The sequence below is a fragment of the Heterodontus francisci genome, chromosome 5 (assembly GCF_036365525.1).
Source record: "Heterodontus francisci isolate sHetFra1 chromosome 5, sHetFra1.hap1, whole genome shotgun sequence".
Taxonomy (NCBI): Eukaryota; Metazoa; Chordata; class Chondrichthyes; order Heterodontiformes; family Heterodontidae; genus Heterodontus; species Heterodontus francisci.
The window spans coordinates 165057672-165129760 of NC_090375.1; the positions used below are offsets into that span (position 1 = coordinate 165057672).

A 72089-nucleotide genomic window follows, 5' to 3' on the forward strand; every position below is an offset into this window, starting at 1 on the left:
AAACAATCAGTATTACGGAAGAGGTAGTGTTGGGCAAGCTAATGGAGCTAAGGATTGATAAATCTCCTGGCCCTGATGGAATGCATCCCAGGGTACTAAAAGAGATGGCGGGAGAAATAGCAGGTGCACTGACGGTAATTTTCCAAAATTTGCTGGACTCTGGGGTAGTCCCAGCTGATTGGAAAACAGCAGATGTGACGCCACTGTTTAAAAAGGGAGGTAGACAAAAGATGGGGAATTATAAACCAGTTAGCTTAACCTCTGTAGTGGGGAAGATTCTTGAGTCTATTATCAAGGAAGAAATAGCAGGGCATCTCGATAGAAATTGTCCCGTTGGGCAGACGCAGCATGGGTTCATGAAGGGCAGGTCATGCTTGACAAATCTTTTGGAATTCTATGATGACATTACGAGCAAGGTGGACAATGGGGACCCAGTGGATGTGGTGTACCTAGATTTCCAAAAGGCCTTCGACAAGGTGCCGCACAAGAGGCTGCTGCATAAGATAAGGATGCATGGCGTTAGGGGTAAAGTATTAGCATGGATAGAGGATTGGTTGACTAACAGGAAGCGGAGAGTGGGGATAAATGAGTGCTATTCTGGTTGGCAATCAGTCACTAGTGGTGTGCCTCAGGGATCGGTGTTGGGACCGCAATTATTTACAATTTATACAGATGATTTGGAGTTGGGGACCACGTGTAGGGTGTCAAAGTTTGCAGATGACACTAAGATGAGTGGCAGAGCAAAGTGTGCAGATGACTGTGAAACTTTGCAGAGGAACATAGATACATTGAGTGAGTGGGCAAAGGTCTGGCAGATGGAATACAATGTTAATAAATGTGAAGTCATTCATTTCGGTAGGAGTAACAGTAAAAAGGATTATTACTTGAATGGTAAAAAGTTGCAGCATGCTGCTATGCAGAGGGACCTAGGTGTCCTTGTGCATGAATCGCAGAAGGTTGGTCTGCAGGTACAGCAAGTAATTAGGAAGGCAAATGGAATTTTGTCCTTCATTGCTAAAGGGATTGAGTTTAAAAGCAGAGAGGTTATGTTGCAGCTGTATAAGGTACTGGTGAGGCCGCACCTGGAGTACTGTGTGCAGTTTTGGTCTCCTTACTTGAGAAAGGATATACTGGCACTAGAGAGGGTGCAGAGGAGGTTCACTAGGTTGATTCCGGAGTTGAGGGGGTTGGCTTATGAGGAGAGACTGAGTAGATTGGGATTATATTCATTGGAGTTCAGAAGAATGAGGGGGGATCTTATAGAAACATATAAAATCATGAAGGGAATTGATAAGACACAAGTAGAGAGGATGTTTCCACTGGCAGGTGAAGCTTGGACAAGAGGGCATAGCCTCAAGATTAGAGGGAGCAGATTTAGGACTGAATTAAGAAGGAACTTCTTCACCCAGAGGGTTGTTAATCTATGGAATTCCTTGCCCAGTGAAGTAGTTGACACTTCTTCAGTAAACGTCTTTAAAGCTAAGGTAGATATCTTTTTGAACAATAAAGGAATTAAGGGATACGGTGGGAGCGCGGGTAAGTGGATCTGAGTCCACGAAAAGATCAGCCATGATCTTATTGAATGGCGAAGCAGGCTCGAGGGGCCGGACGGCCTACTCCTGCTCCTAGTTCTTATGATTCCTTTGGGATTTGGATTTCACTCCTGCCTAAGCTGATGGATGAAAATTTCCTTGTATTGTGTTGTGTGTAAGGATCCCACATGAAATAGGTATAGACTAATTCAGGTCTATTCCTCTTAGGCAGATGAAAGAAAATGCCCAAAAATTCAGCGTCAAATTCTCAACTTAATATTGTATCACCAACACAGTGATTCAAGGAGAAGGCCCTTCTTGTGACAATTATGGATGTGCAATAAATGTGGCCTTTTTAGTATCACCTGCACCCCAGGAACAATAAAAATAAATCAGTTCTAGAATGCATTAAATTAGTAATGTTAGGGAGAATAGGTAAAAGGATTGGAACTATCCCAGCCCATGATACTGTTTAAAATTGGAATGAAGGGCAGAACAGAGGTATTGCTCTGCAACCATAAGCATCGGTGAGTCTTTTGTAGAATCGGTCGAAACCTAGTTTTTCATGCTGGTGTGAGTGTGAATAGTGGAAACATGTTCCAGTCTTCACCACTGACACCCATTGCTTAAATAAGCACAAAAACTCACCAAAAAGAGTAAAACAGAAAATGCAGAGACCTGATTAATTGTGTAAAATCAAAATCGTAAAAAGAGTTGTTTTAGAATTGATATGCACTGTTGACGACAGCAAACTTTGCATATGCAGCAACAACAGCTCCGGATCAGTAGATACATTTCATCATCGAATTTGATTCTTTTGTTCCCCCAATATGTGACAGGTAAAGATCCAATGTCAAGCAATGCTAGAACTAAATCCCAAAGAAAATGGGTTTAAAAACTAATTACATAAAATTTTACAGCACAGAATTAAGCAGCTAAATGAACCATGATAATTAAAGGAGCAGCACAAGTCATCATCTTCATTATTTATACAATTGTTGATCTCTTGTAATGAAGGCTATTTTAAAAAAAGGAACTGAGTTTCAAGCGATTCAGTACATCATTACAATAGCACTTTGATACACGGTCCCTCACTGATCATATTCTCCAGAGTCATGCAATGGTTCTACACTTTTTGAGTATTTTGTAGAAAATGCATATCTGAATGGTTTGGAATTCAGACATACCTTGAAAAGGTTCAGTAAATGACTGCTGTTAACCTTATCAGGAGTGACAGTATCACTGAAGCAAAGTTCATGCTCTCAGTAACTGATTTATTCACTGATGGGATTGATGGAAATACTCAGTTGGACAATGAGAATACGGAATTTAATCAATTCATGATGTGAGTTATCTGGAATGTTTTCATGAGTGTGATATGTGTTTTACTCCAGAAATCCAGTTGGTGAAGAATAGAATTGGACCCAATGTTTACAAACTTTTATAAACAGTTATTTTCAGAGTTAAGCCTTCTAGAACAGCAGAACTATTGCCCAGACAACAAGGCAATTGGGATTTTGCCCATAGACTAATTGATAGGAACAATATACTCCAAGTATCTGGAGTCAATTCTTTGCATGAACTGCCCACGCCAGGGCAGGTGTCAATGTGCAGTTTGGTTGATCAGCTAAAATTTAGTGCAGCATTTCATTGATCACCACAATTCCTTTCACAGAGTCCATTGCTGAAAGTACCTTAAGCTGTGGTGTTCATAACTAAGATGTTCATATTTTCACACATGTCTCTGAACTTGTCATTGGCGAGTTCCCCTCAATGTTCCATCAGAAATGTTCCCAAGTCCAGTCTCTATCCATTTCTCCATGACTTTATCTATAATTAAGCTTTCGTCCATCCTAAGTATTATTGCAGAAAGACTAAATCTGGTCGCCAGGTTTACAAAATGTAGAATTAAAATATTTCTGTCCTGGTTCCATTCCTCTAAATTCATGGCAACTATCTCATCAAATTCACGTACCAATGGAAGGCTTACACTGGGACGTGGTGATGTCCTCCAATAATTTTTACAGATTTCATACTTCTCACATCTCTTCTATTAGCCTTGTATACTCTTCATCAGCCACACCTGTATCTTTTAGCAAGATTTTTCGCCCTGTGATATTTCGCGCCGGGGCTACACCCGATGACGTAGAGGGGTAGCCACTCCATCCCCAGCAACGGCGTCCATTTTTAAAGAGCTTCAAGCCCTTCAGGTAAATTATAATTTTTAACACTTCAGCATCTTGGACTGTCAACCCCTTTCCACCATCCCCACAACCAATTGGAGCAAATTTCACTCCTCCTCCCTCCAGAGATCCGAAGGCATGGGAGTTCCGGCCAGCGACTAGAATATCGGCGTGGGATGGCCATCTTTATTCATTACTTTTGATATTAGCATATGCAGATGAAGGCTTCTTCTTTTAATTGTAAAGCAATTGGCACCCATGAACAGAGTTGCCAGTTAAAGGTAGTGGTCTCCTCGGGGCTATTATTATAAAAAGCCATGACAATTGCCACCAGAGAGTGCATCAAATGGCTCCTATAGGACGAATGTGTTGGAGGAGGAGGCCTGGTAGCATGGCATACTGGTGGACCAACATAAAGTACCACAGAATAGGTTGGTCTGCAAAATTGAAGCCCATGCAATAAAAGGGACTGTGGCAGCATGGATACAAAGTTGGTTTAATGACAGGGTGGTGGTGAATAGTAGTTTTTTGGACTGGAGGAAGGCATATAGTGGGGATCCCCAGAGGTTAGTATTTAGATCCTTGCTTTTCTTGATCTATATTAATGACCTAGGCTCAGGCGTGCAGGGCACAATTTCAAAATTTGCAGATGACAAAACTTGGAAATATTGCGAACTGTGCGGAGGACAGCAATAGACTTCAAGAGGACACAGTCAGGCTGGTGGAATGAGCAGATACATGGCCGATGAAATTTAATGCAGAGAAGGGTAAAGTGATGCATTTTGTTAGGAAGAACGAGGAAAGGCAATATAAAATAAAGGATAACATTCAAAAAGTGGGTGCAGGATCAGAGGGACCTGGGGGTATATGTGCACAAATCGTTGAAGATGGCAAGTCAATTTGAGAAAGCGGTTAATAAGGCAGACAGGATCCTGGGCTTTATAAATAGAGGCATCGAGTACAAAAGCAAGCAAGTTATAGGAACATACTTAACCTTTATAAAATGCTGGTATTGTGTCCATACCACGCACCATACTTTAGGAAGGATGCAAAAGCATTGGAGAGGCTGAAGAAAAGATTTGAGAGGATGGTTCCAGGGATGAGAGGCTTCAATTACATGGATAGATCGGCGAAGCTGGGATGGTTCTGCTTAGAGAAGACTGAGAGGAGATTTGATAGAGGTCTTCAAAATCATGAGTGGTCTGGACAGACTAGATAGGGAGAAACTGTTCTCATTGGCAGAAGGCTCGAGAACCCGAGGTCACAGATTTAAAGTGATTGGCAAAAGAACCAGACGCGACATGAGGAGAAACGTTTTTACACAGTGAGTGGTTAGGATCTGGAATGCACAGCCTGAGAGCGTGGTGGAGGCAGATTTAATTGTGGCTTTCAGAAGGGAATTAGATAATCAGCTGAACAGAAAAGATTTGCAGAGCTAGATTTGCAGAGAAAAGACGGGGGAGTGGAACTAGCTGAGTTGCTCTCGCAGAGAACTGGCACGGACACGACAGGCTGAATGGTTACAGCACTGAAGGAGGACATTCTACGGCACATAGCAAGTGGTGGGGGGGGGGGGGGGGCACATGAAATCATAAAATTCCGTTTCTGATTAACCTTTGGTTGCTCTTGTAATCTTAGTACTTGACTATATCAGCAAAGCTGATGACTCTGAACACTGCAATTGGAGAGTATTTCAACAAAAGCTTGAGAATTTGATATCTAAGTTCAAAAACTTGTGTTCCTATTATTTTCAAACAAATTCCATATTTGGAGGTTTAAGTTTTTAACTGTAGCCATTTTACCACATCATTTAAAACATGGAAGCCAAATTTAACTGGGACAATACTTCGACAAGAATGCTTGAGCAGGATTAGTGATATTCAGCACACATGCAAAATCGAGTCTTACAGTTAAGCAATAAAAAAATCAACACCAGTGTCTTTAATATTTACAGTTTTATTGCACAGTGATGTATCTGCTTCAATAACATTATCCAATTATAATGCCTCTGTACAGTATACAATTAAAGGAATCCTATTGGTTGTACAGTATTAGAAATCACTTCAACAGTTCCATCGACCCAGTACAGTTTTCACTTCAAAGAAGAAATTTCATGGAAGTAAGCGCCAAGCACCTTGGTTCCCTGAATATAGTTGGTCCTGTTGGAGGAACAACAATAATTTATAAAACCATAAATTTAAGTCTCCATCATGGCTTCATTCCCTAATCCTATAACTTTCTCCAACATGAAAACCACCCCTCAAACTCTCCGTTCCTCTTATGCATCTTGCCTTTAGCCCACCTCTGTCAGCAGTGCCTTCAATCACCCAGGCCCCATGTTCCAATTCCCTACTTAAAACCCTCTGCCTCTCCACCTCCCTTGCTTCCTCAAAACCCACCTCTTTGACCAAGTTTTTTTGTCACCCCTCCTAATTTGGCGAGGTGTTCATATTTTGATTACTTGTTGGTTGCTTTCAGACATTTTTCTACATTAAAAAGGTGTTACATCAATATAAATTGTTTTTGTACAACTTTCAAAGTATTATGCCAAATAATAGTGGAAATGCTGGAGCAGGTTAAAAAAATCTGAATCAGCACATTCAAATGGGATAAGATGCAAATACATACAAATATTCCTTTTATGAAGTTGTATTTAAAAAAACACTTGGTGCTAGTCTGTGCTTGATTATATAGATGCATTTCAGGGGAAGCTAGATGATTACATGAGGGAGAAAGGAATAGAAGGGCATGCTGACAGGATTAGACGAAGTAGCCTAAGAGGCAGCTCGTGTGGAGCATAAACACTGGCGCCAATCAGTTGGGCTGAATAGCTGTTTCTGTGTGGTAAATTCTATGTTACACTTTTATTATACATAAATTCCTAGTTTCAGCTGTAAGTATAGGGTTCTCATTTTGATAATACAGATTTCAACCTTTCATCCACCTGGTGCAACTTAGTTCTTCTAACTAAGTATTTTGACTGTTCCTGCAGAGTGGAACAAAGAGGTTAAAGATGCACTCAATACAGTAAGCTACTGAATGATAATTTATCCTTCATTTGAGTGGAACCGTGTATATCCTCCTCACGGACGGTATGCTATATAGAGTGAGGGATGATCATCAGGAGAGGCGAGAAGGATTAAGAACATTAAGGGAATGGTATGCATGTGGATATATAAAATAGTCAACTAATGGTGCAATAGAAGAAAATCTGTTATTAGCCTCAGTGTCCTGGGCTGCTGGGGGCAACAACAGGCGATGAGCGGGGGCAGCAAAAAAGAGAATAAAAAAGTATCTGCGGTTCTTGCTCATTATGCAGGCTTATGTGGACATCATATGAGGGCAGGTTCAGACTTCCCTCTATTTTCTCCTCCCAACAGGGTCATTATTACATTGCTATTCGTGGGAGCTTGCTGTGCACAAATCGGCTACTGCATTTCCTACACTAGTGACTGCACTTCAAAAGTACTTCAATGGCTGTAAAGTGCTTTGAGATGTCCGGGGGGGGGGTGGGGGGGGGAGGGGTCATGAAAAACACTATGCAAATGCAAGTCTTTTTCTTTTTAACAGAGGGCAGCAAAACCCATGGACCACAGACAGACACATTCCAGTGCTTTTAAGAGGAAAACTGAGGGCAGGAAGAACTAAAATTATTTCACAGGAATGCAATTATATAGATTCATGTACTATCAGGACTACTCAACCAACAAACTCAAACAGACTCATGAGGGCAGTGTTTAACCAAAATATAGTCTCATACCGGTTGATTTTCTCATTTTGGGAATGAGCGCCATCATCTGCAGCTCCAATTGGCAGCAGCATAACATTTTTTCCTGTAGCTTCCTGGAATGTCAAGGTGACTGGAATGCTTCCACCTTCTCTGGTCATATCTGGTTCAACTCCAAATACTTAACAAAGAAAAGTTTATATATTTTTCAACTGAAACAAGATTAAAATGCACAAGATAAACAAACTGCAGCATCCATTACTCAGGCTCCAATTATCCACTAGAATTTTGACAACACAAAGCCTTGCATAAGATGTTGCCCCATCGCTGAGATCAACACCCCAAAAATGTCCAATTCAATTTGATATTTGTTTTGTCCTCTCTCTATTCCTGTACTGCTATAATATAAAACTGAAGGATTTTTGTTCATGCCAGTTTGCATTATCCACCCAGAGTCTCCTCCATTACGGCAAATAAAAAGCCCATTGTAACATTACTTACACTGCAGTACTTGTTTAACCTGCGACCATTTAGAATTTTTTGTACATTTGCAGTACTTTGTCTTCATTAAACACTACAGCGTAAATTTTACAAATCTTCACACCTGGTGCACAACATCACCCACTGGGAGTTTGAGTGCAGTGGACACTGCAGGGTTTTTGTGGGTAGAAGGGCATTTCTGTGCAATTCCGCCTCCATAGTCCCTTATTTTAATATAACTAATGTACAGGATATCCACAATTCTAATTATGGACATCTGGAAGCATCCTGTAGTAATTTTGATCATTAATACAGTCAGTATCTAGTGCCACGAGGAGTCATTGTTCACTGCAATTACACCTGTTTCACTGTAGATGTAGTTTGCTCAGTATTCAAAGGCCTTTGACTTACTGGGGCTAGTAGAGTTTAAAGGAAAAAGATACAGAGACACATGATAGCATTATAACATATATTGGGCTAAGCTACAGTAGGTTGAGGTAAAACAGTCCCAATTTTAAATCTCAAAACAAAGATTCAAAAGCCTGAAAGTGCATTAATTTTTGCAGCGCAAACTTAAAGATGCAATTATTCTGCGTTGGTGAGAAGTGGCAAATTAAAGCGGGATTTTGGACAACAATCTGACTCCTCCAGTGCGTATTACAGCTGGCGTAATGAAGCCTCCCTAGATCGGGATTTTCCACTGCTTTCCAGTGTTCAGACAGTACTACTCTTGGCTGCTGGAATCTGGGTAAACAGCAGGACTTTGAATTACTACAAAGGTGTTAGAAGCAATTTACATGCTTTTATTTTTACAGAATACAACAATGTTTCTGTAACCATGGATCCCCACTTGTGGAATACAACTTGTCGAATATTTGGGGCTGCAAGGTCGGAGGGATATCCTGGAGTTTTAAATATTAGCCTCTAGGGGTCAGGGTGAACCTTCAGACCACAGTTAAACAACTTGCAGTTCACTCTTTCCTTTTTGTCATCTTTGGACGACAGCTGCTCATGATTCTGCCAGTCACACTTCCTTGAGATATAGCTTTTGTTTCTTTACTTGTCCTGTTACCACCCCTTTGGCCTTGCACCATTAAGCCTTTTATTATTTCAGCTCTCCAGTCTTCCATCCTACAGCAGATCTTCCCTTTTGTTATTTTACCCCCTCCCCCCTCACTTGCTTAAAAGCTATGACAGTTCTAACTTTTCCCAGTTCTGATGAAAGATCATTGACCTGAAATATGAACTTCTTTTCTCTCCACAGATGCTGCCAGACTCGCTGAATATTTCCAGTTTCTTTGTTTTAATTCCAGATTTCCAGCATCTGTGCTAGTTTTCTTTCATATTAGAAAGGATAAAATCCTGGTCTGATAGATTGCAACCGCGCTTATTAAAAGTTAGGGAGGAGGTAGCAGAGGCACTATTACACATACAAAACAAGTCATTAGGAAAGGGAATAGTACCAGATTGGCAGACGCTAATGTTGTTCCTACATTTAAAAAGGGAGATCGAACAGAGGGCTATAGACCAGTTACCTTAATATTGGTAGGAAGGCAAGATAATAGAATCTTTACTCAAAAGATGTAACAGAAAAATATCTAGAAACTGAAAATCAAATAGAGCAGTCAGAATGAATTTCAAAACAGGTGGTCAACCTCAGTGAATTTTGAAAAAAAAGTAACAGAGTGGACAAAGGTAATGTAGTAAATGTAATATGTTCAGATTTTCAGAAGGTCTGCCATTTATTATATACTAGACTCATGACTAAGGTCAGTGTGTGTGGAGTTGGGGGCAGATGTTAGGGTTAAGACCAGACACACAGACTGGCAAAAGGTGTGAAGCAGTGTTCCATAGGAATCAGTGCTGGGATCACTGTTGTTCACAATTTAAATTAAGATTTGGACTTGGGAATCAGAAGTACAATTTGTAAATTTGTGGCCGACACCAAATTGGGGCAGTTATAATTAATGCAAAAGGAAGAATATGACAAAATACAGGAATACATTAATAAACTTGCAGAATAGATGTTTAATTGGCAAATGAGTTTCAATATAGATAAGTGCGAGGTGGTGCATTTTGGTACGAAGATTAAGGAGACCACATACTTGTGAAAAAATAAGAGTCTAAATAGAGTAGAGGAGCAAAGTGATTTAGGGTCATAGATTCACAAATTACAATGTAACAGCACAGGTTAATAATGCCATTCCTCTGAATTTCCAGAAGAATAGAAGTGAAAAGCAGGGAAGTCATGTTAAACTTTTAGAACCTTGGTCAGACCACACTTCGGAGTACTATGCACAATTCTGGTGAGAGGAAGCTCATGTGGAGCCTAAACTCTGGCAAAGCCATCTGGGCCGAATTACCTGTTTCTGTGCTGTAGACTAGATGCAACTTGATGTAACCCATAGTCTTCCTTCTGACCCAACCCATAGTCTTCCCACAAACACAAATAACGGTATGCAAGTCCCTTTTCTACAATTTGTGAACAAGATGTGAACTCATTTTCAGATACTGAGCTTGGGGGTATTTCATGTTATTCTATAATATGAAATTTCACAAATACAAAGCTAGTCATAATAAGTCAACCTCACTTTCACAGGTTTGGTATTGCTTCGTAGAATTGCTTAGGTTAATTGTTTTCTAGGTCGTTAGCAAAGCCAAGTTATGGAGCATACCTGTGGACTATAGAGAAGATCTGGTATCTGGTAGCAAGGACAGGGACAGGGTCATATTCACACCAAAGATTTGTTTAATCTTTAGCAGCTAATGTGGAATAAGGAAACACAACGTAAAACCTTTTAAATGGATTCCAAATCTCTTTCTCTGCACACAATTCCAGGGAACAGTAGCTTTGGAAGATACTGAAGTCATGTACGTTTACGCTTTCTGTTTCCATGTAAACTTTTGTTGCAACAGATAGTGTGTGTGTTAAAGCTAAAATCCTGAGGTTTAACTTATTTTTTATGGAGTACAACAACAGAATTACATCAGACTTAACTGATATAGTTACCTTATCATTTAGAAGGTCAGTTAGTTTCCTTTCAAGACTCTTCTGTTAGAACTATGACCCAATGTATCCAGTGTTGTTTTGAAACTCTTGCCATTCACATTGCACATTGACATGGTAAAAGGTAACAATCCATACAGATCAAGAGCAGTATGATTAGCAAAGCTTATACTGATTAAAAAGTTATTTGCGGGCAACACTTGATTGTGAACTTCAGTAATTAGTGCAATTACAATGCACACAGGCTCGTGTGTGCAATGAATATAATGGAAATATTCAGTAAAAAGCACTAATACTGTTACCTGTAACTGCATCATTCAGATATAAGCTGCCCCAATTGTTAAATCTGCTCCTCCCACCAAAAACAGGAAAAAAAACTCAGACAAGTTAGTAACTTTAATTACAGGATTTGAATGTCTGTGCAGGTCATGGTTGCTATAAGTACAGAACAAGTATTCAAATTGGATTCCTTCCACCAACCTGTTTTCATTGCATTCTTGCCAGCTCTGTAGTGAGGATGGTTACAGTCTGACAGCCAGGCCTTTGCGCCATGACCCATGTATACCTTCAGTCTGTTGGGACTTCCATATTCAGCAAAGATCTTTTCGATGTAATCCACGACCTAAATAACAAAAGAAAAAAAATGAATGAATAAAAGAAAACAGGGGTGGGAGGGAAAGAAAAAGCTTTAAAACTGTAATCTCATATGATATAGAGAGTATCCAATCCCTCTGTGATTTGCAGTCCAAAATAATCTCCAATTAGCTTCCACTTTATCACTCTGCATGAGATTTAACAGTAGGTAAAAGGAGGAAAACATACAACCAGTGTAACCACAGTACTCCCAAAACGTATTTCTAACAAATATACTCTTAACCATTAATCCTTCAGACAGACAATAGAGCCATTCTGCTGTGAGTGACCACATGTGCATAAAATGACATCCTGATTTGCCTACAAAACACAGTGACTACACTTCAAGATACTCTTTGGTCATAATGTACTTTAGGATGCCTTTTTCTTTTATTTGTTCAATGGATGTGAGAGTCGCTGGCAATGCTAGCATTCATTGCCCAACCTCAATTGCCCTTGAGAAGATGGTGGTGCAATGCCTTCTTAAGCCACTGCAGTCCTTGTAGTGTAGGTACTCCCACAGCGCTGTTAGGGAGGGAGTTCCAGGATTTTGACCCAGTGACAGTGAAAGAACAGCAACATGTTCCAAGTCAAGACGGTGTGTGACTTGGAGGGAAACTTGGTGGTGGTGTTCCTATGCGCCTGCTGCCCTTGTTCTTCTAGGTTGTTGGTTTGAAAGGTGATGTCAAATGAGGCTTGGCGTGCTGCTGCAGTGCATCTTGAAGACGGTACACACGACTGCCACAATGCACTGGTGGTGGAGGGAGGAAATGGTTAAGGTGGGGATGGGGTGCCAATCAAGTGGGTTGCTTTGTCCTGGATGGTGTTGAGTTAACCACGAGTACCAATTGCACACTGTGATCAAACTGATAGAAATGCTAAAATTACACACTCTTGTATTCATCACTGTGCAACAATAAAAAGGAGACCAAATGTATTCCAGCAGCTCAGGAGCTAAAAGTAAGCATTTGTGCAATGGTGCAGAGAGTCTCGGCAGAGTGTGGAGGGAATAAGGGGTCTAAGGAGATTGTGCAAAGTGTACAGGATCTAAAGAGGGCTTACAAGATCCAAGGAATTTGTGCAAGGCTGAAACCAATGTCTGTTGTTTACACAGGAATAGCTTCGTACCTGTTTCTGAACCACCTCTGGATCCATGTTAGGCACCAATCGAATAGAAAACTTCCCAACAACTTTCCTAGGAATGACTGTTTTAGCTCCTGAACCAGCAAAAGCCCCCTCGATTCCATGTAAAGACAAAGATGGGTATCTCCATCTGTGCATCAGAATTTGTTCCTGTAAATAATAAAGGGGTGCTACAGTTTAACTCAATTGAACACCAATGCATACAGGATGTTCAACAAACTTTACAAACATTGATGTTAATAAGTCAGACACATATTTGAGATTAAAAGGCATGTTGGTTCTGGATTTCATTGTATCTTGATGTGGTTTCAAGTTGCAACATCTGATTTCATGCCAAAAGAATTCAAAACAGCTACTTAAATGTTTGCTGCAAAATCCAGTGGCAGAAATAAACCAATACCGCAACACTAAAAATGCAGTATTAATTTTCAAATTTTTGTTTTAAATTCAGAATTTTTTTTTTTGCAGGTTTAAACCCAAAGATGGTAGTTACAGAAATTTTCAGCATCAAACTATTTTCAATACTGTCAATGTAGTTCTGGCGTGAGTTCATACTAATCTCTTTGAAAACAATTCTACTTAATTACAGATCATGTAACAATTGTTGGCTTAATATCAGCATTAATTTAAAAGCTGTGAATAATTTTCCTTCACTAAAAAAAGTCAACCCTTCCTGAATGTTAAAAGACAACAAAAGTACTTGTAGTTAAGTATCTGCTGTTGCTCCAAGGGGATCACCTTGGTTGATGTCACCTTAAGCACTTCCATTCTGCTAATTGCCAAGTAAACAGATCTCCATGGTGCAAAACACTCAAAGATAAATGGCCTGGATTTTGTGGCTATCAGTGCACACCATTATTAAGGAATAAATTGGACAGCAACTTCTGGTGTCTCCACAAACGTAGTTAATCTCCTCCACAGGTTTCACAAAATTGGTACTTCGCTGAGACACTCAGCATTCAAACACATGAAGTCTATGAAGTTATGGTGCTTGACCATTAGATATCCATTAAACAGGCCAGAAAAAGTTAGAGCTTGTCCATTCAAGACTAAGTGAATTTTTAAGTGCGATAAAGTCTTAATTATTGCCGAACAATTTCACTAGTGCTGAAAATTTACTTTTTCCAAGTGCCAGGTTTTATTCCTTCAGATTTTAATTATTGCTGGAGATTTATAAAAAACAAAATAATTTAACTTTTTCCCTGTCTCATCTATCTTTCATTTAATCCCATCTTTCCCCCTCTATTTTGATTTTACATTGAATTAACTATTTTAATTTACGCTTCCTGGTTTAGGCTCTGTGTGCCTCGGTAAGGATTCTTCAATTTGATTGGTTGAGGAGACCCCAGTTGCTTGCCCTATTCACAAGGTCCTAAATCTCCTGTGGCGGGTGCTGTATAGCAACGGCTCCCCAATAACCGCAAGTTCCAGTGTTCACAGAAATTTTGTGGGCAAGTATAAGCTTAATGAATGGCGAGCACCATTCATTCACTGTTGACTGGAAAATTCAAACCAATGTGAAGAGTTTTAATTAGTGCAATTATAAGCACATACAACTGCTTAATCACTACAGTTTCAGTTCCCTTCATATTCCCACCCTACAAATTCACAAAGAGGACAAAGATGCAATTCAGAAACTGTCAGTTTATATACCTACATGAATACAACTGTCCACAGAATCGGAAGTTTCATTACATATAAACGTACCTTAGTGCTGTGCAGCAGCTGACAAGTACCCACATCTTTGCAGTATTCTTCAATATCAAAGTCTATTTTATCATACAAAGTCTTTTCCTCCTCTGTGACTGGTGCCACTGATTCATCAATGCCAGGAATGAGAATTTTTCCCTTTCTGTCCACCAACTTGCCTATTTAAATTGGGATTTTGGTTAGACAGCTGGGATGACATGCCTACAAGTCCCAATGCCTCTGCATCAACTAAAATGCAATCAGCAGAACAAAGCCAAAATAAGCAAATGATCGAAAACTAGGTCTTCAGAGCCACTGGAATTCATAAAGCTGGTTTGCTCCATAATCAAGCATTTAAGCATTAGGGAAAATCTACATTATACAAACACACAAATATTCCCTTTCCTTGAATGAAAATTTACAACGTAGAAAATTCCTGGTGTGCCTCAGCCCCAAGTACAAACTTTTTTCAGAACCAAGTGATTCATACAGTAAATGTGGGATGTGTGTTTGCGACCAAAACAGTAAATTGCAAATTTTAGTGTTATTGTTGGTCACTGCATTGAACTGAAGCCCACGCTGCAATTCTAATTCACTCCAACAGGTGGCATTGCCAGCAGACCAGCACTTAAGTACACCCAGGTGAAAATTTCCACATTTTGGATCACCTGGGCTGTTCATTTTCTGAGGGTTCTACAAATTCACTGCCTTAACTCAGAGGTTTGCTAACTTTGCAGAAACACCACTGCAGGGAACGAGTTACTTATAACCAACTACACTTTTATTGCGGAAAAATGCTGGAAATACTCAGGTCGGGCAGCATCTGTGGAGAGAGAAAAACAGAGTTAACGTTTCAGGCCGATTACCTTTCATCAGAACAGTTCAGATGAAAGGTCATCAACCTGAAACATTAACTGTTTCTCTCTCCACAGATGCTGCCAGATCTGCTGAGTATTTTTGGCATTTTATTTTTTTTATTTCAGATTTCCAGCATCTGCAAGATTTTGCTTTTGAACACTTTTATTGCATTTGCTCAGTAGACTGCAGTGAGTTGGTGCCCAAAATGTTATCAGTAAAACATATGTAATAATTTTAATTAAAAAAGAGCAGCAAACTCTCCTCTATGCAAATATTTTAAAACTAAACAATAAAACAACAAATAGTGTTGCAAACTTTCCTGTTTTTGCAGACAGCAGAGATGTGTTGCCAATGCCAGAAGTAAAAAAAAAAATAGTCCAGCATAAGGCCTTGCATGTAAGCTGACCACATCAATTTCTTAAAGGCAGTGTCCATGGTGCTTCTTCCTCCCAATGAATGATCCCAACATTCTACTTGTGTGTAGAAACTGAATGAATAAGGGCTTTTAAAAAATCTGTTATATAAACAGAATATGGCCAGAATTTTACACCCACCCACAAAGAGTGGGAAGGTGGTGTGGGGGTGGGGCGCAAAATGGAGCGGGAGGCTCGGGGGCCCCTTCCCGACCCGCTCCTGCCACCACTTTACGTGGGGCGGCAACAGAGAAAAACAGCCCGCCCACCCCAGGTCAAACAAGGCCCATAAGTGGAAACTTAACAGCCACTTAAGGGCCTCCTCCGCCTGCCACCACGGGGATTTTACCCGTGATCAGGCAGCCCTGGTCTCTGAGAAGCTGCCTGACAAAAGCGCATCTCTGACGGCCTGGGGGGGTGGGCCCTTCTGATCAGGCACCCTGTGCCCAATGGAGGGCCGCCCCCACTGCCCCAATCACCCCCAACACGCCCCCCCCCCCCCCCCCCCCCCACCGTTCCCTCCAATTGACCACCCTTACCTTGCTGGGGCCCAACCAATCACCCCCGGTGAGGCCCCAAAAAACTTACCTTCGTACCAGGGCTCCCCAATATCTTTGCGATGGCTGGGTTGCAGTCCCAGCAGTAGCTATCGCTCCCGGTGGTGCTGCTGAGACAGAAAGCTGCCGGCCCGTTGATTGGCCGGCAGCTTCATTAGGCGGGTCTTCCTGCCTCTGAGGGGGAAGACCCGCCTCAGACCATTTAAAGGTTTGGGGATCGCAAAATGTGGATCGGATCCCCAGGCCAGGCGGAAGCGGGTTCGCCACCGACTTTTCTATCGGTGGATGGCTTCCATCCGCCAAGGGCAAAATTCCGCCTACATCTCTAAATGACCAGTGTATTACAGGAAATAAGCTCTTTGGCCCACAGTTGATATAACTCACTCCATTTATTTTCCCATGTTGTGAATCCTATATGCAACATGAGAATATATGTCTCCTTTATTTCAACTTACAAGACTGAATTGATTACTATAAGTCCACTTCGAGTAAATCGAGGAGTCAGTAATTCATGAGCTTTTTCTTACCCAGTAAATAAATCAAGTCTGTCATCGCTTCATGTACTGTACCACCAAAGACACCAGAGTGCAGATCCTTATCAAACGCTTCAACCTGGGCATTGGAACCGTGACATGTTAACATTTGACATTTCATATTCATACAGCACATTTCCATTTCTTACTGCTAGGCTACTGCAGCAATATCCCATCGAACAAGATTGGGTATTTGGCTCCAATGCAGTCCTGCAAGTACAGGGCGTATTAAAGTAGTTACATCCAGTGGAGATCCGCTAAAATCTTTGCCACACTGATCCAGAATCAGGGGAGATGGTGGCATAGTGGTAATGTTACTGAACTAGTAATCCAGGGGACAAGTGTTCAAATCCCACCACAGCAGCTGGTGGAATTTAAATTCAATTAATTATGTAAGACTATTTGGTTAGTAACTTTTTAATAACCTGAGTACTAATTTTTAAAATCCAGCTATTATAAACTAACAACTAACATTTAGCTTGATTGGAACCCTTCCTTTTGATACAGTAAAGTGGGAAAACTTAGAAAATAGGGCACAGTATAGACAAGGTAGAGGAATTCTGGGAGATTGTGTCATGTTTTAAATTGCTTACTTGCAGTAGAAAGGGTGAGACCCTGAGATCAGACAGCGAAAACAGCTACTTTGTAGATTTGTCTCGTAATGAGATAGGAACTCGGAATGTATAAGCATTGAGATAAAGTAGTCAACATGATGTGCAAATTGAAAGGTTGGCAACCATCACAAAATGATGCTTCGTTGGTCAAGAAAGGCATCCTTTAATACAAGACTGGTTGGGAGAAGGAAGGGTTAATTGGAAAGCTGCCAGGATAAAAGAAGTTTTGTTTTTGAAACTGCATGGCAGAGAAATTTCAAACAACAACAAGAGACAAGTGAAACTATGAGACAGAGAGAGACAGACGAGGTCCCCAAAGCTGCAAAAGAAACTAGTTGTGCGATCCACCAGTTTCTGATAAGGGGAGTATAATCTGTGTAGGACTGTTAATCACTGCCTGAGTTTGCGATTATCATTTATCTGAAAACTTAATAAACTTGTCTTTACCTTTATCTCAATAAAATCATTCACAACCCTTAAAAGGGCACATAAAACACCCCTATCCTATCAAATCTTACAAGAAGTTCAATTAATTAATAACAAATCTGGAATTGAAAGCTCGTCAGTCTTAGTTCCATAAAACTATCATCGATTGTCGTAAAGACCTATCTGGTTCACTCATGTCCTTTAGGGAAGGAAATCTGCTGTCCTTACCTGGCATGCCTGCATGTGACTCCAGACCCACAGCAATGTGGTTGACTCTTAGCTGCCCACTGAAATGGCCTAGCAAGCCACACAGTTGTCAAGGCCAATTAGGGACGAGCAACAAATGCTGGACTTGCCAGACACATTCACATCCCAAGAAAAGAATAAAAAAGAAAGCAAAAAAAGGGAACTGAAAAATGTACCTCTACAAAGAAGTAGCTTATGCCTCGGAGACCATACGTTATACAGGGTTTCTTCTTGCCTAGCCAATAATTATCGGAAATACAGACAAAATCCACACCCTTGAAAAAGGTGTCTTTGCGAGCATACACTAGGGCATCAAGACCTTCTGATCCGGATTCCTCCATTCCTTCCAAGCAGAATTTGATATTAACTGGGACTTCCTACAGAAAAGCCACAAGGAATCAAAGTCACAGATCTCCAGCATCAGGATTTACTGTTTTTATTTGCACAGTTTGGCATTTCAAATCTATTGAATGGAAATACAAGTCACCAGAAAAACCTCATCACAGAATTAATTTACTGGCCCAAAAGTACAGAAAAAAGATTACATTCACATTGAAAGAAACAAACCTTTCATAAAACATGACTAGCCAACCATGCTTAATTAAATACCACACAGTATTTTGCATTCACTAATAATTGCATTTAAGATTTATTGACCCTTGTATAAATAATAAAACTAGCAAGACCTTTGGTCTCTTGTGTAGTGTGCTGGAGTGCCAATACTAAGTACAGTATCCATACAAGTTTTAGAGAGCTGCCTTGTACTGCTACAGAAAGCCATCCCCACTTGGATCATATTTGCGGTGAGTAAGAAGCTAAAACATAATAGGGGCAGTGACCCTATATGGCTCATAATCCATATGGCTCCAGGGTATACTGCACAGTGGAGGAGTCCTCCAGGGGTTATGCTCATCGGATTCATTCTGCATTCAAAGATATGGTATCAATCACATCCAGACTGAATCCTCTTCAGGAGCTCTCTTCACCTCAGCACTATTTATTTGATTGCAAACCATGGATTCAAAAGGTGCGGCAACTCATTTCGTAAATCAAACAGGCGGGGAAGATCTCATGTTTCAGCTACAGCCTATATTGTTTTATCTGTTCTCATCAGGACACTATTAGGGAAACTGTCAGCTAGTTTCAGCACCCCTGGACTGGGAGAAATAAAAATTGGTCTGAGATTCTGCTCACGACTGCTCTCAAGGGGCTTTCTACTGGAAAACATAGGCGTGCTGGCTAGGCAGGATTAAGCTTGGCTGTGAGCCCCTAAAGCTGGAACAGTAAACCCGTCTCCTGAAACTTACATAAGGAAAACCTGAGAGACTGTACCCCAGCAGGATTTGAGAAAGGGTAGAATATTGAAAGGGATGGGGAAAGGGGAGGAAAAAAAAAAAGTTGCATTGTTTGCATTCTGAATCTAAGAGTTGAATAAACATTTCAAAACTTTGAACTGGAAGGGATTATTTGTGTACTTCAGAAAGTTTCCCAGACCAACAATGGTCCAAAATTTAATGAACTCTGTCTACTGGTTCTGCACCTTAATCTGTCAAATATTTAAACAGCTCAAGTCTTTATTCAATGAAACACGAATTTTTACCAAGTAAATTCTCAGAAATGCAGCATTTAGAGCATCAAACCTTTCGGGAAAGGGACAAGTGTCACACTTTTTCTGTAATGAAGTGTCTGCTCAGAAAGTTCATAGTCCAAGATGTACCCACACAGCAATCATGATGTCAAAGACCTAACTGGCCAATAAATTTTGATTCTGAGGGTTAGGTTTAGCAACTGGCAAGAAAAGACTGTTGTAAGCATAAATCTATGAACTGTTCTTTGACTTCCAGAGATAATGCTTTACAGCACACAGATCAAAAATCAAGCACTAAAAAATAAAGTTTATTACCTGCTTTAGTTTTTGAAGAGCTTCAATACAGTTCAGCCATGCCAGCACGGGTCCTTTGTCATCAGTGGAACCTCTCCCATATAGCTTTCCTATAAAAGTTCCAAATATTAGAATTCCTTTTATAATGGGGGGGGGAGGGGGGGCGAAAGAGGGAGAGCAGACAGTATTTTTCTTATTCATTCAGAAGACATGAGCAAAGCCAGCATTTATTGTCCATCTCTAATTGCCCTCGAGAAGGTAGTACTGAGCTGCCTTCTTGAACTGCTGCAGTCCATGTGCTTAGATTACTCCCACAGTGTTATTAGGGAGGGAGATCCAGGATTTTGACCCAGTGACAATATGTCAAGATGGTGTGCAACTTAGAGGAGTATTTGAAGGTGGTCGTGTTCCCATGTGCCTGCTGCCCTTGCCCTTCTAGGTTGTAGATGTTGCAGTTTTGGGAGATATGGTTGAAGCAGCCTTGGTGAGTTGCTGCAGTGCATCTTGTAGATGCTACACACTGCAGCTACGGTGCACCAGTGGTAGACAGGGTGCTAATCAAGCAGGTTGCTTTGTCCTGGTGGTATCAAGCTTCTTGAATGTTGTTGGAACTGCACCCATCCAGGCAAGTAGAGCATATTCCATCATTTGTGCCTTGTAGATAGTAGAAATGTTCTGGAGAGTCAGGAAGTAAGTCACTAGCCACAAAGTACCCAGCCTCTGACCTGCTCTTGTAACCACAGTGGCTGGCCCAGTTAAGCTGCTGGTCAATGGTGACCCACAGGCTACTTCATTGCTGTGGAGTTGTGAGTGGAACTGAACACTGTGCAATCATCAGCAAACATTTCCACTTCTGACCTTATGATGGAGGGAAAGTCATTGATAAAGCAGATGAAGATGGTTGGGCCTAGGACACTGTCCTGTGGAATTCCTGCAGCAATATCCTGAGGCAGTGATGTTTGGCCTCCATCCACAACCAGCTTCCTTTGTGCCAGGTATGACTCCAACCAGTGGAGAATTTTCCCCCCGATTCCCATTGGCTGTAATTTACTAGGGCTCCTTGATGACACAGTCCCTTACCTCACCTTTAGAATTCAGCTCTTTTGTCCACGTCTGGACTACGGCTGTAATGAGATCTGGAACCGACTGGTCCTGGCAAAATCCAAACTCAACATTTGTGAATTGTAGAGCAAGTGAGGGACTTGAAGAGAATGTCCTCAGAGCCCTGAAGGTCGATATGGTGGTTAAGAAGGCATTTGGAATCCTTTCCTTTATTAGATGACATACAGAATACAAGAGCAGGGAGGTTATGCTGGAAGTGTATAACTCATTGGTTAGGTCACAACTTGTGTGCAGTTCCGGTCAACTAACTATAGAAAGGATATAATTGTACTAGAGTGGATACAGAACAGATTTACGAGGATGTTGGCAGGACTGGAAAAATGCAGCTATGAGGAAAGATTGGATAGGTTGGGGTTGTTCTCCTTGGAACAGAGAAGGTTATGGGGAGATCTGATTGAAATGTACAAAATTTTGAGGGGCCTGGATAGAGTGGGAGTGAAGGGCCTATTTACCTTAACAGAGAGGTTAGTGACTAGGGGACATAGATTTAAAGTGATTGGTAGAAACATTAGAGGGGAGATGAGGAAAAACGTTTTCACCCAGAGGGTGGTGCGGGGGGTCTGGAACTCACTGCCTGAAAGGGTAGTTGAGGCAGAAACCCTCAACTCATTTAAAAGGAGTCTGGATATGCACCTCAAGTGCCGTAATCTGCAGGGCTACAAATGCTGGAAGGTGGGATTAGAATAGGCGGATTGTTTTCCGGCCGGCACAGACACGATGGGCCAAGTGGCCTCTTTCTGTGCCTTAAATTTTCTGTGATTCTATGATCTGATCCATTAGCTGTAGAATTTCCTAGCCCTGTTTATCGCATGCTGCTTCCGCTGTACAGCGTTCATATAGTCCTGTATTGTAGCTTTGCCAGGTTGGTACCTAACTTTTAGGTATGCTTGGTGCTACTCCCAGCATGCTCTCCTACACTCCTCACTGAACCAAGCTTGGTCCCATGATTTGATGGTTATGGTAGAGAGAGTAAATAAAGTAAAAACATAACAAAAAAGAAAACTGCACTGTACCCACATTTTAAAAACGCTACAGAAAAATTATATCTTACATCCATTGATTTTGCATGCTTTTTGCATAAACAATGAGTTCTCATTATTAAAAAGGCAAAAGAAGAGTGCTGTGTGGGAAAAAACAAACTACATAAAGCAGTCTTTAGATAACCCAGTATGAAGAAACTGCCATAAATACTAATCAACTGGTCTAACAATAAAAGGGCTTTAGATAAAAACTGACTACTACATCACTGTTGAGCAATCTTACTGCACTCAAGCTGTCAGCACTGTGCAAAGGCTAGGCATGTGCTTATAATCGAGAGGAGGGACAAGGTGTGAAGAGAGACAGGATTAAAAAAAAACACACACGTAGAAGGTCACCATGGTTTGCAAGTGGACAATAGGGAGAAAGGAATTTTCCCAAAAAACATGTTATTTACAAGAGCATAACTGACACCAAATGCTATCATTTGGCAAAACTCACATATAGAAATAGTGGTTTACTGATATTTGCAAGTGTCAGAAGCAACTTAAATAAAATTATTCCCACAGTATTCTCCAATCCAGAACATTTCATCAGCCCTCCCACCTTACAAATAATCAGCTGGATGACTGGTACAGACCTGAATATATATCAATATCAAGCATTTCCAATCATACAAATCTTGTCCAACTGAATTCTGCAACATCAGAAGACAGCATAAATGAGTCAGTTACTAGAATCCAACAGTGAACAGAAATCTTGAAGACAGCAGCTAGCAAACGGAGGCCACGAATTAAAACTAAAGTTGCTAAAGACTATATGCTGGAACACTCTAAACAAAACTACAAACCATTGTGGGGATTGGGTGGAACAGGTGAAATTAAAGACCACCTTATAAAATAAATTTAAATAAAAGACTACAATGTTGAATTATTAAACAGAGCAGATTTAAGGAAAAGAGTCTGTCCATCTGGTGCCATGAAGCTATGGAGAATGAGAAAAAAAAAGTGGTCCAGAATGAAACCTTATCTACAATTACACAGAATGTACAGCATAGTAACAGACCATTCAACCCAAATGGTCCATATTGGTATTTATGCTCCACAAGAGCCTCCTCATCTTACTTCATCTCATGCTATCAGCATATTCTTCTACTCCTTTCTCCCTCATGAACTTACCTAGCTTCCGCTTAAATGCGCCCATGGGTAGAAGAAAGAAATTGTTAAAGACTTAAGAAGAGCAGTGTTGCCAAAATAATTTCCCCTCATTAAAATGACAGATAATCCCACTTTTATATGGAGTTTGATAGAAAATGATGAATTTATATTACAAAATAAATACAGGAATCTTACTGAAGCTAATTTTTATTACAACCTCAGCATTCTGTTTCAGTTCCTCAATCAGGCTTTTTATTCTCAGTAAACTTACATCCAGAGTGTATGCAATGGGATGCACATGACTTTCTGCACACTGACTGCTGTTTGCAACCTGACAGCTGTTTTATTCATTCATGTGAGAAATTATTTCCTTCAAGTAATTCTGATGTCAACACACAGCTTTGAGACAGCTATAAGCAAGTGATATCAGAGTACTACAGTGCTAAGAGTGTAGATTGCAGTGTCATACCCACCTCTATACAGACAAACCTCTGATCTCATGAAAAGAGTTGAAACTTTGCTTTCAAAAGGAGGGCAAGCTGACGCTCTGTACTCTTGACATACCTTCCTACAGTTAACTCGAGAGCAGCACTGGCAGAGGCCAGGAAAAGGTGCATAATGGGCAAGCAGAGGAGGTATATAACTTTTAACTACAGTCCTCCCCCTCTAAATAATACATGAAGGAAAGTTTTGGTATTCTCACCGTCCATTTTCATTTGTGTGCAATAGACAATTACAAAGAACTGTTGCATGATTGTTGCCAGCAATGCAATTTATTCCAGCTGCACATCGATTAATTCAATCGAGAATACAGCACAGAGTTAGAAACAAAATCAGCAGAAAGAAATCAATCATTTTTAAAATAAAGGCACTTCAGTCGTCATTAGGGAAACTGTGCACAGATAACTCAATGGTGTCATCTGCTCTGGTCCACATATCAAGCACGACTAATCAGATTTATTGTGCTAACTTTGTTCATTGGTGAGGCTGATTTGCGACTTCTGTTTAGCTTTTAAAAGGGGGGAAAAAAAGGTCAGTTTGCTCTCAACGCCACTCACCAACTCTTCCAGTACCTCTCAAAGGCCACACAAGAGAAAACAAAATATGCAAATAGTATCATAGCTCTTTGTAAGCATCCTTTGATTTCTTAAAATATCAAGATCTCAATTTTAATTAATTCTGACTTCTAGTCTAAACAAAGGTCCATAGATATCTCCAATGGGCACACTTCCTGGCCTGAAGGGCAGAGCAACTCATTTGACTGATGTCTTAAATAGCAAGAAGTAATCTAACTTCTGCTAAAATGGAGAACGGAAATCTGAATATCCCCATACAATTCCAAAGGTCTCCTCCATCCAGGATGACCTGCAACAAATTTTGCAGGGAAACATCCTAACTGCACTGCTCCATTGTCCTGGACCAATGTGGTCAAGAGGGTTATCTCCAAGATCATGACACCAGTGAAAATTGTGTTGGTAGGACTAACATGGGCAGAAATCAAAAAGCAGGACCAGATCCTCAAAATATGAAACAAAAACATTTCTGGGAACACTAAGCAGTGAGACAGCATTTGTGGAAAGGATAGACAAATTACGATTCTGGACACATACCCTGAAAAATAAGTGGGCAGGTGTATTAATATTATCAAAAGGGAAAAGTATAAATGTGAATGTATACAATATAATAATATATAAAGAATATGGGCAGAGAAGGCTCAGAAAATCCACGTATAGCAAACAGGCATAAAGTTGGTGACTAACAGAGTGCAGAGTCTCATTCTTTCGCAATTTGCTGATATGTTTAAAAAAACATAACCACAACTGACCAATGACAAATCTTCATGTGATTTTTTTTTTAATGCTTTCAGTTCCAGATCACTTCACATTTTTCTTCATCATGTTTTTAAACTACTGACAGTTTAAAAAAATAATTGCTAGAAACAGGATCTGGCCACTGTGTACTATATGACAAAATAATAAAGGGAGTGGGCTGACATTAAAATATTAAAACCCATTTTCTCAGACCAGAATCTTAGGTGAAAATTACAGTCTCAAGGCAACTAGGGAAACTAATATTGCTGCATATGATTAAGCAACAGTGATTCAGATTAGGATTTAATCTTTACTGAAAGAAAGAGTGAGCAGAATTCTATAAAAGACCAGGTATTTTCAATTTCTTTTAATTACTCTTTAATGACTGTCAGAGGGACAGAAGGGTACAGTAGACTAGTGGTGTGGTATTGGAATCAAACTAGAAGTCGGGAGTGCAAAAATTTACCATAACAAGTTGCAAAATCGAGTTCAGTAGATCTAGTAATTTGTGGGCTAGTCCACAAAAGATGCAGTTTTTGTCACAAAATTCCAACTTGTTTCATTAATGTCTTTCACAAAAGTACCCAACATGCAACTCCAGTTTCACGCTATATGCTTGATTTTTAGTGCCCTCAGGAGAACTGGAGATGGACAATAAATACCGCACTGCCAGTGACAACCACATTACATGAACAAATAAAAAAAAATTCTTGAAATGATGGAAATACTCAGCAGGTCTGAGAACATCTACGGAGAAAGAAACAGAGTTAACGCTTCAGGTCAATGACCTTTCATCGACCTGAAACGTTAACTATGTTTCTCTCTCCACTGTTGCTGACAGACCTGCTGAATATTCCCGGCATTTTCTGTTTTTATTTCAAATTTGCAGCATCCACATACTTATCTTATGTTGAAAAAGTCCATTGATATAGAGCCTTTCACATCCTTAGGATGTCCCAAAGTGCTTAAAACCAATGAAATACCTTTAAAATGTAGTCACTTTTGTTTCGTAAGCAAGCACTGCAGATAATTCGCACACAGCATGTCCCCATAAATAGCAATGAGAGGAATGACCAGATATAATTGGTTTTGATGATGTTGGTTGAGGTTTAAATGTTGGCTAAGACAAAGGGAGAGCTCCTCTGCTCTTCTAATAGTACCATGAGATCTTTTACATTCATCTGAGAGCACAGAAAGGGCCTCAGTTAAACTGAAGGATAATGCCTTTGAAGTATTCACCTCAATGAGATGCTCAAACCTCTGGAGTGGGGTTTATACCCAGAACGTTCTCACTTAGTAGTAAGCGCTACCAGAGCCAAGATGAATGAGTGCCTACAGTTTTTTTTTATATCATGTTGACTATAATTGCAAAATATTTTGATATGCTGCAAGAGAAGCAAAATTCTACCCACTCTTACATCTCCTGAACTGCCAGTTCATGTTGCAGTTTGAAGGACAGCAGTAGCTATCCCCTGGTACCTCACTCATGTGACTAATCTTCACTTGTGTTTTGACAACAGGCTGTTAACCACTGGTTTCATTATAATCAAAACCTCATTGACTACCTTGCAATTCCAATAGGAACAGTGATCAAATCCGTAGCCAATTTTAAACCCACATATTTCTGGAATGCTGTGGCCAATTGCAGCATCCCGATTGGATCGCAAGCTCAGATCAGTAAGGTCTGAACATCGGACCCTCCGGGTCTGGGTGGCTCAACACTACACTCTACAACGCAATTACCCATTGATCCACTGAAATCACTGAAGTACAATTTATCTTTCGTCTTTGTCAAAGCATTCAAAGGGAATCCTGTGCTACCCATTAATGAATGTTAGTAATTTTACTGAACGCAGAGGGGAGACCGTTGTGTTCCCTATGAAATATGTTTCATTTTTATTTGTCAAACAGGAGCGTAGCAAATCTGAGCAGCTGACCAATTTTTTTTTTTGGAACTTCCAAGGTTTTCCAACCAGCCTGGTAAGGTTCATGGCCCAGAAATATCAGAGACGAAGTGATCAAATCAGGATTGCATTCAGTGAAATCAGCACTACAACTCAGGCTAGAAATTGAATTCTTAGAACTATAAGTAACAGAAAAACCTTCTTACCATCTTTTTCTACCAATGTGAAGGGTTCAGTGTCCCATCCATCCTCAATTTGGGCAGGCTGAACATCCAGGTGACCATAGATGCATAGAGTCTTCTTTTTTGGGTCATTGCCTAGTGTGGCCAATAGGATTGGAGGAAGAGGAATCTTTGTTCCATCGTGCAGCTAATTTAAAATAAAAAGTTCATTGCAAAGGATGAAGTTTAAGATTGATGGCAGATTGTAAAACTTTATTGCGAAAGAGAGGTGCAAACAATTTCAGATGTACAATCTCCAAAAACTAGTTACATGAATAAAACTGGGAAATTATGGATCAAGATTCAACACATCGAGGAGAAAAGGAAAGAAAATTTGGGAGAGATATATTTATAAGATTGAAGGAAGTTTCAGTATGACCTCTTGTTTCTCACCGTTTGTTGCCCAATATCAGCCAGTTCCACTGATCCACCCAGTTGTTCTATCATCTTGCCAACAAACTCCACCATTCTTTTGGTTTCGTTTCTCTTCTCTGGCAATGCTGACACACTCTGAATTGCCACCCATTCTGCCAGACGCTAGGAAAACAAGACAGTTGAGTAACTGAACTGGAAAAACTACCTTGGTGTCTCTGATTTGCTCCACTGATTAAATGACAGGTACATCAACACATTGTAGATATTTAACTATTTGGTTTCTTGTTTCTTTCCTGACACTTTACATTTTAATGGAGCATCACACTCTTTCATTAAAAAGTTAGGATTCCATGGCTAACTAATGAAGTTAGAGCACAAATATGGCTTTAAAAAAAGAGATGTACAATAAATATAGAGGGATGATATAGAGAAAACTGAGAAATACATAGAAGGGAAACTAAAAGGGAGAAATAAAGAATTAACATTAATCAAAACAGCACACACACACATAAGCACACAAGACAATCTCCAAACTAAGCACAGAGGTTCATTTCTAGAGGGACAGAATGGAAAAGTAGAGAAGTTACGTCAAATTTGTATTGAAACTTTATTAGACCACACCGGAAGTGCGGTGAATAGCTCTGGTCTTCACATTACAAAAATAAACAGCACTGGAGAAGATGCAAAAAAAAGATTGACAAGGAATACACCAGAATGGAGAACTTATCTTGAAAGGCTGAACAGGGTGTAGCTCTTTTCTCTAGAAAAGAGAAGGCTGAGGGGTAACCTGGTAAAGGCCTTCAGGATTATGACAGGGTTTGATAGAGTAGGCATACAGAAAATGATTCCACTTATGGGGGAGTTCAAAATTAGAGGTCATAAATATAAAAGAGTCACTAATAAATGTAGTGATTCAGGAGAAACTTCTTTTTCCAAAGAGTGGTAAATGGCCTGTATGGGAACTGTAGACTGAATATAACTCAAAGATGTAGTTCTGTGGGTAGAGACATTGCATATATTTCCTCTGGTGAGGCAGCTCTATTAGTAAGGTTAGCAACATCATGCAGAAGAAACAACTGATGCACATCTTTCGCATCATTTCAAAGTAAAATGTTTTGTTAACCCTGTGGATGCTAAACATATGTTGAACCAACAGTAATCATCATCACCTTAGTAAACTACCTAAGTATTCTGATCAGTAGCTACTGTCATGCAGGATGCACTGTAGGATATTAAAACAGGAATAAAAAATTCTATAATGCCTCTCAATAACAGCAATGATCAAGTAGAATTTCAATGCATTAGGTTAGAAAAGCACAGTTTTTGCATCAGACAATAGTGCGGGACAGAACTCTGTCACAGGGTTCTCTTCCCATTTTTGTCTTTAGAATCTCCTCACCCTGGATCTAAATATGAAGAGAATCATGGATAATTTGTGATTAAATGGCAGATTAGATGACAAACTGGAAGCAAACAGCTCAAATAACCAAGGCAATTGGTTTGCAGATTTTACAGAATACCTTGCAAAATGAAGGAATGTGATCTCATAATTCCAACTATTAAAAACATGAGGAAAACTCTCCACTGGCTGGAATCATACCTAGCACAAAGGAAGATGGTGCGGTTGTCGGAGGCCAATCATCACTGGGAATGTGGACTAAATGTGCAAGGAGGGACTTATACAATGATTCCTAGCAACACTGATTTATTCTGAGGTGTGTTTAAAAACTTTAACTTGGTTTGATCTGACAGTTGATTTTCAAATAAGAACCGGAACGCAGTTTTCAGAGCTGAATGCACAATTGGCCAAGATTTCAGAAACACTCTTCCATTTCCTAATTAAATAATCCTTTCTCAAATTATAAACTGTAGTTTGCAGGTTTCATCCACATGGATCAATGAAACAATATTGCAATCGCAAAGTTAAATACATTCCCCAGTCAGAGCAATTCAAACTAAATACATAGCAACACAACTTGTCTCCAGAGTTTTAACTATATTCAAGAGTTTGAAATTTAACATTCAAAACATGGGCTCAGATGTGAAGATCGCCTGCCTGACAGCTTGGCTCCATAGAGCTACCAATTCAGACACTCGCCAGTATAGCCTGACAGCAGAGACAAAGCCAGATCTTCTCTCCACCTTTGCAGACATTAAATCTCACTTTATTGCATCCAGTCACTGTGCTGCTCATCACAGATGGTCTTTCAATTTAAAAACAACTTTGGACATATGAACCGTACACAGCAGAAGTGGCAAGAAGTTGTTTTTTTTTAAGTGTTAGATTACTGCTATGGAGCAGTCTATTCTATAATCACGGTAATCTATAATTTGGAAGTACTCAGCCCAGATTACACCTGCTGACATCAATGCAGCTGACAGAGAACCAGACTCCTCAAAAAGGACCAAGATTTCTCTATTAACCTGCATAAACATTAGACACTCCTTCTAGCCAGTTCACTCCCAGCAATGACAAACGATCAGCAGATCAAACTTTCAACTCTAATACTGCAAGCTTCCTTTTACCCCAGATTATTAATGTGCTTTGTGATTTATTATAAAAAGTGTTCGCAGAAATGTTTAAAAGAAAATAACTACTTAAGCTGTAGAGACAACAGCTACAAAATGCATTAACAGTAAAAACTTACTGTGATGTACAATTCTTGATTAGCATCGATGTACTTAAAAAGTTCGGGAAGGTACGACATGGCTCTGGTTGGCAGAGTGCACTTGTAGTTCTGAAAGGAGAAAGAATTATGCTGAGTAATGCACTGGCCTTGGCATCTTCCTGTTTTTAAAGGCCTAGAAATCCTGAAGCTCCACCCACCAAATCTGCAACCAATGCAAGGTCTCAAATTAAGAAGGGGCAGGATTTAGAGACAACTCAGCTAATTAACCCTTCCTCACCTTTCAAAAAAAAAACGGTCAAAAGGCGACAGCAATATTAAGTGATCCTTTTTTTAAAAAAATGTGCTTTCGAAGAGGCAGGTTTCATGCAAGCCTGGAGAACAGCTTCTCTAAACCTACTTTCTCTATAAACTTTCTCAATTCACCCAATCCTTGCTCTAGATATCCACAATTTTCTAACTACTGCTGTTGATAGCCATCAGCAATGATTGATTTCTCCCCTTGTCTGCGCAGGAATACAAAGCTGTAAACAAAGGCAGGCAGCTGGAATGAAGGATGAGTTTACAGAGCTCAATTCTGTTCTATTCTAGTATGTTAAATGTGATAGTATTTTGAAGAGCTATGGTCTTCTCACATCTGGTGGGGGTGGAGAAGAATCACACTGACCGCGAAAGTTATCAATGAGGGAGGCGGCATTCACCACCATAAGTAACATACAGCGGAGTGAAAGAACGTGGGTTCTATTTCAACGTAATGCAGCCGACTGAGCACAGCAGGTAACAGGAAGTGGGTGAAACGTGGAGTTAAATAAGACTGGAGGGATAATGAACCCACATTCCTATCACGCTTCTCACAAAGTACAAGTACTTGTTTTAAAACTGTAGGCTAAAAGCACTTGAGTGTAGTTTCTACTTTGGGGACAATTGGAGACCCAAGCACAAATTGTGCTCATTTTGAGAAGTATTCACCCCCCCCACCCCCCTTGAGTTACTGCTAAAACTCATTTGCATATTGGCAAAGGCAAAATCTGCCATCAACCAGCATAATTGGGCAATGTTGTAAAACGCAAATTGCTTTAAAAATATTTCTTGATATATTTGAGTGCAGTTTGATTAATACAACTGAAAATGAGCTTATCACATAAAATAAACATTTTACTCCATCACATGTGAGTAACCCAATTTTAAATAACTGAAAATGACTTTAGAAAACGGTACTGAACCATTTGCTAATTACATTGGTGTAGCGTGGTCAGTTTCAAAACAATATTATAATCAAAGCTTTTAAAATTCATCTCTATGAACTTGTGCCTAAGAAAGCTTAATTTTAAGAGCATCCTCAACGGCTCACAAATGGGCTCAATTAGCAGTAACTCTCAACTGTGATTAATTCAATCACGGTCTAGCCAGCTTTGTGGGCAAGGCCAGCTTCTAGCATAATGTCTTTTTAAACTAACGCAAAACATCATGGAAACTCGATTTGTGTTGAATTTAATTTGTGTTTAAAATTCCTTGATCTTTCACGTCGGTTTTGGGTGAATTGCAATAACAAAAAAAGCGCAATCAAACGTAAACTTCAGGCCAGGTCATCTTTGCACCATCGTCTGCAAGAATAATATAAATGTGTTATAGATGTTTTGTGAATCTTATGAACTACCACAGGATTCAGCAGCTCAGACTGTGCTCAGCATTTGATGGAAAACAGGGCTGGCTGGAAATGTAAATGGAGAGACTGGGGTCAAGTGCTGTGCAACACCACTAAAGAATGAACATTGACTGAAAAACTGCCCAATTCTTAAAAACAGATCAACCTTTAAAACAGATTTAAGTACACCTCAAGAAAGTCAGTTAGCACATAACCAATACATTATTGTTTAACTTCTTAGATGGAACCTTTGTGTACAATGTGTTTCTGTATTAACTTGCAATTTTTCTCCCCTATAAGCATTGACTAACAACATTTTTACCACACTATTAAAAAATTACTACAAATATAATGACTACCCAAAGTTATTGCTAGGTTACAAGATCCTGTTCCTATCTTCACTATTTTACAATTGAGCATTCAAGTCCTTTATATGGGACTGATAGTTGCTGTGCTGGTGACAGATTATTTTAGATAAAGTGGAATTGTGAGAGGGAGCAAGATAAGATTGTAGAAAAAAGGTACACACAGAAAATAATCTTAGCCTGCAAGAATCAAAGTGAACTTTATTCCTTTGAAAAACTGTTAAAGAACATGAAAATTTTAAATAATAAACTATATCAATTAAAGGTCAATTATGCAGCATTTAGGAATATATTCTAACTCTCACCTACCAACTTAAAAGTACGGTTTAAATTTTCTGTGGCATTATACTATCAAACGATGCAAATTTTATATTAGGAAGCCTTGTGCAGAGGACCAAGCAATAAGCATTAGTTCCAGATACATTAATTACAGTTACGAGTTAAGGCAGTCCAGTGGCATTTTTGAGCGGACTCTAATGCAGACAAACAAACTCCTCAGCAAGTTGACATCAGTTTGGCCCAGATACCAAACAATGCACTCTTGTAAAAACCAAGTGCTACATCAACTCCAAACGAAAACAGTGGCCTCTGGTGATCAGTCACTTTAGCCATGTCAGAGAGTTACCTCTGACGATAGCAAGATACTAACCATAGGAACCAGTTATTAACTGTAGTAAGAGCATTAAGGAGTGCCTCGGCAGCAGGCTGTCATCAAATGCCAGGAGCATATCACAGTATCTGATAGCGCTTTGGGCACACACAACCACCCTATAAAGCATTAGATATAAATGAAAGGAACAGAAAATCTATTAACCTACGCTCTCTGGAACCCAGGATAATCATCTACTCGAGGCAGGCTTCAGGACGTCATCCACAGTACCGAGAGGAGACATTCTGGATAGCGGGACAAATCTGTATTGGAAGGGACAGGGACAACTTTCTCTCTTCCCAGTAATTTGTAAATCTATTTAGTAAAATAGTTGAGTAAGTCCAAAGCTGAATACAAAGAGGAACTGAAAGGCAACGTATGAACTGAAAATACAATGAGTGGACTGCAAAATACCAAATGCCTGCATTTACACAACAGTGCTTCATCATAATTAAACATCTGTAATGCTTCAAAGAATAAATTAACTTGAAAAGTGCAGTGACTATTATGCAGGCAGTAAACACAGGAGCCATTCTGCACTAAATATCCCACAAACACGATGAATGACCAGTGAAACTTTATTTTGCTGGTCAGGGAGAACTCCCTGTACTGCAACACAGTTTCATGGGATCTTTAGCAGCCACTTGAATGTGCAGACTGAATTCCAGTTTAAACAACTCATCCCAAGCATGGCACTTTTGGCAATTCAGCCTTTGGTACAGCACTGGAGTTTATCGAATTATTGGCTCAAGTCACAAGGGTGGATTAGCCACCCACTAGAATTGTCCATTTTAAGGCTTGTAAAAATTGATTAAAAACCTACAGGTAATAAAGAATGCAGCACTCACAGAGCTCATGCATCAATAGACTGGCCAGATAACAAACGTGCTGCAAAAAACATTAATTCACTCCCAACTTTTCTTACATAAAACAAATAGGAAGGCTAATTATAGAAGTTAATAACCTCTGATAAAAAGGATAACGATGGAGACCACTTTAGCCAGTTGTAGCTTGCACAGTAAGTTATCTCTATCTGTGCATGTGTCCTATTTTTCCTTTAATAATTTTATAGCTAAGTAACACCCTCTAAAACAGAGATGTCCAAACACACGGACCATGGAGTTTGGGGCTTGGGGTGGTGAGGAGGAAATGCATATAAAGTTAAATCCTTGTCGTTACTTTGTTTACACTCCACGTTGTTTTTATTAATAGATCTTAGCGCTATAATTTATGATTTATCTACCAGTAGATCCTAAGATATATCCCATTGGGCTATGTGCCTCTGTCTTCCTTCAGCCTAACATATAAAATTTTCTTTTTCTCAATCATATCAGATGTCAGGCTTGGCTCAATGGCAGGGCTCTTATTGGAGTCTGTAGATTGCCAACTCAAGTCCCACTCCAGAAACTTGAACGCACAACTTCAATATAGTAATGAGGGAGTGGTGCACTGTAGAAAGTGCTGTCTCTTGGACAAAATGTAAAATAAGGGCTGTTTGCCCTCTTGGGTGGGTGTAAAAGATCCCATGGCACTATTTAAAGAACAGGGGAGTTCGCCCCGCTGTCCTGGCCAATATTTATTCCTCAACACATATTAAAACAGATGATCTGTTCACAATCTCATTGCAGTTTATCAGACTTTGCTTGGTATAAATTTGCTTCTGTATTGTCCAAGATTACAACAGTGACTACATTTCAAAGTACCTCATTGGCTGTAAAGTGCTTTAGCATGTCCTGAAGTCATGAAAGGCCATGTATAAATACAAGTTCCTTCCTTCTTTATATCGTTCCTCTTGCTCTCAGCCACTTCAGGATTCACTTATGTTCCAATATCCTTCATTGTAGTAAAGACTGATGCAACGTACTTAAGTACGTCTACCATTTTTTGATTGTTACCTACAAGTTGAAAACCCTCTCCTCTCTGGATTGAACCTTACTTTTAGCCATTATGTTTCTACTGATATATTTGTGAAATATTTTACTGTTCCTTCTGATGTTTTTTGATATGTTTCTGTCGTACTCTCGTCTTTTCTTATTCTGCTCTTAACCTCTTTTCTGATTTTCACCTGTTCTTTAATTTTATTTAACCTTTATTTATCCATGCATTCTAAAACTAATTATAGTGTCCTTCAGTCCAATGCAATAAACTTATTCTAGGGATTGCAATCTTTTTAAAATCCCACTATTGCTCTACAGTGCTATGTGCTAATTTCACCTTCCACCCCTCACCTCAGCAAGCTCATTCCTCATCTTTCTAAGATTATCCCAAATCAGATCTGGTGTTCTAGTTTTTGTATTAACTTCAAGTTACAATATAACTGTCTCAGACACACTGAGGTGTTGCATCTAACAAATTCTTGTCTCCTCTGTATTGGGCAGGAATAATTTAAGATGTGAATTTTATTGGATGATAAGCCCAACCTATCAGAACTATGGATTTATTCCCTTAACTACATACTGACAGACTTGACTGTAAAATGGAAAGAAGAAGCAATCTTTGCACAAAACAATAGTCAGTCTCACTGCAGAAAGAGCACTGAAACTACACAGAATGTACAATGCAGATTCAGCAGGATGATGCCAGGAATGGGAAACCACGAGCCAGAGTTTATACACATTATTATATGTAAAATCAGCCAGCAAGTTGTGGTAAGGAAGAGATGCCCCGTGAATTGCAAATCAACACAAATTGCTGGACAACTTGCACTGCTCTGCCGCCAGCCTCTCAAAAATAGGAGCTCATGCTTAAGCTCCCTATGAATTTCATGAAGTTGCACCGTTGCATATTAACTGACCATTAAACTCACTAGAGAAAGTGAGGTCTAGCAATTAGTAATATTTTATTTTTTTATTTAGAGATACAGCACTGAAACAGGCCCTTCGGCCCACCGAGTCTGTGCCGACCAACAACCACCCATTTATACTAACCCTACAGTAATCCCATATTCCTTATCACCTAACCTATACTAGGGGCAATTTACAACGGCCAATTTACCTATCACCTGCAAGTCTTTTGGATGTGGGAGGAAACTGGAGCACCCAGAGGAAACCCACACAGACACAGGGAGAACTTGCAAACTCCGCACAGGCAGTACCCAGAATTGAACACGGGTCGCTGGAGCTGTGAGGCTGCGGTGCTAACCACTGTGCCACTGTGTCAAATCTTAAGTGTTTTAATTGCTCTTATTTTTCCTTTTGATCTTTTTTCCTCTTTCTCAATATAATCTTTCCTTCTGTACCTGATTTGACATTGAATTCATCCACTCTAATTCACCCTCCTTCTCAGTCCTTCCTCTGTTTATTTCTCAGTCATTGGTTAAGGAGATACAATGTTGTTCTGTCATTCATTAACATCCCAGATGCCCCATTGCCCTTGCCACCATTATCAGTTTGCAATTCCAGCAACATACATGGAAAACATTTTGAAGCAGGAGTACAGGAAAAAGTTCAACTAACTGGCCACACCACAAAATACCCCGCTCCAGCAAATTCTGGCCCACTGGTTATGAGAGGAGACAAGAAACTGGGACACCTTCGACTGGAGCAGAGAAAAGCAAGATGAGTTTTTTTAAGGGGTTTTAAAATTATGAAATGTTTTAATAAAATGAATAGTAAGAAGGTCAATTCCTTAAATGATGAGTGATCAATTTAAAAGCTAAAAGTGAGGAGACGAGTTCAGAGAAATTCCTTTCTACTGTGGTCTCTTGGAGCATGGAATACTTTGACACAAGGAATAGTTGAAGCAGAAACCACTTCTAAAAAGGAAAACTGGATAAATATTTGAAGCAGGTGACGATACAGGGCTATAAGGACAGAACAGGGCACTGGGATTAGTTCTGGATTGCTCTACCAAAACAAAATAGTGCAGAGATAAGGGGCCGAATGGCCTCCTCCTGCATTGTAAACATGTATGATTATATGGAAATAGACATTTATCAGTGCCCCCTGCTTCTGAAACAAAGAACTTCTGTCAGCATTCAATTGTACCAGATAAAAAAAGGGAAAATACAAATGATCCGCTTGGTAGAAAGGTTAAAACTGGAGCAGGGAATTGGATAAACAAAACAAAAGCCATTGTAATAAAAAACTTTGTAAAACAATGGGAAAGTACATAAGTCAGACGCAACGAGGAGCAAAGCAAGATTTGCAATAAAAATTAACTATCCAACTATATTTGGGTGGTGGCTGTACCCGAGACACTACACGTGTAGTGTCTCCCACCCACCCTCCTCCTCTAACCAAAAAAAAGGACTCTGTTGTGTTGATAAGGTAAGCTTTGTATTTAAGAAGTTCTGTCCATTGGATTGCTAACCTAACAAGTTTTGACATTTTTTTTTGGTTTTTCAGTAGATTTGTTGGGAATTTAGAATAGAGGGAATGGAAGTTAAGGCAGTTGTATGTTCCTCCTGCAGAATGTGGGAGGTAAGGGTCGCCAAGAGTGTCCCTGCTGACTGCATCTGCGGGAAGTGCACCCAACTCCAGCTCCTCGAGAACCGCGTTAGGGAACTGGAGCTGGAGCTGGATGAACTTCGGATCATTCGGGAGGCGGAGGGGGTTATTGAGAGGAGTTATGGGGAGGTAGTCACACCTCAGGTAAAAGAAGTAGGTAGATGGGTTACCGTCAGGGGAAGGAGAGGGAACCAGCAGGCAGTGCAGGGATCCCCTGTGGCCATTTCCCTCAACAACAGGTATACCATTTTGGATACTGTTGCGGGGGACGACTTACCAGGGGTAAGCAATGGGGTACAGGTATCTGGCACAGAGTCTGTCCCTGTTGCTCAGAAGGGAAGGGGGAAGAGGAGCAGAGCATTAGTCATTGGGGACTCCATAGTTAGGGGAACAGATAGGAGGTTCTGTGGGAACGAGAGAGACTCACGGTTGGTATGTTGCCTCCCAGGTGCCAGGGTTCGTGATGTCTCGGATCGTGTTTTTGGGATCCTTAAGGGGGAGGGGGAGCAGCCCCAAGTCGTGGTCCACATAGGCACCAACGACATAGGTAGGAAGAGAGATGGGGATTTAAGACAGAAATTCAGGGAGCTAGGGTGGAAGCTTAGAGCGAGAACAAACAGAGTTGTTATCTCTGGGTTGTTGCCCGTGCCACGTGATAGCGAAGCGAGGAATAGGGAGAGAGAGGAGTTGAACACGTGGCTGCAGGGATGGTGCAGGAGGGAGGGTTTTGGTTTCCTGGATAATTGGGGCTCTTTCTGGGGTAGGTGGGACCTCTACAAACAGGATGGTCTTCGCCTGAACCAGAGGGGTACCAATATCCTGGGGGGGAGATTTGCTAGTGCTCTTCGGGGGGGTTTAAACTAATTCAGCAGGGGAATGGGAACCTAAATTGTAGTGCCAGTGTACAGGATGTTGAGAGTAGTGAGGTCAGGGATAAGGTTACAAGGACGCAAGAGGGCACTGGCAAGCAAGAACCTGGTTTAAAGTGTGTCTACTTCAACGCCAGGAGCATCCGGAATAAGGTGGGTGAGCTTGCAGCATGGGTTGGTACCTGGGATCTCGATGTAGTGGCCATTTCGAAGACATGGGTAGAGCAGGGGCAGGAATGGATGTTGCAGGTTCCGGGATTTAGATGTTTCAGTAAGAACAGAGAAGGTGGTAAAAAGGGGGGGGTGTGGCATTGTTAATCAAGGAGAGTATTACAGCGACAGAAAGGACGTTTGAGGACTCGTCTACTGAGGTAGTATGGGCCGAGGTTAGAAACAGGAGAGGTGAGGTCACCCTGTTGGGAGTCTTCTATAGACCTCCAAATAGTTCCAGAGATGTAGAGGCAAGGATAGCGAAGATGATTCTCGACAGGGGCGAGAGTAACAGGGTAGTTGTTATGGGGGACTTTAACTTTCCAAATATTGACTGGAAATACTATAGTTCGAGTACTTTAGATGGGTCAGTTTTTGTCCAGTGTGTGCAGGAGGGTTTTCTGACACAGTATGTAGACAGGCCAACCAGGGGCGATGCCACATTGGATTTGGTACTGGGTAATGAACCCGGCCAGGTGTTAGATTTAGATGTAGGTGAGCACTTTGGTGATAGTGACCACAATTCGGTTAGGTTTACCTTAGCGATGGGCAGGGACAGGTATATACCGCAGGGCAAAAATTATAGCTGGGGGAAAGGAAATTATGATGCGATGAGGCAAGATTTAGGATGCGTAGGATGGGGAAGGAAACTGCAGGGGATGGGAACAATCAAAATGTGGAGCTTATTCAAGGAGCAGCTACTGCGTGTCCTTGATGAGTACGTACCTGTGAGGCAGGGAGGAAGTTGTCGAGCGAGGGAGCCGTGGTTTACTAAAGAAGTTGAAGCGCTTGTCAAGAGGAAGAAGAAGGCTTATGTTAGGATGAGACTTGAAGGCTCAGTTAGGGCGCTTGAGAGTTACAAGCTAGCCAGGAAAGATCTAAAGGGAGAGCTAAGAAGAGCGAGGAGAGGACACGAGAAGTCATTGGCGGATAGGATCAGGGAAAACCCTAAGGCTTTCTATAGGTATATCAGGAATAAAAGAATGACTATAGTTAGATTAGGGCCAATCAAGGATAGTAGTGGGAAGTTGTGTGTGGAATCAGAGGAGGTAGGGGAAGTGTTAAATGAATATTTTGCATCAGTATTAACAGTAGAGAAAGAAAATGTTGTCGAGGAGAATACTGAGATTCAGGCGACTAGGCTAGATGGGATTGAGGTTCACAAGGAGGAGGTGTTATCAATTTCGGAAAGTGTGAAAATAGATAAGTCCCCTGGGCCAGATGGGATTTATCCTAGGATTCTCTGGGAAGCTAGGGAGGAGATTGCAGAGCCTTTGTCCTTGATCTTTATGTCGTCATTGTCGACAGGAATAGTGCCGGAAGACTGGAGGATAGCAAATGTTGTCCCCTTGTTCAAGAAGGGGAGTAGAGACAGCCCTGGTAATTATAGACCTGTGAGCCTTACTTCCGTTGTGGGTAAAATGTTGGAAAAGGTTATAAGAGACAGGATTTATAATCATCTTGAAAAGAATAAGTTCATTAGCGATAGTTAGCACGGTTTTGTGACGGGTAGGTCGTGCCTCACAAATCTTATTGAGTTTTTCGAGAAGGTGACCAAACAGGTGGATGAGGGTAAAGCAGTGGATGTGGTGTATATGGATTTCAGTAAAGCGTTTGATAAGGTTCCCCATGGTAGGCTATTGCAGAAAATACGGAAGTATGGGGTTGAAGGTGATTTAGAGCTTTGGATCAGAAATTGGCTAGCTGAAAGAAGACAGAGGGTGGTGGTTGATGGCAAATGTTCATCCTGGAGTTTAGTTACTAGTGGTGTACCGCAAGGATCTGTTTTGGGGCCACTGCTGTTTGTCATTTTTATAAATGACCTGGAAGAGGGTGTAGAAGGGTGGGTTAGTAAATTTGCGGATGACACTAAGGTCGGTGGAGTTGTGGATAGTGCCGAAGGATGTTGTAGGGTACAGAGGGACATAGATAGACTGCAGAGCTGGGCTGAGAGATGGCAAATGGAGTTTAATGCGGAAAAGTGCGAGGTGATTCACTTTGGAAGGAGTAACAGGAATGCAGAGTACTGGGCTAATGGGAAGATTCTTGGTAGTGTAGATGAACAGAGAGATCTTGGTGTCCAGGTGCATAAATCCCTGAAGGTTGCTACCCAGGTTAATAGGGCTGTTAAGAAGGCATATGGTGTGTTAGCTTTTATTAGTAGGGGGATCGAGTTTCGGAGCCACAAGGTCATGCTGCAGCTGTACAAAACTCTGGTGAGACCGCACCTGGAGTATTGCGTGCAGTTCTGGTCACCGCATTATAGGAAGGATGTGGAAGCTTTGGAAAGGGTGCAGAGGAGATTTACTAGGATCTTGCCTGGTATGGAGGGAAGGTCTTACGAGGAAAGGATGAGGGACTTGAGGTTGTTTTCGTTGGAGAGAAGGAGGAGGAGAGGTGACTTAATAGAGACATATAAGATAATCAGAGGGTTGGATAGGGTGGATAGTGAGAGTCTTTTTCCTCGGATGGTGATGGCAAACACGAGGGGACATAGCTTTAAGTTGAGGGGTGATAGATATAGGACAGATGTCAGAGGTAGCTTCTTTACTCAGAGAGTAGTAGGGGCGTGGAACGCCCTGCCTGCAACAGTAGTAGACTCGCCAACTTTAAGGGCATTTAAGTGGTCATTGGATAGACATATGGATGAAAATGGAATAGTGTAGGTCAGATGGTTTCACAGGTCGGCGCAACATCGAGGGCCGAAGGGCCTGTACTGCGCTGTAATGTTCTAATTCTAATTCTAAAGGTGCTCTCAGCCTACATTAGTAAGGATAGCACTGAGCACAGCTGTGCTGCTTTCCGTGTTAAAGTCTGTGGGCACCATGAAAAACAGAGAAAAAGCAAGAAAGCTGCAGGGAAAATATGGTCAAAAAAATAAAATCACATATTTGGTCAGAAAAAATACTCAAGGCACCTCTCTTCATCCAACAACACAGCAGAGTTAAATGTATCGTCTGATAACCTGCAGGAAGTGACCCAGATCCCACAATTCTATGTCCATCTTTCGTCAGCTGGTACATAGAACAAGCAAATTGGAGAATCCCCTGGTGGCTCTGACAAAATCTACAAGATAACTGGAGAAGCTGTCCCCAAATGCCTCATCATGAATCGACCTCTGATACACACCCAGGGGATGAAAGAGTATAAACATATCAGCCCATCTCATTTATTAGAGGTCTTTCCTCACCCTTCAGCACAAAAACATTTCACATCACAAATTGCTGGAAGTGCAAACTGACAAGGTCAATGGGTCATCTGGGAACAAAGGAGGACAAAAGTTTAAGGATATGAAAGCAGAAGAATGGCAGAAAAGGAGAGTGTGAATTTCAGTCAAATTAGATACAAAAAGATAAATAAGGAAAAGATAGATTGAACTGAGACAGAAAAAGAGACAGAAAAGAAAGAAGTTAATTATAAATTTCAAAAATCTCCAGAAACAAGTTATTGCCTGCAGGAATGAGATTCCACAGTTAGAATGGTTCCCTTTCTGGGCCAGAGAGGTTAATGACAAGCTCCCGTTCGCACAAGGCTAAAAGCGAAGTGGCGCAAATCATTCAACAATTTGTGGAGATTCAAAGTGGCTGGAATTTTATTTTGGCGACGGGTGTTTTGACCACCAGCTAAAGCACCAGTGAAAGCTCAGCGTGCCTCCTCTGGGAAAGGCTTGCCGAATTAAGTGACAGTTAGGCACTTAAATGGACAATGGCGGGCCTTCCATCGGATTAAGGACCCACGGAGAAGGGAGGTGGGTTGTGGGGGAGGGGGGCGTGCAGGCTGGCGGGTGTAGGGGGGGGTCACGAGGGAGGAGTGTGTGGGGGGGGTTGAGGGAGGGGTCTGAGGAGGATTGTGGGGGAGGGAGGCATAGAGGGGTGAATGGGGGTAACGGGAAGGGGGTGAAGGGGGGGTCACGGGGGAGGGGGTGTAGGGCAGGTCTCAGCAGGTACCCCCTCCCTTTCTTGATGCCAGATCCCTCGTTCAGGCACTGTGCCTTTTAACAAAGGGCTACCCTTCCCCCACAAGAGCTGGTAAGCAACCCGCATGGGTTTGCTGGTGTGCTCCCCGTGTGGCAACAGGCCTGTCCGCCCCAGGCCAATACCAGCGGCGCGGATGAGGCCCTTAATTGGGCATTAATTGCCACCTTAAGGGATTCAATTGACAACGGGCCTGGAAGGCCATTCACAGGCCTTCCTGCCCCACACTTAATTTGGGTGGAGGCAGGAAGGTGGCAGCCCCCTACCCTGCCCAACTATATGTCCTCCCCTCCTCCACAGCGAGAACATAAAATTGCCCTGTGTTTCTTTACCTAGCCACAAATTGATGGGTTATTTATACACTAATAATGGTACCTACATCAAACTGGCCGGTATTTTCCCAACAAATCAGAGGTATCCATGTCCACCAGCTTCATGTTGTGAAGACCAAAAATAACACGAGGAAGCACTTTTTACACTGTGCATTGTTGTGAACTGGAATGTACTGCCAGAAAGGATCGTCGAAACAGATTCAGTCGGGAATTGGATAAATACCTGAATGGGAAAGTATTTACAGGGCCATGGGGAAAGAGCAGGGGAGTGCAGCTAATTGAATAGTTCGAACAAAGAGCCTGCACAGGCACCGTGTGGACCATTCTATGGTCATTAACTACAAATGAAAAGTTAAAGCCCACATTAGTGTCGAGTTGGAAACCTTTGTGTGTTTTCTGTAGCAGGTGCCTCTCCATCCTGAGCGGTGTAATTGGGCAGCGAGGATGGACTGATTCACTCCTCTTCATCCCCGATGCCATCATCATCGCCGTGCCTTCCCCACTTCCGGGCCCAAAGCCGTGCCTCCTCCTTGCAACTTTGGTGTCTTTTTATGTCTCTGCGAAAGAATTGAACTGTCCAAGAAGCCAAAGTTAAGCTCCTGAAATCATCCCGCGTCATTCAGACAAGCCTCCTGCTCCGCGCGCTCACCTGACGTTCCAGATCCGAACGTAGCCCGGGGACACAGAACGCCAGCAGCGTTCCAACTTCCACAAGCTGAGCTGAATGACAGCAAGATAACCCACTCACTGCTCACCAGCCCCAGCAACCAGTGACAACTTGAGAGGGAACTTCCTGAGGGGAGGGGGTTGGAAGGAAGAAAGCGCCAATTCATTGGATAGTTTTGCAGTGAGTAGGTGAAGTTGAATAGGGCTGCTGAGGTCTCATTCATTTCGTCTTTTTTTAAAAAGAAACTCTGATCCGCTTTAATGTGCCTGGCTGGGGAAAAAGTGCTCCCCTATCTACCTCAGTCCCTGTGCCAAACTTTCACTTGCTGCCGCTCCTATGGTAGTCCTGAGACCTGCCTCTCAATGTAGTATGATCCTCATGACCCCCTCCCGGCATCTAGAAGATTATCTCGCCTGTGACTTCTGCTCCCTTGATCCCATTCTCAGTAAGTTATTGACCACTCAACTTTTCATGCTGGCACTTATGCTAGATGTTATTGCAAACAGTTTCCTGTTCAAAACCACTGTCATCGACCCCTTGAAATACCTACACTCTGCTTCTCTTTCCTTCCTAAGTGCCATTTCATCTTCAATTTCCCTTTTCTCTCCAAAGTCCTTGAATGTTGTTGCCTCCAATCTCTCCCACAACATCCCACAATCAAGTTTCTTTTCCTGCCACTGAAATCAACCAATCTAAGTCAGGAATTACATTCTCTGTGATTGTGACTGTTGTGCATTGTTCTTCCTAGGCCTCTATGCAGCCTTCAGCATGGTTGAACTACATCATCCTCTTCCAGTGCCATTGATTCATTGTCCAGCTCTCTGAAACTGCAAACGAACATAGAATAAGGAGAAGTGGGCCATTCGGCCCCTCTAGCATGCTCCACCATTCAATAAAATCATGGCTGATCTGTTTGTGTCTCAAATTCCACACTCCCATCTACCCCGATAATCTTTGATTCGCTTGCCTAACAAGAATCTATCTTCCCACCTTAAAAATATTCAATGACCCCACCTCCACCACCTTCTGAGGCAGAGAGTTCCAAAGTCGCACAACCCTCAGAGAAAAAAATTCTCCTCATCTCTGTCCTAAAAGGGTGACGCCTAATTTTAAAACAGCACCCCCTAGTTCTGGACTCCCCCACAAGAGGAAACATCTTTTCCACATCCACCTTGTCAAGACCATTCAGGATCTTAGATACTTCAATCAAGTCTCCCCTCACTCTTCTAAACTCCAGTGAAAACAAGCCCAGTATGTCCAACCTTTCCTCATTAGACAATCCGCTCATTCCAGGTATCAATTTGTCAACTTCCTCTGAACCGTCTCCAAAGCATTCACATCTTTCCTTAAATAAGGAGACCAAAACTGCAGACAGTATTCAAGATGTGGTCTCACCAATGCCCTGTTTAACTGAAGCATAACATCCGTACTTTTATTTTCAATTCCTCTTGTAATAAAGGATAGCATTCCATTAGCCTTCTTTATTACTTGCTGTACCTGTATACTAAGTTTTTGTGCCTCATGCACTAGAACACCTCGATCCCTCTGCAACTCGGAGTTGTGCAGTTGTTCTCAGTTTAAGTAATACTCTGCTTTTTTATTCTTCCTGCCAAAGTGAACAACTTCACATTTTCCCACATTATACTCCATCTGCTGCTGCTTTATTTCACTTTTACTTGTCCAATTGTAGCCACACTATGCCCAGCAATGCCTTCTCACCCAGCATTGCCACTTCCAGGTTAAAGTGTCAAGTAAGTTTTCTTTGAAACTGTAACTTGTTACGACCAAGGCAGGAGAAATGCACTGTTAATTCAGTCCCACTTCTCCACAGTTCACAACATATATTTAAATTTTCCCACTTACCGAAACAGTCAATAAGATATTCTATTTTCCTCCAGAATAAATCACACTAACCAGGTTTCTTTCATAAACAACAAAACTATCCATTTATTATAAATCAAGTCTTAACCAATAATAAAGCAAACATACACGTGAATTGAAATATTAAAGCCTCTTATTTATCCTAGCCCTCATGCACACACACACACATACATACATAACTGGTCAACCAGAAAAAAAAAGGAATTTTTGTTGCAGCTGTTACAAAGAAATAGAAGAAATAAAAAAACCACTCAGGCTTAAAAGGAGATATGGAAAGAAGTGCTTTGTTTTGGCAAGGTGTCCCAAAGGCGAATAGGTGGCTGCCACTAGGAATCTTCCTAGAACAGTTCTTTCCAGGTGATGTTGATGAAAAGTCTGGGTAGGCTTTCAAGAGATTCAGCACAGAAGGTGTCACATTGGTCTTACATCAGGTGTGCAGCAACAAAGGTTTCAATTCTCACACATTCAATGCAAAGTTCTTTCAAAGATGCAAGGTTTCTGCAAACATGCAGGATTTCTTCAAATATAGGAGGCAACAGGAACCACACTTGACACAGGATTTGTTTTCAAAAGAAAGCTGAGCTGGCTGGATCTTCTCCTGGCAGGTCAATAAGCAAACTCCCACTGTCTGTTTTTACCAGTTCAAAATGAAACCAACCTTTTTCAGAAAAAAACCTTGTGACGACCATAAATCTTGACTTGTCATTTCCTTGTAAATAGCTCTTTCAGGGTCACAACACAACCCGCCGCTGGGTTCTGTGAAAACGGGTGCTTTCCAGTAAACTTGTTTACATTCAGTCCAAACTTTCTGGTAACTTCTTTTAAGAAAAACACCCAAAGTTCAGCTTCTTCAAGATTCTAGCATCCATGGAATTCTTTCAGTTTTTAAAATATAGTTTTAACAAAAAATGGAAACCCTTGTAACAAACTGAAAATATATTATGCAGAGAATGGGTGGAACACAGGTATGTTCATTTTGTTTAACTTGATGAAACCAAATCTATGTGTTTGAGACATGGACAATCCCTTATGTAAAACTGGCAGGGCAATCATAACTTGACTGTTTTGACTCCTCCCCTATCAATTCATCTCTGTCTTTTGATAGTTGCTTTGAAAGGTTAAAATAATACTGCCTATTATTGTAAGGCTATGATCAGACTTCAATCATCCATTAAGACAAATACTTTCACATTCCAGAGGTGATACATTTACTTATCTGAAGATTTAAATGTTTTTTCTTTTGAAGGTGAGGGGAGAATAATTTGCTCAAACAACAAAAATATGACGTTGTAAGATGTCAAAATTAACAGTCCACTGCTATGTTGCCTTGGCCTAATTTATCCAGCCTAAACTGCTGATGCATACTTCTATCAGAGCATTCACTTGTCACAAGTTTCGAGTTTGCATACCAATAAAAGGGCTTTGCTAAACTTGGAGTGGAATTTGGATTTAAAAGCCTGAACTGAATTTAAAGCAAGGTGGTATGAGACTCCTTGGAGTAGGGCGTGAGATTCGACCTCCAAGGATTCTCATGCCACTTTGTTCCAATTTTCATTAGAATTCTAACACTGGATTCAACTTAATTAACTCTTTAACGGCAGTGTTTGTGCAAGAGAAGCAGTTTTCTACTATAGGATACTGCTAGATTATAAGATTGGTTGCATTATGTTAAGAACACAAACCATGTGCAAATAGATTGTAATTTAATGCACACTGGTGAAATTACATATAGGGCACAAAACGTAGATCAATAGCACTGCCTCAACAGCACCGGAATAGGTATTCAGGTGGGCATCTCCTGCGAGCAACAGAATTGGCAAGAGTGTAACAATACACAAACCTACCAGTTGCTGTGATGCCCATTTTGCAAATTTGGACCATGTAGGTCCACTGAACGGTTTAGCAAGCCACTCAGCAAAGATCATACATCCAGCTGTGAGATGCGCCCTGCACCAGCACTATTTAAAGGGCCTATTGACATGTTGCAGGTGAGTTGCTTTTGATTTACTTCTGCTGAGGTGAGTTTGTGCAAGTACTGTGCTATGGAGTACTGTGTACAGTATTTGTCTCCTAATTTAAGGAAGGATGTAAATGTGCTGGAAACAGTTCAGAGAAGGTTTACTAGGCTAATACCTGGAATGGACATGTTGTCTTATGAGGAAAGGTTGGACAGACTAGGCTTGTGTCCACTGGACTTCAGAAGAGTAAAAGGTGTCTTGATTGAAACATATAAGATTCTGAGGGGTCTTGACAGGGTGGATGTGGAAAGGATATTTCCCCTTGTGGAAGAATCTAGAACTAGGGGGCACTGTTTAAAAATAAGACAGAGACGAGGAGACATTTTTTCTCTCAGAGGGTCGTGAGTCTTTGGAATTCTCTTCCTCAAAAGATGGTGGAAGGAGATTCTTTGAATATTTTTAAGGCAGAGGTAGATGTACTTTTGCTAAGCAAGGGGGTGAAAGGTTCTTGGGTGTAGGTGGGAATGTGGAGTTGAGGTTACAATCAGATCAGCCATGATCTTGTTGAATGGCAGGGCAAGCTCAAGGGGCTGTGTGGCCTACTCCTGCTCCTAATTCATATGTTTGTATGTGTTTGAAGTTCGTTTTTGACAGCTGGTGCTTACAACATACGAGTGGGAAATTGAGCTGAGGATGCAGAGAGAGGAAGCTCTGTGAGGAGGCAGGAGGAGGAGGAGTGCTCTACACAGAAGGTCCTACCCACCAAAGGTGTTTCCAGAGCACTCCTCGTACCTACATCTCACCCAGGAGCAGAGCCTGAGGCAACGTTGGTTCAACAAGGTGGTGGTTGCTGACCTGGAGCCTCAACAGCATGGTGAGGACAGCCCTGCCAGTGGCCATCAAGGTCACCGTTGACCTCAACTTTTATGCCTCTGGGTCGTTCCAGGTCGGAGCAGGAGACATCAGTAACATTTTCCAGTATGCCATCCATCCAAGCATCCAGGAGGTGTGGAGGCCGTCTACTCCAGACGAGAGCGATTCCCCATTTTTCACTAAGGAGGGACAAGCAGGATGCACAGGCATGTGGCTGCTTTGCCAAGATATGGGAATTCCTGATGTTGCAGGTTGCCATTCATTGCACACATATGGCTTTGCGAATCCCCTTTTCAACGGGGAGAGGTTTAGGAAGCACAACGGTTTCCATTCCATAAATGTGCAGTTCATGTGAAACCCTGTCAATATCATTTCGAGCAGCAGCCACGATGCATTCATCCTGCAACTGTCAGCAAGGACGAAGCATCCTGGACCCATTTTAACTGATGGACTGTGAGAGAACGGATTATCAGGCTCCAATTTCAGTGATACAGCTTCACCACACTAACATTGACCCATTACATCCACTGAGAGGTTGTTTCTGCTGGCTGGGGAATCTAAAATATGGGGGCACAGTCTCAGGATAAGGGGACTATCATTTAGGACTGAGATGAGGAGAAATTTCTTCACACAATTGTTTGTGAATCTTTGGAATTCTCTTCCCCAGAAGGTAATGGATGCTCCATTGTTGAATATATTTAAGGCTGAGATAGATAGATTTTTGGTTTCTCAAGGAACATTTGGAGCAGGCAGGAAAGTGGAGGTGAAGCCCAAGATCAGCCATGATCATATTAAATGATGGAGAAAGTTCAATGGGCCGATGGTCTACTCTTGCTATTTCTTATGTTCTTAACTATGTCATGACGAACCCACCTGCCAAGAATGAGGCATATTAATTTCATCATATGAACATTAATTTTAAACTGTTGCTGGACTGAAGAGATGAATTGTTTAAAGAGATCAGCAGTGGCTGCAAAAATTTGCATACTAAGAGATAATTGTCTAGAGAGGCAATAGAACTCCTACCTGATCCAATTAACCCAAATGGATTTTGATCACCAGACATCAAATACGTAAGAAAGCCAGCATTCCAGGGTGTCTGCTAAGATGGAGGATCCACAAACTCAGGAGTTTGTTAAAAGAAAAACAGTCACGTGGCTAACCTGCTGGCCCAGGTTTAGTTTTAAACTGCTCACAGACCAGTTTGGGTCAGATTGCAACTGAACATGGAAGAAGAGAGCCTCTCTCCTGGCTATCTCTCTCTCTCTCTCTCACGAATCTTCGGATCCACTGAAGTCACTTAAACCTCAAGCGGAAAAAGACTCCTACATCGAAACAAGTTTTAAAGCGTGCACTGGGCCCCAATGAAACGGCAAGACTTAGCGGCAATCAAAGACTTTACAATGAACTCAAAGGACCATAAATAGATCCCAACTCTGGCCTCAAACTTTTCCCCTTTGTTCTTTCTACTTTTCTGTCTCTATCGGTGTGTGTGTTTATCGCGTATGCATGCGAGCATAGTCGCATCATGTAGTCGTAGTCGTTGTCGTTAACCAAATTAGAGTTTAAGGTTAATAAACTTCCACCTTTCTTGTTTAAATCTAAAAAAATGCTGTCTGGTTGATTTCCTTGCCTTACAGTTGGAGAGCAGTGAAGAAGGATTCCCTGTGGAGGAGCTAAAACACGATGTTTTTAAAATAAACCGTGTTACGGTTAAACCAGGCAAAGGCTGCGAGGGAACCCCAGACCTCTTTCTCACCTGGTCATAACAGAAATTTGGGGGCTAGTGTCTGGTTTTGACCCACAAACAAATGAGAAATTGGAAGTGGGAAGTCAAATTGATCTCAATCAAAAGAGAAAAGATTTCAATACAGGTTTTCTTGTGGTTGTGTGTGCTAAAATACTAACATGTCTGTGACTGAAGTCAGTAACTCCCCAAGCCAGGGTGAAGTAATTTGGAATAAGTTAAAAGCACTGTCTATGGAGGAGTTGAGAAATATGGCCGAGCAGTGTGGGATCACGCTACGTGGCAAGGCTAGGAAGTCGGAACTCCTAAGACTAGTGGCCAACCATTTTTCCCTTGTATCTCAAGAAGCAGAAACGGGGTTAGGAATGGACTCTGACAGTGTATTGATAAAAAAGATACAATTGGAATAGAGGAAACTTGAATTAGAAGACATGGAAAGGGAAAGAGAAAGAGAGAGATAGGAGAGAGAGAGAAAGAACTTGTCAGAAGGAATGTGAATAAAAAAAAGAGAGGAGACACAGAAAGAGAGAGCCTTCCAGAAGGAATGCGGAGAGAGAGAGGTGAGGTGGCTTGAGTTAACTAGGGGGCTACAGAGTAACCCCAGTGAAAGCATGGCCAATATGGAGGATCGTAATTCAGCGCTGGGTACAGAATTGTTAACATTTTCCCAATTGATTACAAAATTTAATGAGGGGGACATGGATGCATTTTTTGTGTGTTTTGAAAAACTTGCAAGGTAGTTAAAGTGACCAGCTGAGGCTTAGACTCTCCTGCTACAAAACAAGCTAACAGGAAACGCCCGTGAGGTTTATTCCCTGTTGCCAGATGAGAGCTCATCAAATTATGAACTGCCAAAATGCTATCCTCGGGGCATATGTGTTAGTACCCGAAGCCTATCACCAGAATTTTAGAACCCTCAAGAAACAAGATGATCAAACTTACTTGGAGTTTGAGAGAAATAAGCAGTTGTCTTTTAACCAGTGGTTGAGGGCTCTTAAAGTGCAGCCCAGCTATGAAAATCTCAGAGAGGTAATTTTGCTTGAGGAATTTCAAAACTCTCTCCCACTCTCCATAAAGATACATGTAGAGGAACAAAAAGTTCATAGAGCCCGCCAAGCTTCAGTTCTGGCTGATGAGTTTGCTTTGATCTACTCTCAAACTCCAAGTCAGTTCCCCAGGTGAAAACCTTTCCTTGTCACCCCCATAAATCCAAAAAGGACAAAGGGTGGGAAGGTGATAGAAGCCCAAGCAGTCCTGGGTGAGAAGGAAAAGTGGGAGACACAGGGGGCCCTCCTCCAGCCAAAAAGGAAGTTGCTGTAAGTAGAGGTGAGACCAGGAGACCTGTGTGCTTCCATTGTAATAAAGCAGGGCATCTAAGAGCCGACTGCTGGAAACTATGAGAAAGCCTGTATGGTTAATCAGGGCACACCTGCTCAGTGAAGGAGAAGCAACCCTGATGGAAAGCACAACAGAACAAGCTGTGGCTTTAATTGCAGTAATAGTAAGGTCCAGGAAGTCTACTGCTGCATGGGTAGGAAAATTTAATAGGATTCCTGATGGTTATCAGGATTTTGTGTTTGAAGGGAGACACATGTGTCTTTATGGAGAATGGGATAGAGCTTTGAAATTCCTCAAGCAAAATTACCTCTCTGAGATTTTCATAGCTGGGCTGCACTTTAAGAGTCCTCAGCCACTGGTCAAAAGCCAGCTGCTTATTTCTCTCGAAATCCAGGTAAGTTTGATCATCTTGTTTCTTGAGGGTTCTAAACTTCTAGTGATAGATTCTAAGGGAGAGTAACCCCATACCCCTCGAGTGCGGCATGTAAGCCCATAGTAATCCTCAGGGACACAGGGACCACTAGATCCGTATTACTGGGAAAAGGCCTGGCCTTTCCCCTAGAGAGTGCAGTAAATATGAAAATGGTGGTGAATGGAAGGCAGTATACATCTGTACCTTTACACCGGGTGCACTTGGAGTGCGAGCTAGTTTTGGGACCGCTGCCCGTAGGGATTGTCCGTAGTTTGCCTGTGGATGGGGTTGATCTGCTCTTAGGTAATGATCTGGTGGGGGCAAAGGTGGTAGCTTCCCCAGTAGTGAAAGACAGACCACAGGAGGTCAGAGACAGGGCAGTGGCAGGAGACTGTCCCCTGCAGTTTCCCTGAATGTGTAGTGAATCGGGCCATGATCAAATCAGCTCCCCCAGAGGAGACTAAATTGGCACTGCAGGCAGATGACCATGAGGTCTGTCTGTCTGATACTTTCTTTGGAAAGTCAGAAGACCCAGGGAGTGAATTAAATGAATCTTCCCTAGCTGAGGCTCAGCGAGCTGACCCAGTACTGAGAGAGTCAGCACAGGCTGCCCAGTCTGAAATTGAAGCAGAGAGAGTCCTTGGCTGCTACTATTTAAAGAATGAGGTACTGATGAGGAAGTGGAGTGCTCCTCACAGACCTGAGGACAAAGAGTGGACAATGGTTCACCAGTTAGTGGCAATGAAGAGGTACTGGAGAGAAATATTAAGAATGGCCCATGAGATTACAGTGGCTGTACATGTTGGTATATGAAAAACCAAAGCCCGCATAAGACAGCAGTTTGACTGGCCAAAACTCCACAAAGATGTGATGGAGTACTGTAGGAGTTGTCACATGTGCTAGGTTGAGGGGAAACACCAACCTACAGTGAAATCTGCGTCCCTAAGTCCTGTTGCAGTATTTGGAGGATCCTCCAGCAAAGAGCTGGTGAACTGGAAGGGACCCCTGCTGACAACAAAAGGAGCCAGACAGGCACAAGGCTGACAAAAAGATAGAAAAGAAAGGGAAAAAAGGGACAAAGAGGATCTGAGCTGGTGACTGTGAGTGTGAGGTCAGGTGATAGTGCTTCCTCATTACTGGTGTGCGGCTGCTCTCTCTCTTCCCCCTGGCAATGTCTTTGGGGCCCAACTCTGACATTTACCTCCCTTGCAACCTGCTCCCACTCCATGTGGAAGATCTGATATTCGGGCCTCCTGCTCCTCCCCACCCCCACCATGGAAAAATTAGTGCCTCCAGTACGACATCTGAAAGTCTTGGAGCCTCTCCCTGGCCTGGTGTTCCATTTTCCTTCACTTTGACCATTCCAATTTCGTGATTTATAGCCTTCAGTTTACCAGTGCAGCTTCTCTTTAAGAGGGATAGACTGCCTTTGAGAGCCAGAGACTAACTAAAACACATGCTATCCTTGGAAGCTGTTACGTCCCCCTATTGTGTGTGCAGCCAGCCAGCAGCACAGCTCACACTCAGCTGCAAGCCACAATCATAAATGAAATGGTAGCACAAAGTTTACATGTTTGCCTACCTCCACATGAACTGGTGCAGGCAGATAACGAATTGTGATCCCCATACCCGAATAACAGTGCAATCCAATTTTTAGCTATATAAATTCCATTAAATTGCAGGTAATGTGCCTTAAGATTGAAAAAGCAAGCTTCTATTTTTCTATTGGTGTCAATCAGTTTAAAAATAACAACTTGTGTGACAGAAATCACATTCCAAATGGAAACATATTAATTTCGTCATATAGGACACTCTTTGAAACTTTTTTGCTGAACATTGCAAAGAGCTTGTTTACAAAAAACAGAGCTGAGCAGCTGAAAACATGGTTGCACATTTGCATTCCGAGAGACAGTTGAATAGAGAGACAATGGGAGTGTTCAATGATTCAATTAACAAGATTGGTCTGGTCAATAGTGATGACCAACATCCTTTGTTTAAGAGCCAGAACTCCACCCCCCACCGAGTGTGTCTGGAAAGCTTTGAAATCAGCAACCCTCACAGAAGCTACTGTTTCAAACAAAGAGAGGGTCACATGACCGACCTGCTGGACAGACTGGGGGTCTTTTTGAATTGTGTGACACAGAAGAGAGACAGACTGCAAGTTGAGAACCAAGGAGTAATGTCTCCCTCTCTCTCAAGAAATGTCCCAGGGACTCACGGTAGCAGCTTACGCCTCAAGACAGAGCACCGCTTCAGCTGTCTGGGACCAGAGAAGCAAGTTGGAAATTGTGCACCGGGCCCCAGCGAGAACTCCAGATCTTAACTTCAATCAAGGACATTACATCAAAGACAAAAGACAGTATCTATGTTCCATTTATTACAAACTCTACTTCAACCCTGCCCCCCGCTTTAATTCTTTCTTCCCCTCTGTATATATTTGTGTGTGTGTTTCTCTTGTATGCATGCTAGCGTAGTTGCATCGCGTATCTTAGAGTCATAGAGTTATACAGCACAGAAACAAGCCCGTTGGCCCATTGTGTCTGTGCCGGCCATCAAGCACCTAACTATTCTAATCCCATTTTCCAGCACTTGACCTGTAGCCTTGTATGCTATGGCATTTCAAGTGCTCATCTAAATACTTCTTAAATGTTGTGAGGGTTCCTGCCTCTACCACCCATTCAGGCAGTGCATTCCAGATTCCAACCACCCTCTGGGTGGGTGAAAATATTTTTCCTCAAATCCCCTCTAAACTTAATACCCCTTACCTTAAATCTATGCCCCCGGTTATTGACCCCTCCGCTAAGGGAAAACGTTTCATCCTATCTAACCTGTCAATGCCCCTCATAATTTTGTATACCTCAATCAGGTCCCCCCTCAGCCTTCTCTGCTCTAAGGAAAACAACTCTAGCCTTTCCAGTCTCTCTTCATAGCTGAAATTCTCCAGCTCAGGCAACCTCCTAGTGAATCTCCTCTGCACCCTCTCCACAATCACATCCTTCCTATAGTGTGGTGCCCAGAGCTGTACACAATACTCCAGCTGTGGCCTAACTAGCGTTTTATACAGCGCCATCATAATCTCCCTGCTCTTATATTCTATGCCTTGAGTAATAAAAGCAAGTATCCCATATGCCTTCCTAACCACCTTATCTACCTGTGCTGCTGCCTTCAGTGATCAATGGAAAAGTACACCAAGGTCCCTCTGACTCTCTATACTTCCTAGAGTCCTACCATCCATTGTATATTCCCCTGCCTTGTTAGTCCTCCCAAAATGCATCACATACCACTTCTTAGGATTAAATTCCATTTGCCACAGCTCTGCTCATCTTACCAGCCCATCTATATTGTAGTAATCTTAATAATTTTAACTGGGTTCGAGTAATAAGTCTAATAAACTTACATCTTTCTTGTTTAAACCTAAGAAAACCTGTCTGATTGGTTATTTTTGAGGAAGTGATGAAGATGATTGATGAAGGAAGGGCAGTGGATTTTGTTTACATGGACTTCAGTAAAGCTTTTGAAATGGTCCCTCATGGCAGACTGGTACAAAAGGTGAAGTCACACGGGATTAGAGGTGAGCTGGCAAGATGGATACAGAACTGGCTCGGTCATAGAAGACAGAGGGTAGCAGTGGAAGGGTGCTTTTCTGAATGGCGGGATGTGACTAGTGGTGTTCCGCAGGGATTAGTGCTGGGACCTTTTCTGTTTGTAGTATATATAAATGATTTGGAGGAAAATGTAGCTGGTCTGATTAGTAAGTTTGCGGACGACACAAAGGTTGGTGGAGTTGCGGATAGTGATGAGGATTGTCAGAGGATACAGCAGGATATAGATCGGTTGGAGACTTGGGCGGAGAAATGGCAGATGGAGTTTAATCCGGACAAATGTGAGGTAATGCATTTTGGAAGGTCTAATACAGGTGGGAAGTATACAGTAAATGGCAGAACCCTTAAGAGTATTGACAGGCAGAGAGATCTGGGCGCACAGGTTCATAGATCACTGAAAGTGGCATCGCAGGTGGATAAGGTAGTCAAGAAGGCATATGGCATGCTTGATTTCATTGGTCGGGGCATAGAGTATAAAAATTGGCAAGTCTTGCTGCAGCTGTACAGAACCTTAATTAGGCCACACTTGGAATATTGCGTACAATTCTGGTTGCCACACTACCAGAAGGATGTGGAGGCTTTGGAAAGGGTACAGAAGAGGTTTACCAGGATGTTGCCTGGTCTGGAGGGCATTAGCTATGAGGAGAGGTTGGATAAACTCGGATTGTTTTCACTGGAATGACGGAGGTGGAGGGGCGACATGATAGAAGTTTACAAAGTCATGAATGGCATGGACAAAGTGGATAGTCAGAAGATTTTTCCCAGGGTGGAAGAGTCAGTTACTAGGGGACATAGGTTTAAGGTGCGAGGGGCAAAGTTTAGAGGGGATGTGCAAGGCAAGTTTTTTTTACACAGAGGGTGGTGAGTACCTGGAACTTGCTGCCGGGGGAGGTGGTGGAAGCAGGTACGATAGTGACGTTTAAGAGGCATCTTGACAAATACATGAATAGGATGGGAATAGAGGGATACGGACCCCGGAAGTGCAGAAGGTTTTAGTTTAGACAGGCATCAAGATCGGTGCAGGCTTGGAGGGCTGAATGGCCTGTTCCTGTGCTGTATTGTTCTTTAGTTCTTGTTCTTTGTATAGTTAGAGTGCTGTGAGCCCAGGGCTCACTCATGGGGGTAAGCTAAAATCACTGTGTTTTAAAAGATAAACCCTGTTATAGCCAAACCAGGAAAGGAACTAGAGGGGACCCTGAGACCCCTTTCTCACCCGGTCTTAACACTTGCATTTCCATAGGCCTTTGACAGAATAAAACATTCCAACACACTTTATATGAGCATTATCAAACAAAATGTGACACCAAGCCACATGAGGAGATATTAGCACAGAGTTAGGTTTTAGTAGGTTTTAAGGAGCGTTTTAACGGAGGAGAGAGGGCTCGCAACGCGGGGAGATTTAGGGAGGTAATTCCAGATTTTAGGGCCTAGATACACGAAGACATGGTCACCAATGGTGGAGCAGTTAAAATGAGGGATTTGCAAGAGGCCGGAATTGGAAGGGTGCGGAGATCTAAGAGGGTTTTGGCAATGCTCCCTCTAAGCTGTGCACGTGCAGACACACAGCAATCTGGGAGGTGCTGTGCAAGTCGCTCACAAGTCACTCCATGTAAAATACTGCATATGCGTATCTGTGCAAACAATGCCAAGGTACTTTGCATTGCAATAAGCAAGCTGTGTTCAACAAAGAAATTATAGAGGCATCATTGATTGTCGGGTTGGAGGATGTAACAGAGATAGGAAGAAACGAAGCCATGGAGGCATTTGAAAATGAGAATTAACATTTTACAAGGCATTGCTGGACGAGGAGCCATTGTAGGTCAGCAAGCATGGGGTGATGGATGAACAGGACTAATCCAATTTCATATATGGACAGAAGAAGTTTGTACAAGCTCAAATTTGGGGAGTATTGGAATACTTAATTTTAGAGGTAACAAAAGCTTGGATGAGGGTTTCAGTCATGATGAGGGTTTCAGCAGCAGATGAGTTGAGCCAGGGTCAGAGACAGGCAGTGTCATGGGAAACAGAAAGACTTGCATTTATATATTTCCTTTCATGAGCTCATACGTCTCAAAGTGCTTTACATCCAATGAAGTACTTCTGAATGGTGTTCACTGTTGTAATGTAGGAACAGGGGCAGCCAATTTGCACACAGCAAACTCCCACACTGTGATAACGACCAGATAAATTTTCTCGTGATGTTGATTACATATGAACATAAAAATATGAGCAGGAGTATCCATTTGATCCTTCAAGCCTGCTACACCATTCAATATGTTCATGGCTGACCTGCTCATGGCCTTAAACTTCACTTTTCTGCCTGCCTCCATACCCTTGACTCCTTTGTAAATCAAAAACATGACTAACTCAGCATCGAATATGCTCAATGACCCAGCCTCCACTGCTCTCTGGGGTAGAGAATTCCAAAGATTAGCAACCCTCTTGGAGAAGACATTCCTCCTCATTTCTGTCTTGAGTCATGTTCTGACACTGCTTCCGAATTCTAGATTCCCCCGTGAGGGAAACATCAGGGTACTGCCTGTGTGGAGTTTGCAAGTTCTCCCTGTGTCTGCGTGGGTTTTCTCCGGGTGCTCCGGTTTCCTCCCACATGCCAAAGACTTGCAGGTTGGTAGGTAAATTGGCCATTATAAATTGTCACTAGTATAGGTAGGTGGTAGGGAAATATAGGGACAGGTGGGGATGTTTGGTAGGAATATGGGATTAGTGTAGGATTAGTATAAGTGGGTGGTTGATGTTCGGCACAGACTCGGTGGGCCGAAGGGCCTGTTTCAGTGCTGTATCTCTAATCTAATCTAATCTAATCCTTTCAGCATTTACCCTGTCAAGTCCCCTCAGAATCTTATATGTTTCAATAAGATCACCTCTCAGTCTTCTAAACTCCGATGAGCGTGGGCCCAATTTACTCAACCTTTCCTCCTAAGACAACCCCTTCATCCCAGAAACCAACCCAGTGAACCTTCTCTGAACTGCTTCCAATGCCAGTATAACCCTCCTTAAATAAGACCAAAACTGTATGCAGCATTCTAGGTGTGGCCTCACCCATGCTCTGTACAGTTGGAGAAAGACTTCCCTGCTTTTATACTCCATTCCTCTTGCAATAAAGGTCAACATTCCATTTGCCTTTGTAGGATTAAGTTTGTTTTATTATAGAACTGTTAGAACTTAGTTGTCATATCATTAAGTATAATGGTTAAAATTGTATTCTGTATGGAACATAACCACAAAGCATGATGCTAAAGTCTGTACAAGTCATGACATGTTGGGAAGTGATGGAAAGGGTTACTTCAGACTATGTAAAGATCCTTTATTTAAAAGTCTTTAGACTGTGGATAAGCCCAAGGAGGCTGTTCACCTTTTAACCAGTAAAGACTAAACATGTCTAGCCAAATAGCTGTGCAACTGGACAAGCGCATATCAATCGCATTAAGTGGTCATTGTTGATGAATAAACAGCAAGGAAACATGAATCTGGAGCCCCACCCCCACCACCCCGAATGACAATGACCTAAACCAGGCTCAAGGTACAGACAGGCTCAGTGGGGACAGGGGGTGGGAGAGGGGATTCAAAGTTAAATTAAACTTCTATTGAAATTTTTATCAAAGAATGGCACCAGTACCTGCACGGTGGCGCCGGATGCTGTTGCCGGGGACGCAGTGGCCAGCCCCTCTATGTCATCGGGGGTGACCACTTCGCTTCCTCCATTTAAATGAGCCCCCGTGCAAAATATCGTGGGGGCTCAGGGACGGCGCATCCACGCGGGATCCACACTGCCGTAAACTGTGGTGCACACGTAAAATTCAGCCCTCTGTGTCCTCCTCCTAGCTTGCTTTCCCACCTATCTTTGTATCATCAACAAATTTGGCTACAATACACTCCGTCTCTTTATCCAAGTCATTAATATAGATTGTGAATTGTTGAGGTCCAGCATTCCACTAGTTACGGTTTGGCAACCTGAAAATGACCCATTTATCCCAACACTCTGTTTCCTGTTGGTTAGCCAAACTTTAGCCAAGCTAATATATTACCCCCAACCGTTACTACCGAGGCCGGTGGAGCGCACCGTTATTTTAGTCTCATTTCTCCACAGGTCACAACATATATTTAAATTTTCCCACTCACCGATACGATCAACTATTTTTCCCAGAATAAAACACATCAACCAGGTTTCTTTAATAAACAACAAAATTATCAGTTTATTATAAAACAAGTCTTAACTAATAATGAAGTAAAACATACATACACAAATTTAAATATTAAAGCCCCTTATTTACCTTATCCCCTCAGACACACACACACGTATGTATACTGGTGAACCGAAAAAAATGGATTTTTGTTTACAGTGCTGTTACAAAGAAAACAAAAAAAAACCTAAGCAGAATACTTGTCCTTGGTTTTTGGTTTGGTGTCCCAAATGCATGTAGATGGCTATCACTGGGATCTTCCTAGAACAGTTCTTTCCAGGCAATGTTGAAGATCAGTTTGGCTAGGCTTTCCAAGAAATGCTGCAATAGAGGCTTCAGATAGATCTTACACCAGAAATGCGGCAACAAGTTTTCAGGGTTTCTTCAAATACGGTTGGAACTAGGAAACTGACACACTGGAATTGCATGATTTCTTTTCAAGAGAGAGACAGAGCTGGGTCTTCTTCTTTGGCAGGCAAAAACCAACTGTCTTTTGTAACAGTTCGAATTGAAACTAAAAACAGTTAAGCCTCCTGACTTCTATAAATCTTGGCCTGTCACTTCTTCATAAACAAAGAACAAAGAACAGTACAGCACAGGAACAGGCCGTTCGGCCCTCCAAGTCTGCGCCGATCTTGATGCCTGCCTAAACTAAAACCTTCTACACTTCCGGGGACCGTATCCCTCTATTCCCATCCTATTCATGTATTTGTCAAGATGCCTCTTAAACGTCATTATCGTACCTGCTTCCACCATCTTCCTTGGCAGCAAGTTCCAGGCACTCTAACATCTCCCCAAGTCAAAAACAACCCCTGCTGGGTGATTATGCACAGACAGGTGCCTTCCAGTAAAACTTGTTTACAAGCCAAATCCAGGAACCTTCTTGTAACTTCTTTAAAAAAAACTCCCACAAATTTCAGCATCTCTTCAAAATTCCAGATGAATCAATGTCCATAATTCAACTATAAGTACTTAAAACATATTTTACAAATAAAAAAGTACTCTCGTAATACGACACCATGAGCCCTTATCTTGTGTAGCTTTTATGTAGCACCTTATCAAATGCCTTTTGGAAATCCAAATGCACTACATCTATTGGTTCCCCTTTATCCACTCTGCTTGTTGTATCCTCAAAGAACTCTAATAAATCTGTCAAGTATGATTTCCCTTTCATAAAACCATGTTAACTCTGCTTGATTGTATTCTGATTTTCTAAATGTTCTGTGACTACTTCTTTAATGATGGATTCCAGCATTTTCCCAATAACAGAGGTTAGGCTAAATGGCCTATAGTTTCCTGCTTTCTGTCTCCCTCCTTTCTTGAATGGACGTGTTACATTTGTGGTTTTCCATCCACTGGGACCTTTTCAGAATCTAAAGAATTTTGGAAGATTACAACCAAAGCATCCACTAGCTCTGCAACCACTTATTTTAAGACCCTAGGATGCAGGCCAGCAGGTCCTGGGGACTTGTCAGCCTTTAGTCCCATTAGTTTTCCTAGTACCTTTTCTTTCATGATAGTGATTCATAGAATCATAGAAAGTTTAAGGCACAGAAAGAGGCCACTTAGCCCATTGTGTCTGTGCCGGCCAAAAAACGATCCACCTATTCTAATCCCACCTTCCAGCATTTGGTCCGTACCCTGCAGCTTATGGCACTTGAGGTGCATATCCAGACTCCTTTTGAATGAATTGAGGGTCTCTGCCTCAACTACCCTTTCAGGTAGTGAGTTCCAGACCATCACCACCCTCTGGGTCAAAAGGTTTTTCCTCATCTCCCCTCTAATTTTTCTTCCAATCACTTTAAATCTATGCCCCCTCATCACTGACCTCTCTGCTAAGGTGAATAGACCCTTCACCTCCACTCTATCCAGGCCCCTCAAAATTTTGTTCATCTCAATCAGATCTCCCCTCAGCATTCTCTGTTCCAAGGAGATCAATCCCAGCCTATCAAATCTTTCCTCATAGCTGCATTTTTCCAGTCCTGGCAGAATCCTCATAAATCTCCTCTGTACCTTCTCCAGTGCAATTACATCCTTCTGTTGTGAGATGACCAGAACTGCATGCAGTACTCAAGTTGTAGCCTAACCAATGAGTTATACAGTTCCAGCATAACCTCCCTGCTCTTGTATTCTGTACCTCGTCAAATAAAGGAAAGGATTCTATATGCCTTCTTAACCACCTTATTTTCCTGTCCTGCTACCTTCAAGTATCTGTGGACATTCACTGCAAGGTCCCTTATGTCCTCTACACTTCTCAGTACTTTCATATTAAGCATGTATTCCTTTGCCTTGTTTGACCTGCCCAAATGCATCACCTCACACTTCTCCAAGTTGAATTCCATTTGCCACTTTTCTGCCCATCTGACCAGACCATCAATATCTTCCTGCAGCCTACAGCTATCCTCCTCGCTATCTACCACGTGGCCAATCTTTGTGTCGTCCGCAAACTTCTTGATCATGCCCCCTACATTTACGTCCAAATCATTAATATACACCACAAAAAGCAAGGGACCCAGTACTGAGCCCTGCAGAACGCCACTGGAAACAGCCCTCCAGTCGCTAAAACAGCCGTCAACAATTACCTTTTGTTTCCTGCCACTGAGGCAATTTTGTATCCACCTTGCTGCATTTCACTGGATCCCATAGGATTTTATTTTTTTTAACCAGTCTGCCATGCAGGACCTTGTCAAAAGCCTTTCTAAAATCCATGTAGACCACATCAACTGCACTATCCTCATCTATCTTCCTTATTAATTCTTCAAAAAATTTGATCAAGTTGGTCAAACAAGATCTTCCCTTAACAAATCCATGCTGACTATCCTTGATTAACCTGTGCTTTTCTAAGTGACAGTTTATCCTGTCTCTCAGAATACATTCCAATAATTTGTCCACTACTGAGGTTAGACTGACTGGCCTGTAATTACTCGGTCTATCCTTTGCTCCCTTTTTAAACAAAGGTACAACGTTAGCAATTCTCCAATCCTCTGGCACCACACCTGTATCCAATGAGGACTGAAAAATGATGGTCAGACCCTCTGTTATTTCCTCTCTTGCTTCTTTTAACAGCCTAGGATATATTTCATCTGGCCCTGTTGATTTATCAACTTTCAAGGATACTAATCCCATTAATACTTCCTCTCCCCCTATGTTTATCACATCCAATACTTCGCACTCTTCCTCCTTAACTACAATATCTGCATCGTCCCCCTCTTTTGTGAAGACAAATGCAAAGTATTCATTAAGAACCATACCAATATCTTCCACTCCTACACGTAGTTACCTTTTTGGTCTTTTATGGGCCTAATCTCTCTTACTCTTTATGTATTGATAAAACATCTTTCGTTCACCTTGATGTTTCTTGCCAATATTCTTTCATGCCCTCTCTTTGCTTTCCTAATTTCCTTTTTTGATTGCACTCCTCCACTTTCTATACTCCTCTTGGCTTTCTGTAGTATTGAGTTCTCAGTGTCGGATATAAGCTATCCTTTTCTGCCTTTTCTTACACTGTAGGCTCCTTGACAACCATGGGGCTCTAGATTTGGGCCACGTCACCCTTTTTCTTTGTGGGAACATGTTTACTCTGAACCCTTTGAATCTCCCCTTTGAATGCCTCCCACTGTTCTGACACTGATTTACCTTCAAGTAGTTGTTTCCAGTCCACTTTCGCTAAAGCACTCCTCAGTTTAGTAAAATTTGCCTTGCCCCAATTGAGAACTCTAACTCCTGTTCTATCTCTGTCCTTTTCCATAATTATGTTAAAACTGACTGAATTGTAATCACTACCATCAAAATGCTCTCCCACTGCCACTCCTTCCACCTGCCCATCTTCATTTCCTAAAACTAAGTCTAAAACTGCACCCTCTCTTGTTGGACTTGCTACATACTGGGCAAAAAGTTCTCCTGAATGCACCTTAAGAATTCTGCTCCCTCAATTCCTTTCACACTAAAACTATCCCAGTTAATATTGGGGTAATTAAAATCCCCTATTACTGCCCCATTGTTCTTGCACTTCTCAGAGATTTGCCTACATACCTGCTCTTCTATCTCCCTCTGACTGTCTATAGTACACTCCCAGCAGTTTGATGGCCCCTTTTTTGTTCCTTAGCTCAATCAATATGGCCTCATTTGATGAACCTTCCAACATATCATCCCTCCTCACAGCTGTAATAGTTTCCTTGACAAAAATTGCCACTCCCCCTCCTTTCTTATCCCTCTCCCTATAGCGTCTGAAAACCCTGTAACCAGGAACGTTGAACTGCCATTCCTGTACCTCCTTAAGCCATGTTTCGGTAATAGCTAACACATCATACTGCCACATGTCTATCTGTGCCCTCAGATCATCTGCTTTATTTGCTATACTCCTTGCATTGAAATAGATACTCTTGAGCACTGCCAAACCCTTATTTTAATTTTCTAACCCTCGTTTCCCCTGTCTAAATACCATCCTTAACTTTGTTAGTTAGCCACGGATGGTTCATCCTGCTCGTACAGTCTTATCAATGCATTATATCTTTGTTGAGGGTTATGAAAGATCTCCTTTAATGCCTACCACTGCTTTTCTACTGTCTAACCTTTTAACCTATTTTCGCAGTCCACCTTAGTGAACTCTGTCTTCATTTCCTCAATTACCTTTATTTAAGTTTAAAATACTAGTTTCAGACCCAAGTTTCTCACTCTCAAACTGAAAGTGAAATTCTATCATGTTATGATCATTCTTCTTGAGAGGATCCTTTATTAGGAGATCATTAATTAATCCTGCCTCATTACACATTACCGAGTCTAGAATAGCCTGTTGGCTGGTTAGTTCTATAAAGTATTTTTTGTAAGAAACTGTCCAAATACACTCTATGAACTTGTTCACAAGGCTACCTTTGCCAATTTGATTTGTCCAATCTATTTTTGATTAAAACTGCCCATGATTATTGCATCACCTTTCTTATATGCCCCCATTACTTCTTGATTTATACCCTGTCCGACAGTGCAGCTACTGATAGGGGGCCTATAAACTACACACACTTCTTTCCTTTGCTATTTCTTATTTCCACCCAAATGGATTCTCCATCTTGATCTTTGGAGCCAAAGATCATTTCTCACTATTGTACAGATCTCATCCTTTACTAACAGAGTTACCCAATCTAATTTTCCTTTCTTCCTATCCTTTCAAAATGTCAATTCTCCTTGAATCCTCAGTTCCCACTCTGGTCACCTTGCAGCCAAGTCTCTGTAATGGCTATCATATAATACTCATTTATTTCTATTCGTGCCATCAATTTTCCTATCTTGTAACAGATGTGTGTATAATAAAGATAAAAAAAACCTTTAATTTTGTCTTTTTACAATTTTTCGTTACACTGACCCAATTTACTGATGCACTCTTATGTTTGTACACTCTGTCCCTTCCTGTCACACTTTGGTTACCTTTATCACTGTTGCCTTGTCCTTTCTCTTAAACATTTCCCCTCACCTGAAGCTTCCCCCCTCCAACTATTTAGCTTAAATCCCACTCTATAGCCCGAGTTATTCAATTTGCTAGGACGTTGGTCCTGGCTTGATTTAAGTGAACAGCAGATCGAGGGATAAATATTGGTTAGGACACCAAGGAGAACTCCCCTGCTCTTTTTCTTCATGGAGGTGGAAGTAGCCCATTATGTTGTTCAAGACCTGATATATGTCTTTGTCATTTCCATACTCAATTACTCCAATGACCTTATGATTATCTTTCCATTTTCCACCCAGCTCATTCAAACATCTGCCGCCCCCATAGTCTATCCTGCCCTACGTACCGATTACCTAGCACACCTTTCCTTGCTGACCTACATTGCCTCCTGATTCCCCCAATGCCTCCAATTTAAAATTCTCATCCTTGTGTTTAATCCTTCTATGACCTTACCTCTCCTTTTCTACAAACTCCACCCATGAATTTTCCTTTTATCTGACTCCAGCTTATTGTGTTCACTTTTCATCCCACTATTGGTTACTATACCTTCAACTGCCCAGGTCTCAATGGCTGGGATTTTACTGAGTTCCTGACGTCGGGCTCCGGGGGGGAGGCGGGCAGCCAGAAGATCGCTCCGGCAGCATCCCGCCACAGAGCCCGATGTTGGGAGTGCTGGGCTCAAATCTTCCCAGCGGCGGCGGGGCTCCGTGGTGGCCCCAAGCCACTGAGCGACGGGCCCCAGCTTTACCTATTTAAATAAATGGCAATGAATAGATGTAAATATCATTCACTGCGATCTTACCTCCTTCCTGGGATCTTCTGAGCAGCGGCCGGCACTCATGCGCCTTCACTTTCCCGTCCAGCGAAAGCAGGTGCCACCATGGTGGGGAAGGGGGAACCTATAATCTTTAGTGCAGCGGTGGAGGGGAGGGAGTGAAGGAGTGAACTCTGCACTTTGATCCATTTGGAGGGGAAAGGTCAAGTCTTGAAGGTAAGTGTTTTGGGGGTGGGGGGGGGTGGAGAGGGCGATAGGTTATAATGCGGTGCTTTGGGGGTGTAGTCCTTTAAAAATTTAAATGAACTGGCTGGGCTTGCTGCTCTTTAAAAATGGCTCCAGTGGCTGTGCACAGGCAGCTGACGCTGTTGCTGTGATTGGGGGAGACGTGGCCCAACTGGCACATTTATCCTCAGCAGCTGTGAGGTAGATCCTGCGCAGGCCGCCATATTTTTTTGCGGCGGCAGGAGAAGAATATCCAACCCAATGTGTGTCGTTCCTTCCATAAACTCCTCACCTATCCAATTCACTCTCTTCTTTTAAGATCCTCCTTTTGACAAAGCTTTTGGCCACCTGACCTCCCCTTTGGCTCGGCATCTCGTTTTCTTTACACCTGTGTGAAACGCACACATTAAAATGTCACGTTAAAAGACCTATAATAACTGCAAGTTGCTGTTGTTGATAAATCTCCTAACATTTTCCCCGTTGTTGATAGCTCTGAAAAAATATTATTAATAATAAAAACCAGTGGTGGTGGTGGTGTTGACGATGAGTTGGAGATTATGCTATTGCTGCGGTGGGTAGGGGAATGGTGCATATTCCTGCTGACAGGAGTGGAAAAAAGTTTTTGCAAGTCACGCCTAGAGATATGCAAAGTAAAGCATGTGTTATTTGATTATAGCATAGATAATGAATAAGGGGTAATTTTCTGAGTTCGCACTGCTGTCAGGGAACTTGGTCCGCCGGCCATGTATTGACAGCAGTTTTCCAATGTGCACAGCTGGCAGACGAGACTCCCTGCTAGCAGTGTCAACTTGGAAAATCAGCCCTGTGTGTCCCCCTTACTCACTGCAGGTAGATTAATACAGAACTATGTTATCTTTGGGTTAGAGAAGTAAATTTGTTGCCCAAAGTTGCTTCAAATAATTATGTGCACAGGCTGGTGGGGTGGAGAAGGTGGGCTTGGGGGAAATGAGCAGCTGGAGGGGGTAGAGTTAGTCGCGGGAAAAGACGATTCAGGACTATATGGTGGCATAAGAGGAATGGGTAATGTAGAAGTAAGGAGTTTATTTAAGTTGTACAATGAGCATTTCACTAAAATGGACATGAGCATAACAAAGCATCAAGAAAAAGAACTAATCTCCTAAGTGTCCCTCAAAAGTTGTGGGTATGTGGAAAGGAATCCCGGATAAGGCAATTAATAATCCAGTGATTGAAGTGGGGCAAAAGTCTAGTCGGAGTTCTTTTCATTCAAGGTATTCGTACATTTAATAGGAGAGAATATAATTAATTCATCTCCTTACAAGAATACGATTTGACTTTGAAACAAACATCAATGGGTTGGATTTTCAAAGGGCTGTAAGGTCAGGACCCATCTCGGGATCCTGCGCCTCTGGGACAGTTTGTATTTTCAAAGGGCCAGGGGAGGGAACAGGAAACTTACTCGCTACCAATTAAGGGCCCGTTAATCTCCTTAAGGCACTGGTTAAGGGCCTGTCAGTTGCAGAATGGAATATTTAAACTATTTTTTGGCAAACCTGAACAGTTTGTTAGACATTAGTGCACAGCTGTTGGGTTTCCCGCGGGACAAAATAAAGTTTATTTGTCTTTGTCTTTATTCGGCCATGTGGTGTGCCGTGGATGGTTCCCGCTGTTCAACTCCCCATCTGACTGCAGCAAGTGTATTTGTATTTGAGTTTAGCCCCTTGGTGTTTTATTTTACAAATAACCAAACAGCAACATGTTTTCTTGTAGCTTTTAAAAAGCAGAAAGTCAATTGTTTATTGATCAATATTCCTTATCCTGAAATTGTCGCCACCTCATTCACTCACGCATTTGCTCACACACATACAAACATACACCTACACAGACAAGAAACAGAGAAGGGAAAGAGTTAGGTGGGTTTTTATGGGGGATAAGGGATGTGATAAACCTGTTGAATTCTCTTTAGACTCAAGTTCTAGATAGGTGCAGGCCTGAGATGACTGGATATTTCTCGTAATTGAAGGTTCTGTTGAAGACGGTGGACGTAGATGTTAGATTTTTTTCAGCAGAGCATGTGCTTTCTGGTTTGCTGGAATGCCAGCTTCACCTTCTGGTTAGTCTCTCTCTCTGGATGTCTTTGTTTTTAAGATAAAACTGTGTCACCTCTCACCTCCTGTTAGGAGACACTCTGGCTTCCATCCCATGGTGATCGCACAATGGACCCAGGACATGGCTACTTCACACCTCCTTTGTTTTGGAAGAAGACATTCAATTCTGGAATGTTTTTAGGATGGGTGTAATATGGGTTTCATTAACACTTTTTTGCTTTGAAGATTTGTCCTTTGTCAGACAGTTTGGATATACAAAAAGCCATTTGGACTATTGTCACTTTTTAAAATAAAGGTTCATTTTTTAAAAGACAAAGTTTGTTTCCTCATAATGCTTCAGAGTTGGTCTGTGAATGTAGTATCATCACACTTCTGATGTGTGTGACAGTCTTAAAACTTTTTTAATGGACCTTCTTGCACCGGTGCTAGCACTGGATCTGCATTTTTCCTGTATGGCCCCTCTCATCTTCATCAATGCTGCCGGCCCTTTCATGAGGTGCCCTGCTCTCTTTGGCAAGGCAGCGACAGCCCCCAACAAGGCTGCTGATTGCCTTTGCTGCTGGCACCAGGCAGGCAGCTCCTGCCTCCTGGAGATGCTCGGTACCAGTAATTGGGCACCGAGCTCCCCTTCTGTCCAATTAGGGGATTTACATTTAAAAATAGCATCGTGAAAGTGACAGAGCTAAGGCGCGGGGTCGGGACCTGGAATTCATCTGCACGTTGGGTTCCTGACTCCAATTTGAAAATCCAGCTGTGATATTTTTATTTGTCTGGGGATTGAGAGGTTAGACCTCTCTCCTCCAGCTAAGCAACAGAGTGATGTCACTGACTGGGAATATCCCTCTACTTTCCACCATGACTCATAAGAAACTACAGGGCTGTACCTTCATAGTGGCCTCAGAGCAGCATCAAAGCCATGGCATGTTGTGAAATCAGCCCTAGATACAAAATACATAGCAAGGATTTAGCTTTCTCCTTTAAAAAAAAATGCTGGATGAATTGAATGATAACAGGATAAGTACAAATAGATAAAAGCAAAATACTGCAGATGCTGGAAATCTGAAATAAAAACAAGAAATGCTGGAAATACTCAACAGGTCTGGCAGCATCTGTGGAGAGAGAAGCAGAGTTAACCTTTCAGGTCAGTGACCCTTCATCATAAGTACAAATAGAGTCCATTTAATAATGTTGTGTACAATATAATGATGAAACAACTGCTGGAACGGTGGAAATATGTTAACAAAGACAACTGAAGTTGTTGATTTGCACTGGGGTATCTTTCCACCGGGAACTGGAAACCTTGCTGATTTTATTTTAATATGATCAAAAAGTGACTAGCGACTGAGAATAAGCTACAAAGTGCTGCAACCTACCTCATGGTCCTAGATGCATTTGTAAGTAAAAATCTATTGGATCCATGGCATTTCCAAGGTTGGGTGCTGAAGAATGTTACCTCCAAACTGGGAGGCCATGTGGCCACATGGCAACCTGAAAGATCCCGCACAGGCTGTGCACACATTGGCCCCTTTAAGTTACTGCATCTGTGTGGCTGTGCAAAAAAATCTAAAGGGCCCGCACACTTAAGTAATTTGCCTGTGCACTGCCAAACAAATTAGAGGGTACATTGGTTCCGAAACTCAGTGAAACTGATTTTCCTCTGTTTTGTGTTCCCAGTATGCCTATTTTTTGGGCACAAAGCAGAGGAAAAGGGATAGAATCTTGCTATGTCAGATCTTGCCTCTCCTTTGTGCTTCATATGCACTCCATAGGGGCTTTGCTGAGGCAGGGTGGAAGAAGATGCAGAATGCCTACGTCTGAAAAAAGGTGGAAGCATTCAAATACATGTAAATAAGACAGGCATAATGTCAACACACATCCTAACTTATTTTCCAGGGACTCTTAACTGGCGTATGGCTGAATGCATTAACATCGATTGGAGGTGGGCCTTCGAGTCTGTGAGCCGCACTCTGAGATTTAAGGAATTATAAAGGATGTACTAGCAATCTCCTTTTAACCTCCAAACAGACAAGTGATTTATTTTCTCCGTGCAGCAGAGAGGATCATTCGGACTTGAGGACTGTTATGATCCAAGGTTCCAAAGCCAATTGCCATTACTGTGCTTCTGGGTGCAAGTCTCTTTCAAAGAGCATTTCCATACCAGGCAAATGTCAGAACCATGGTAATGACTTGATCCTGCAAAATTGAGTGAGGTCACCTTCGCTTGTGCTCAGGTGGCGGGGAAAGAAAAGAAAATTAGATCCAATATTTCAGTATTCAGGGACGGTCATTGAGCATTTGCCAGATTTAATGAATTGACTTCAAGCTAATGAGAGAAACTGAGAAAAAACAAGTTAAAAAGCTTTTCTCAACTGACTAAAAAAATCCAGATATGATTGTCTTTTAGGCTTCCCAAGTAACGATAAAAATGAATAGATTGACAGCATTACACAAATCAAAAATAGAATCCTGACTTTTCAGTTAAGGCAGATTATTTGCATATTTGTCACAAGTATGTGTAACTTGTTTGGAATGCTTATTTGTCAATGGTTTGTTTTCTTAGCACAAGGCAATTTATCTCATCATCTAAAAGATGTGCTTTGAAATATTAAAATAGATAAATTGAAAGGTTAGATCAAGGTAAGATAGCTTCCGACTTTGTTCTTTGTTTTGATGTCATTCGTTTTATGATTTTAATGTTGCAGGAAGTTATCATTTGCCAATTATATCTTCGAGAATGAAGATTTTGAAACCTTGAGTCAAACAACCCCAGAAATGTGTAAGTATCTGTCCGAAGAGATAACGTGTTCTCCCATCAGTCTTATGATAACAGGCAAAATTGTTTTTAATTTTAGGAGGAACTGATGAAAGGCTGAGGTGTATGAACTGGAAAGGATAAAAGACAAGCAAGCTTTAATGACTCTACTACATCAAATCACACGCAGCTTCCACAGTGCGGACTGCGACACCGACCACTCCCTGGTGTGCAGCAAGGTTAGACTCAGACCAAAGAAGTTGCATCATTCCAAGCAGAAGGGCCACCCGCGCATCAACACGAGCAGAATTTCTCACCCACAGCTGTTACAAAAATTTCTAAATTCACTTGTAACAGCCCTTCAAAACACTCCCACAGGGGATGCTGAGACCAAGTGGGCCCACATCAGAGACGCCATCTATGAGTCAGCTTTGACCACCTACGGCAAAAGTGCGAAGAGAAATGCAGACTGGTTTCAATCTCATAATGAAGAGCTGGAACCTGTCATAGCCGCTAAGCGCATTGCACTTTTGAACTACAAGAAAGCCCCCAGCGATTTAACATCCGCAGCACTTAAAGCAGCCAGAAGTACTGCACAAAGAACAGCTAGGCGTTGCGCAAACGACTACTGGCAACACCTATGCAGTCATATTCAGCTGGCCTCAGACACCGGAAACATCAGAGGAATGTATGATGGCATGAAGAGAGCTCTTGGGCCAACCATCAAGAAGATCACCCCCCTCAAATCTAAATCGGGGGACATAATCACTGACCAACGCAAACAGATGGACCGCTGGGTTGAGCACTACCTAGAACTGTACTCCAGGGAGAATGCTGTCACTGAGACTGCCCTCAATGCAGCCCAGCCTCTACCAGTCATGGATGAGCTGGACATACAGCCAAACAAATCGGAACTCAGTGATGCCATTGATTCCCTAGCCAGCGGAAAAGCCCCTGGGAAGGACAGCATTACCCCTGAAATAATCAAGAGTGCCAAGCCTGCTATACTCTCAGCACTACATGAACTGCTATGCCTGTGCTGGGACGAGGGAGCAGTACCCCAGGACATGCGCGATGCCAACATCATCACCCTCTATAAAAACAAAGGTGACCGCGGTGACTGCAACAACTACCGTGGAATCTCCCTGCTCAGCATAGTGGGGAAAGTCTTTGCTCGAGTCGCTCTGAACAGGCTCCAGAAGCTGGCCGAGCGCGTCTACCCTGAGGCACAGTGTGGCTTTCGTGCAGAGAGATCGACTATTGACATGCTGTTCTCCCTTCGTCAGATACAGGAGAAATGCCGTGAACAACAGATGCCCCTCTACATTGCTTTCATTGATCTCACCAAAGCCTTTGACCTCGTCAGCAGACGTGGTCTCTTCAGACTACTAGAAAAGATCGGATGTCCACCAAAGCTACTAAGTATCATCACCTCATTCCATGACAATATGAAAGGCACAATTCAACATGGTGGCTCCTCATCAGAGCCCTTTCCTATCCTGAGTGGTGTGAAACAGGGCTGT

The 72089-nt window shown here is 41.9% G+C and overlaps 1 protein-coding gene across 2 annotated transcripts; it reads right to left on the minus strand.

Annotated features, from left to right (window-relative positions):
• Positions 1 to 5655: 5655 nt before the first annotated feature.
• Positions 5656 to 43283, minus strand: cndp2 (carnosine dipeptidase 2). Of its 2 annotated transcripts, none has more exons than XM_068032323.1 (12): positions 43260 to 43283; positions 30140 to 30229; positions 27510 to 27653; positions 27102 to 27264; positions 19945 to 20033; positions 18218 to 18418; positions 16750 to 16834; positions 14413 to 14573; positions 12691 to 12855; positions 11410 to 11551; positions 7476 to 7623; positions 5656 to 5874 (listed from the first exon to the last, which is right to left on the minus strand). In XM_068032323.1, the coding sequence occupies exons 2-12, from the start codon at positions 30197 to 30199 to the stop codon at positions 5808 to 5810; spliced, it is 1425 nt and encodes a 474-aa protein (XP_067888424.1). In that variant the 5' UTR covers positions 30200 to 30229; positions 43260 to 43283; the 3' UTR covers positions 5656 to 5807. The 2 variants fall into 2 exon arrangements, with proteins under 2 accessions (XP_067888424.1, XP_067888423.1); XM_068032322.1 differs by lacking the exon at positions 43260 to 43283 and adding an exon at positions 42658 to 42942.
• Between the last annotated feature and the right edge of the window lie 28806 nt (positions 43284 to 72089).

Bases quoted from the DNA above. Each gene is read 5' to 3' on its own strand.
- cndp2 (XM_068032323.1), bottom strand. From the start codon at position 30,199: ATGTCGTACCTTCCCGAACTTTTTAAGTACATCGATGCTAATCAAGAA. The intron at 16,835-18,217 runs GTACATTTTTCA...TCCAATGCCCAG, and splicing joins TAAGCTACTTCTTTGTAGAG to GTTGAAGCGTTTGATAAGGA. The intron at 11,552-12,690 runs GTACGAAGCTAT...TTTGTTATTTAG, and splicing joins CAGAGGTGGTTCAGAAACAG to GTCGTGGATTACATCGAAAA.